We start from the raw sequence: 72,089 nt of genomic DNA on the forward strand, positions 1-72,089 counted from the left end.
TTTCAAGCTGCCGTCTTAAATTTTGAAATGTATGCAAATTTCAATCGAGATGTAAACAAAGTAATTCCGAGTGGTGGTGATGGTGATGGGAACCAGACATATCACCACCACTGTGAGCAGTTCTCTAAAACGGAGTATTTCACACTAAACCACTCTGAATGACTTTGTCTACCTTCTTTGCTGTTTTTATGACGGAATTTTGAAAAATTGGTTTAATTCAGCTTTAAGTCCTAAAATTTGTTTAAAGAATGTTTAAAGAGCACTGTGAAAAATGGGAGGTGAGCTCAAATTAAAATGATATAGTAACTGAATACATGGCTTTTCTTGAGTTGACTCAACTTGAGGACACCAGAGTTCACACAGCTCAAACTTATTAGCTAAGTCAAAGGTTTTCCCAGCTACTGTTCCTAGATCTGCATCTCAGTTAGATAAACACATTTTTCACTCAGTTTATCCCACTAGCTGAACCTCCTTCTATCACACAATCCCATCTGGTATATTCTCCTCTTGGGCTTCTGGATATGGACAGCTATGGAATTGCTGGGGTTCAAACTCACAACCTCCAGATGTTGGGATGAATTATTAGATACTTGCACCACATGAGACGAAGCCATGCTTTAACATTGACACTAATATTTTCTCCAGTGTATGAAACATTTGTAGACACAAAATCCGAGATGCTTCATGTGTTCCTGAGTGGTGCAGTGAACTAAGCTATCTCCCCAACAGGAGGTTGTGAGGATGAGCCCCAGGGATGCCATAGCCATCCGTAAGTTCATAGCCAAGAGGGAAAATGTCTAATAGGATTGTGTGATGGAAAGAAAAGCCACGTAATCAGTTACTGTATCACTTTGAGTTGAGCTGACCTCTCATTTCACTGACCTTCTGTGCTAATTATGGGCTTTTTTTTACTAGCCATGTTAGCCATTTCCAGTGCAAAACTAAAGAAGCAAACTTCATACACCAAACCTGTCTTAGCAGATTGGCTACAGTTGGGGTAGAGGAGGAACCCAGTGATTCAGTCCCAGTTCAGACTCTGCACATTTGCTGTCATTTCTCTGCTCAAACATGTCGGACTCAACACATTCATGAACTTATTAACCTCCAAACGAGCTGAATCGTGGAAATGAGCAGTGCACACAGTCCCTTAGACTGTTCCTGAGCAGCAACACCCCCTCACTTCATCAGATGTGCTGCCGTGTCCTGATACCTCGTAGCCACACTCGCACACAGCTGTTAACTCAAAGGCCTGGTTGCTGTAGTGGTGCTATGGAGTCACATTGAACCTGCTCTTCATGTCTAATCAGGGAGATCTACAGTGTGTAACGCAGTCGGTGTGTTTAAGCTACTTTTCGGGCAGTTTTTGTAGCAGCGAGCATGTTTTCTTTGTATGTTTGTAACGACTTACAATATTAAAGACTAAGCAAGTAAAAGATAGATCAATATCATGTGTACATAACTGAAAAATTAAAAAGTACATTCATCCAAAAGCTCCTTTAGCAGCTGTATGGGCTGCACCACTTCACAATAAGACCTTATAAAGGGTTCACGACTGGTTTAAAACGAATTTATTGTTGGTAATTAGGGTCATAAACATCTTAAAAATATAAACAAGCAGCATAACAAACAAAAAGGGCAGCACTGAGTTATATCTGATCAATATGGATATTGATGCTGTCAAAACAAAACCTTGCATCTCCAAAATGGTAACTTTACAGGAGAAGGAAAAAACATAGTTTATTTTGTATGTAAGTCAATGGAACCAGACGTTTGTCTATGTCAATTTAGGTTGTTCGTTTTGGTCCATTCATCATAAAATTTACACACAATGTAAACAGTGACATGTATTTTCAAATTGTGTCAAAAAAAAAAAAAAAAAAAAAACAGACATAAGGTTTTGTTCCGACAGCAGCAATATGGGCAGAAGCTGACAGGTTTGATGGAGAAGAGAAAGATCAGCAACCAGCAAGATCTGAGCTTCACTCACTGCTGCCTTTTTTATTTGCTTTAGCCGCTCATTTATTTTTAAGGCGTTCAAGGTCTAATCGACTGTCCATGAAGTCATTTTGAACCACATTTTTACTGAGCGTAGTTTTTTTAGTTCAAATTAAGTTTTACTTTTATGCAATTGTTCAATAACATTCAAAAATGCATTTTATTTTATATTTTGAATGATTATTTTACTTTTAATTGTATCTTATTTTTAATATTTGCTCACACTTTATTTATATTATCTTGTTTTCCTCAAAAAATCTATCTTGGTCTTTAATATGTGAAGTTACTGCAGTCTGGCAAAGAGAAAGGAGCTCATGGATAGTTAAAAGTGGCACACAGTGCACGTCCCCCGCAGCTGCCAACGGGAGCGCAGGCCCACAGTAACCTCAGCAGTGCACTAACAGATTCCTCAGGCCTCGAACAGACGCCACACACCAACAAACACCCGACCTCGACCGTGCCGGTCAGTTCAGCTCCCGTCCTACTCTTTTTTTAATAAAAAAAAAGGTGCTAAACGACTCCAACACCAACGCTGTACTTCAGACCACGCAGTCTTGACCCACGGATTGCAATCGTGACGTTTTTTTAAGGTCTTGTTTTATGTTTGTCTGTCTTTTGTACTGTCTCAATGCTGAAAACCAATATTACCAAACATGCTTTTTTTTTTTTTTTTTTTGAAATTAAATTGTATATTTTTAAGTGAAATGTAGATTTTTTTTTCTCTGTTGTTAAGAGCGTCCAGGCTGTCGAACCAAATCCAACACGAGATAGAAAGACTTAAAAGGTGCTGTTGACTTTGTATTCCTGTCGAATGGCCGCCAGACACTGAGCGACGTCCATCACTGTTTACAGGACGCTGTCCTCACAGCGGCGCCCCCTGAAATAACGCGGGAGCTGCACGTTCAGCCGTTTCTCCGAGAGTTTTTGTTTTCTAGGTGCAAAACTGACTTGATCCCGTCCCCCTGCAGTGTCTGCTCTTTCATCTCTGGTGCTAAAACGACACTAATGCTTCCTGAACATCAAGGTTACTGCACTGTACAAACAGCCTGAGCTATATTTATGCATAACCTTTTGTCTAACATGGGAACTTTGTATACTTTTGTATCTTTTTTTAAATGTTTTTAATCATAATTTTATTTGCCACTACATGTAAAAGAAGGAATGTGCGTGTGCGTACTGTATCTCATCATTGGCAAACTTGAAATAGCATCAACTTTAATGTGGGGGAGGAAAAAAAATGTCATGATTGTTTGTAGAGCCTTAAGAGATCGTCGGAAAGGGGCCCGTCCACCACACTTTTAACTAAGAATTAGTGGGAAATGTACAATTTCACATCACGCAAAATTGTTTTTTTTTTTTGTACTTCTGTAAGAAACACCGAACGGCAATAAATCAATGTGGGTAATGTTTTTAAACCATTTTGTCTTTGGGTTCATTACCAGCCGCCTCCTCCAAGTGCCTTTCTGTGGTCCAATGGTTTATTGATCGTGTAGGAGGATCTTCCAGTGAGGATATTGGAAGCGTCAAAGTGCATAAAACCCTGTTTTATTTCACAGAAATGGCCCAGCTTAGCAAAAAAAAGTTAGGAAAAATATTCAATCTACATACAGTACAGTACAAATCTCAAAAACACACTTAAAGCAACACAGACCCCACCCCCACCCCCCCACCCCCCCAGCCACTTCAGCACACGTCGGTCACACATTGGGTCCAGTGAGAAGACAGTGAGCTAAGAATCTCAAACACTTACAGTAGAATATTGTAGATTTTTAGCAAAAAGGAGACTCCAAATCTGAGTCCGAATACAAAAATAAAGCACTTTCAGTGGTTCTAAAACAGTAATTCACGACAGAGCTTGGCAAGATCAGCTAAGACTAATGACCAGACGACACGGCAACATCCAAGACATAAATAGATACATATGGCTTGTTCATTTATGCGAGTACACAGGACGAGGCAGAAGCCATGGGAGAAAGAAGATGCATCTTAAAGGGGACTCTGCTCATGTAAACACCAAGAAAACAGCACAGACACACCCTTAATGAAGAAAAACAAGGCAGATCTGCAGGACATCCATGTAGCGCTAGCAGTGCAGTGCAAAGCATGTGGGCGTGTATTTGGTGTCTATGCCAAAGAACCTAAATGAAGAGGGCGCTTCTGATTTACTGCAGCTATAGAGAGCGTGTCTCTGGGTGAGTAGGCTTAGTGATCACTGTGAACAGTTAGTGTCACACACAGTACAGCATCTTTACGTGATCTATGGCTGCAGTTCAAGGTAGTTTGTATACGTCTTATACTCTAAAACAGAGGTTGCCCAAAGGTTTTGGCTGGATTAGCTGAAATATGATCCAAACGGCGCGGTAAAGGATACAGGACATTAAAGAAATCTGTTAAACTACTACTCATACTTTATTTCGATGGTCCTCTATAGTTCGTCTGTTAGCAAACCATGAAACTCGCAGTTACAGCAGGATTAAGTTTTTGGTTTGAGGTTGTAGTTTATGCCGGCGTTTTATGGCCACTGTTAATAAAAATGAAAATAGTAGACTTCAAGAATAAAGTCGTAATATTTTGAGAAAAAAATTTTTTTGAAAAATAGTTACTATTTCGGGAAAAAAGTCAATATTTGGAGGATAAAGTGGGCTAACGGTAATGTGTTGGGGTCTCGGTTGCTGCACTGGTGCCGGAGCTCCACTCACTCGAGTCTCTCTGTGGATCATTTTGATCTTCATTCTCACTGTCTGTGAAACTTCATGCCCTCTTTGAATAGGGGAGATGAAGCCCCCGATAGCCGTGTAGATGCCTAAGATTCTCCTTCAACAACACAGATAGACGATTTCCTCCGAGTCCGTCCGGCTCTTTATTCTAGATAAACAGTTCCCTGCTCAGCCGTTTCAGCCGGTTCTTACTCCAGTACCAGGCTGGTGCTGATATGCAGGAGAGACGGGGAGGCTGAGTGTTTCTTTATGGGGGAATTGATATGAAAGTGTAGCTCCACCAACTCAACACCCCTCATTTAACATGAGGAGGTGCTGCTTCACTTTACAAAGACTTTGACCACAATATTATGACCTCTCCTGCTATTAATGCCACTTTAATGTCATAAATCGACAACATTTATTCTCTAAATATTATGACATTTTTCTCAAAATAGTACAAATTTTTTCTCAAAATATTACAATTTTATTCTTGAGATATCAGACCATATGTCTTTATTCTCAAAATATTACGACTTTATTCTCAAAGTCTACTATTTTTTCGTTTTATTAACAGTGGCCCTAAAATGCCGTCGTAGTAGTTAAAGTTAATGTTGGGGGAAAATCGAAGGGAATTTCAAAATGTCTGGTTCACTGGATAAGATGTAAACAGTCAATCAGAGCGGTTTGGTGTGAAACACTCAAAACAGAGTCAGAACTGTTCACAGTGGCAGTGATAGGAACCAGATGCCCACCTCTAAAAGCTCCCTTCCACAAAGTTATTAAAATCTTTGAACTTCAAAATGGTAACAAATACACCGTGCGAGACGCCTGAGATCTTGTTTTATGATAGTTTTGAACGACGATTTTTAAAATGTATACATGCATTTTTAAAAGTCACGGTGGAGAGGTACATGTAGGGTGTCATGAGGCTAAATAGTCCCCAAAGAAAACCTTTCACATTTACCACTGATCTACAATAATCAGCATCATATATTAAACAGATGTATGTTCACTTGTCATTCTGAATAGTAAATAAAATGGCTACATCTGTGTTGTAGTCAGGACGACCCCTGGTTCCCATCACCACCACTGTAAAGACATCTGAGTCTCTACAATCAACCATTTCACACCAAACCGCTCTGAATGACTGGTTGCATCTCAACTACGTGTGGGCTATATGGCAAAAATATACTATTACCATATTTGAAAACATTTTTTATGATACACAGTATCATAATATTAGGTTTCTGAGGTTTGATAAGTGGAAACTGAAAAATAGCCTGTACTGCCACAATTAAAAACACTATTCAACATCTCTGCTGGTCAGATAAACAGGACTATTCATGTTCTCTTTGTAATGAATCGTGAGGTTGGTCCGTGTTCTTCAAGTGCTGATGATCCATTATATGCTCAGGAAAGTGCATTGTGACATAATTCGTCATGATAACGATGAAATCATCATATCGCCCACCCCAAAGCTCAACAATGAAATTCCGCAGAATTCTGGATATCCCCTTTTTCACGGAAATCAATGGTATATAGTCAACAAGTCAGATATAAGCTGTGTCCCAATTCAGGGGCTGCATCCTTCTGAGGCTGCATTTGAAGGGCGAGTGCACCACAGTGGCGCGACTAGGCTGTCCCATTTCGAAGGTCTCCTTCATATGCGGCCAAGAAACGTGTCCTTCTTTTCCATGGCAACGAAGGAGTCAGCCAGCATGAGATTCACTGCGTGCCGGTGAGGATGAGAGAACATGGTGGGATCAGCAGAGGAGGGAACGGCGGCTGAGGAGACACTTTAAATGTAAGCATTGGGTTTAAACCGAGTCGAATAGCCAACGATACTAATGTTAAAAAAAGCCATTGTGGGCTGAAGCTAAACTTACACTAACGTTTCATTTTAGGGAGCAAAGAGCCGACAGAGAGAAGCATCTCCAGCTCTAATAAATGAAAAATTAAAAGAATAAATAAAAGTCTGTGGCTCCGTTTTTAAAGACCTTATAAGAACGCCTTCATAGACTGCGTCCTTCAAAGGAGGCACCCCTTGAACTGGGACACAGCTATAGTCATATAGTTAGGGACTTTTTTTAAAAAATATCTGGCAAATTCCTTCTCACATCACAGCTGTCGCTCACTGTAATGAGAGAAAAGAAACAGTAAGGCCATCAACATCCAATCGGGTCAAGGAGGCATCTCTACTTGCTAGTCAGTTATGTTTTGCATGGACAGTGAAATTAACACCAAAACTGGTTTATAGACAATCCAAGATAAGAAAGACAGAAAAACAGCAACTGAAAGGAACAGGATGATCATGTTAACGCAAAGACAAGAACACATTTCAGTGTTTTCCAATGCCAGCGAGAGCTATGGGAGCTGAAGAGCATGAAGACTGGAGTTGGTATCTGCTACACAGCTGATCATTGTATCTTAATCATTTCTAAGATGTGCAGCTGATGTAGCTAACAAGCTAACACTGTTGAAAAAGATGGTTCTCCAAGGGTACTTTAGTGATTCTACTTACAGAACCATTTCATGCTTACACTGCAAAAAGTGGTATCTTGTCAAGTATCATTATCTTAATATTTGTCCATTTGAGACGGTTGCAAGTTTGAATTAAGATAATTTAACTTAAAACAAGTATAAAATGTCCAGTAATAAGTAAATTTAAGTGAAATGATCTCACTTTGAAACAAGCAACAATATCTGCTAGTACACTGTCAGAAATGAAGGTTCAGGTACCTTTTTTGTTCATCAAGGTACAAACAGTGTAAATGTTCCCTCGAAGGTTCTACAGTGGGTTTAAGGTCTGATTGTAAACCTTACAGAAGTTTTTCCAGGTGAAAAGTTGGTATTTGTTCCTTTTCATAACTGAATGTTTTAAAACAGAACAGTAGAATTAAAGCCTGGAGGCGAGGCGAGGCAGGGTGTGTGGAGTCAGGACAGCTTAGAACAGATCATTTCAGTGGATTATGGTTCAGTTATGTTCCCTGACTAAAGGCCTTGAGAGGACCACCCCAGAGACAAGAGGGGCACTGACCCAGAGACAGTTTAGCACCTTTATTTCTGAGAGTGTATAATAAGATGATTTTATTGAATAAAAAGACACAAAACAAGTAAACAGTGTCTAATAAGTTGCATCATCTAAATTTAAACTTGCAATAATCTCAAACGGAGAAATATTAGATTTATTGACCAAATTCGGATATAAGATAATTATATTTGACAAGACACCACTTTTTGCAGTGTAAATGGTCCTTTGCATTCTTCAGATTGATGGATAATCTGGATAAGGTTCTACACAGAACCTTTTTGGAAATGATTCAGTAGAGCACCAAAAATGGTTCTTCCGTTGTTACAAGCTTGACATCGTAACAAGAGCGGAACCCTTTTGCTGCTATAAAGAACCACAAAGAACATATCCTCCAACAATCTGAAGAACAGTTTCACCATGTGTTCAACATAGAACTCAAGGTTCTAAAGAAACACTGCCTTTACTAAAGAGCCCTTGAAGAACCATCTTTTATTGAGTGTGCTAGCTAAGCTAACGACGTGAGCTCTGGGCTCTGAGGGGGATTAACGGCATGAAGCTAGCTGCTAGCTAGGCGAGCAAACTTGTCTAAGCTGTGCAGGTGATGTAGCTCGTAGCTAACGCAATTAGCTTCAGATATTAGCTAGCTTTGGTCGTAGCCTACAGAAGCTAGCTAATATCTGAAGCTAAGAAAGTGAGCTCTGGGCTTTGGGGGGCTGAACGATAAGACTAGCCATCTAGCTAGCTAGTTAGCACTGGTGTTAGCTAACAAACGCTGCAATGGTGTCATTTTACTGTGTGAATCCATATCAGCTACATTAGCATCGGCGTTCAGGTGCTCTGGGCAGGACACAAGCATGTTTTTGGGATTGAGGCTTTGCATTAAACACTGAAAGGAGGGCTGTACTTGAGTTTCAGAGCAGAGTTTGGGAGTCAAAGACAAGGAGAGCATCTACTAAGCAACTATAGAGGACCATCAAAATGAAGTGTTGCCCCCATTTCTCCACAGATGCCCTATGGTTGGGCAAAAGAATCGACTTTTTGTGGTTAATGGTTTGGGCAGCCCCGCTGCAAGGAAAACCCTGTAGCCCTGAGGAGTAACTACAGTATAACTCTGACCAAAAAAAGGACGCGAGGCGGAGGGCAACTCCAACCAGGGCTGGCCACAGAGAGAGCTAAGGCAGAGGCAGGGTGCAGGGTGTGGAGGCACGGGGGCCCGCCCACCATCGCTTAGCGATTCTTTACACCAGCGCATAGTCAAACTGGCCCCTCTCCAGGCCCTCTTTGTGGTCGGTCCAGGAGGAGGCGGGCATGCGGCTGTAGGGATCCAGAAGGATCCGGAAGCAGCGCACTAGCAGGAACAGCAGGAAGAGCATCAGCAGGCCCACGAAGGCGAAGGCCGTCCGCTGCTCTGCGTCCCCCGCCAGCGGGGGGCCGCTGGGGGCACCGGCCAGCAGGGGCCCCGGAGAGAGCAGCTCGTAGTCCAGCGTGGAGACATCACTCATCCTCCACGGGCTGCGGCGGCAGAACTTGCAGACGGTCTGGACGGTCGGGTGCAAAGGGAGGTCAGCCAGATTGGAATCCGTGACCTCCACGGACTGAGAGGGGCCGAAACGAGCCTGAGATACACAGGAAAAAGCGAGCACAACACCCCTTTAGGTTAGGGTTTCTTTCATACTCTGTCCACAACTGTGTTCTTTTGTAGCTGCATTTGCTACAGTTGTGGGCAAAAGTTTAGGCACTCCCGGTCAAATTCCATGTTTAGGTTTTTTTTTTTTTTTTGAAGCAAGAAAAAGTTAACACACCCTTTAGAGAAAACAAACTGAAATATTGCATTCATCTGCAAATTTTAGAGCTACGTTTCTATGAGCTGAGGTTAACATGTTGTTAAATAAATAAATGAATAAAATTTCAAGAAAAAATCGAATAAAATGTGCCATACATTTTTTTGCACAAAGCCATAATTTATGTTTTATTTTAAATTCAACATGTAATTCAAGAGTAATTGTGCATTACAATGCGCAGAGGTGTGTTCCCTGTGGAGGCCGTGCCAACATAATTTGAATTAGAAAAACAATGAAACATGGAATTTGACCAAACATCTCCATACAACTGAGGTTGACCATGCTTTACAAAATAGAAGCAAAAAAATGTATTCAACCTAATAAGAAACTGTATAATTTTTTGTATCAAAAATACCTACATTTAGAGTGTAATACTGATTTCAAATTATATTTCATTTGCATGTACACACATAGCTTATGCAATAGAGTGAAATGGTTCAATCACTGATGATTGAATCTTCTCCCCAAACATCATCTGAAATTAAGAATGCATCTTAAAGTTGCATATTTCAAAGCAAATTAAAGTTGTGCTAGAGTTTACCATTAGGGTGTTCACTATTCTCCAAAGAAATAGGATTTTTACCAGCATTCTGTAAAGCTCTTCACAGCAGTATTTACAGATTGCATTTATGGGCGGAGTATGGATAGATTAGCTGGGTCCAATGAGCAAGGAATATCAAACTTCCGCAAAAAAAAATTAACAAAAGGAGACTCCAAGTCTGAATTTGTATACAAAAATAAAGCACTTTCAGTGTTTCTAAAACAATAATTCACGACAGAGCTTGGCAAGATTGGCTAAGACCAACAACCAGACAACACAGCAACGTCCAAGATATAAATAGACACATATCGCTGTTGTCGAAAGAAAACGTATCTCCAAAACGGTGACTTTACAGGAGAAGGAAAAAACCTACTTTACTTTTAATGTAAGTCAATGGAACCAGAATTTTTTCCAAGGCATTTTGGGTCATTTATTTTTCTCTATTCATCATGAAGTTTACAGACAATATAAAAAACAAAAAGCATATTCAAATGATGTCAAACACTGAAAAACAAAAAAAAATGGAGATATAATGTTTTCTTCCCGACAGCAGCGATATGGCTTGTTCATTGAACAAGTACACAGCATTCAGGATGAGGCAGAAGCCTGTGGTAACATCAAGACAGGTGAAAGAAACTCCTGTAAACACCCAAGAAAATCAACTGACAAACCCGACGTTTACTGATTTGCTGTAGGTTTTTTGGAGACCTCTCTGGTGACAATGTGTAATTGCACGCAACTTCCCAGAGCAGATGAATCTGATGATTGTGAGGGCGTTGAAAGAGAATTCAAAGAAAACTCCAAGCAAACGTGAAGGACGTGTCTTCTGAGGATGTGAGTGAATTGTCTGATATTGTCATCATCAGTCTAATGTCATGTAAAAATGTAAAGACGTATGACGCTCCGAAAAAGTCTAAATTATTATATAATAACGCCCATCATGTTTTAATTCTTCTGACTCAGTAATGATTTATTACTTATTTCGGATTTAACAAAAAATCCTACATAGTGCGGCTTTAAACAAGAGTTAGATTTAGGCTTTGGGTTGAGTTTAAGGTTAGGGTTAAAATGAGTTTTTGATTTAGGTTCGGATTCAGGTTTATGGTTGAGATCGAGGTTAGTGTTAGAATAAATGTTAGGTTTAGGATTAGGTTTGGGTTTAGATTTATGGTTGAGGTCCATGTTAGTAATTGAGTGAGTGTTAGGCTTAGGAGTAGGTTTCGGTTCAGATTTATGGTCGAGGTCAAGGTTAATGTTAGATTAAATGTTAGGTTTAGGATTAGGTTTGGGTTCAGATTTATGGTCGAGGTCAAGGTGTTAGAGTAAATATTAGGTTTAGGACTAGGTTTGGGTTCAGATTTATGGTCGAGGTCAAGGTGCTAGAGTTAATGTTAGGTTTAGGACTAGGTTTGGGTTCACATTCATGGTCGAGGTCAAGGTTAGTGTTAGAGTAAATGTTAGGTTTAGGATTAAGTTTTAGTTCAGATTTATGGTTGAGGACATTTTGGACAATGCAATAAAAACAAGAATTGGCTTGGGAGTAAATCATCAAAAAATGCAACTTGAAACTCTATTACATAAGGAGAAAGCCACACATCAATGCTATGCAGAAATGCCGCCGAGTTCTCTGGGCCTGAATTCGTCTCAGACAGAAGAAATATGTGCTGTGGTCAGATGGGTCCATGTTTCAGCTTGTTTTTGGGTAAAACTGATGTTGAGTTCTCTGTGCCAAAGATAAAAGGGACCATCCAGAAAGGTGCAAAATCCAACACGGTATCACATGGCATGGTACCTTGCTTGCATATGTGTAATAGTTGCACATGTGTGAAGGTACCAAAGACATGGAGGTGTATATTGAGATTTTTGAGAGGCATATACTGCCACCAAGATGACGACTTTTCCCAGGATATCCCAACTTGTTTCGTAAACACACAGTGCCCATGCTTGACTTGGTCTGCAAATCCCAGATCTTGTTTTTATTGCATTTTACATAATGTCCCAGAAACTTTTCCAGAAATGGGGTTTGTAATACTGGTATGAGAGGCCTGTTCCCTTTTCTCACACTCTGTCCTATAAGATCCTACTAATGCCACTGGGCAAGACACAAGACACCAAAGGGACAACAGAGAATGGAGGGAGTTTGGCCAGATTAGAAGCCGCAACCCCAGTGGACAGGAAGTGGGTGGCTGAAGTGAGACTCAGAGACTCTCCCTGACAGAGTGATAGACACACACCTGCACGCACACTGACACAAGTGGAGCAGTCTGGACTTCGTGCTCGTCCTTGAGGAGGGAAAACGACAGCTCTGCTTATTTCAGCCCTGTCACATCCGATCCGGTCAGTGGCGGCCGTGGCACGAGGAAAGCCGACATGACACAACAAGCTGCCAGGACGGATAAAAACAGCGATCACAGCGGCCAGGGACTCGGCCCGCAACGCCTGGCTGGACACCAGCTAATTGGATCCAGATGGGACTCGGGTGTCCAGGTGTTGCTGGACGCTGTTCTTCTGGGTGACAGCAAAACTGCAATGACAATACACACACAACACGCTTATTACAAAAACAACAGACGATTTGTGTTAAAACATCACAGTATGTAAACTTGGCAACAAATCAAACTGATAATAAATTGAAGTAGATTGAATTCGCTGCAGCCACAATAAACACACTCTCGAAAATGATGTGCTAATTAACAGCACTTTTAAAATATATGATTGTTTTAACATCATTTACACCATTAACCTTTATAATAAATTAACAAAAAATGAATGAACCAAGTGAATTCATATATTGTGAGTTCATCTACTTTCTGAGCATGGTGCATTAACCAGTTTCCAAAAATAATGCACTATTTAAAGGGCCCATATACTACATTTTTATTGTCTTTTTTCTTGGTGCCCACTTACGATATTTTTGTGGGTTTGTGTAACAAAAACAGTCATGTATGTCATATGTCAACAGTCATAAGCTCCCCAGACAAAAAAGTAGTCGCCTTCCATGTTTAAGGAAGTAGTAACTTCAAGCTCCTGCAGATGGCATTGCACAAGGATATATAAGTACCTGCGAGGCGTGCAACGGGATTCATAGATTGAGAAAAGTTGGTACAGTGCAGTGAATGTCTCATTCAATGTGTGGAAAATAGGTCACAAAGCAGATGTTAATGGCATGCCAAAGGCCACAGTGTGAAGGAAGTAGCTGAATTTGCAGGTGTATTGAAGCATATGGTCATAGGGGTATAGCAGCAGTGGCCAAAAAAATCCCAGTCTACAGGAAATTCTCATCAGAACATACGGAGCAGAGTAGCACACAAGAGGCCTTTGTTCACTACTGCTCACAGATTTGACAGTTCCAGTGGGCAAAGAGATACAAAAACTGGTTCAACTGTTTATGACCAGAAATGTGTTCAGTGGTCAGAAGAATCTCATTTCTACCTGTATGTGAATGATGATGGGCGTCGTGTTCACTGTGGACCTCAGGAAACCTTCAATGAGGACAGCGTGCAAGGTGTGGTTCAAGCTGGAGAAGCTCTGTAATATTCTAGGGGTGTTTTAATTATGCAGATATGGGTCCTTTGGTTGATGTGACAATAAATTTGAACCACAGTGCCAACATTGAGCAGCTGGACAAGCAGTTTTTGCCTTTTGCTAATTATCTTACATTCCTATCCCTGCATTCCAAGATGATGATTCCCACTTTCACAGGGCTGCCAATGTATCTGCTTGGCATGATGAACATTCAGGAGCGTTCACATATCTGGACACTGAAAATCTGAAAAACTGTGGGACTACCTGAACAACGAGGAAGACACCAGAATGGGCATCCACAAAATCTGGTCGAATGGTTGTCCAGTCCGTGCCAAATCGAATCGCAGCTGTTACTCCTGCTCGTGGAGGTATTACACGCTATTAGGTATGTTTCAGTCACAGGTGTCTATTTTTTGTCTGGTGAGCTTATAATTATGACCTCTGTTCTGATTGACTGCCCTGCATTGTACCTCATGAAAAACTACAAATGCATTTTTGTGACATCACAAAAGCACCAAATTCAAAACAGTCCATTTTTGTATGGACTGGGGAGTGAACGGACTGTTCTGAAGGGTTTACATACTACATCAGCCTGTTACTTTAAAGCAAGCAAGGAAAATTCCGTTTTCCGTGGTAGAGGCTCTTTAAGACACCTAGAATAATTATGAATTATTCATGAGCTACTGTGAAACAAATGTATTCGCTCTGTTCTTATGAGAGTGCAAAATCCTTCTACAGGAAAATAAAGGGTTTAAAGGGTTAACACATCTGTTCTGAGAGCACAGACACGCATCCTATTTCCGGCCTTGCGCCAAGAGCGGCCAAACGTGTCCGAGCTTTAGCAGACAGGACGCAGGAGGGCTAATCAGATCAGCAGGACAGCGGATCAATGCGTGAAAGCCAGAGACAGCTGCTAAATAAGCCGTCTGGCCGGCTGGAGAAATTAGACGGACTTTGATATGTGAGCTGCTGGCTGGGCAACACTACCGTATTAATATGGAGAAATACAGATGACCTGACCACCACACAATGTGTGTATATACTCCAACTGGAGCTTCAGATGTTAGTGCATCTTAATATTAACCTTTTAAGCTAAGTTAACTGATACTTCTTTGATCCCACAACCAGGGAATTTCCATCTCCGCATTTAACCCATCCGTGAAGTGAAACACCACATACACACTAGTGAACACACACACACTAGGGGGCAGTGAGTACACTTACCCGGAGCGGTGGGCAGCCCTATCCACGGCGCCCGGGGAGCAGTTGGGGGTTAGGTGTCTTGCTCAAGGACACCTCAGTCATGGACTGTCGGCCCTGGGGATCGAACCGGCAACCTTCCGGTGACAGGGCCAGATCCCTAACCTCCAGCCCAAGACTGCCCCAATACTGATATCTCAGAATATGTGTGCTTTGAGCAACCTGACCAGATCAGTGGGTAATTTAATGAATTAAGGTATTAATGTAGTTCAACAAAACAATTATTTTGGTAAAAAATGATGCGTATAATCTTTAAGATTCATTTTATTGATTCACTAGTACTTTCTAACCCCTTAACAAGCCAAATTATGATTACATACCTCTGCAACCTAAGAACAGCTCCATTTGTTTGCACTGAAGTCCCTGTAACTACTGAATAGTCAGCCTTAGTGTGTAATGAGCCTGGATTGCTAAGGGGTTAATGTACTGCATATTGCAATTGCAACATATAACAATATAATCGCAATATTAGCATTCTGTAATATTTGCCCTACTAAAACAAACACAGTCTAGATTTCCAATAATATCTCAATTAAGAAATACAGTCAGTTACAGAGGATAAGACTGCGGATGTCTGGGGGTCTTCACTCCACAGCAGACATAGTGGTCCTCAGGTGGTCTTTTGTTCCTCCTCACCCCACAAGTGCTGAAAACACACACAAGAAAATACGTCTCACATACAGTGTCAGTCAAAGGTTTGAACACATCTGATCAATTTTGATCTAAAGGTTTATGCTTGTATGCTTGAAATTGAACGTCCAATTATAGCCATTTTATTTATGTATTTTTTTATATGGAATGTTGATGATGGGAAAATAGTAGGAAATCTGAAAAATATGTTTCCACCATGAAAAATACTGTTTTAGGCCAAAACTTTATCTCAAAACTACTAACAAGGTCAGGCATCAGTTGTTCACCAATTCATTCAGGAACATACACAGCACTAAACTAACTGTATGATAAAGTTGAAAACAGAGTGAAATGCAAAGTTTGTTAAACAAAAAAGTGGCTTATAATGAACTTTGGCAGTGCTTTAACATCTGCCCACGTGCAGCAGGTGGCTGAGAAGAATCAAGTACAGTTCATCCAGCCCTGATAGCTGGCTAAGCTCATTTTAATTTTTAATTTCCTTGCTACGGTCAGTAATAATTAACATATTACTCTTTATGTTTTGTCTTTCTCCATATCTTCGTTTTTGGAACCAAGATGAGTGGAAATCGAGAACTCCTAACACAAACTATTAAAGTTTTCTGGTTCCCGGTCGTTTAGAAGTGATTTTTCACTTTGTTTTCTAACTACTTGTAATGGTATTCTGTGTTTTCCTGATGAGTTTCTAACGACAAAAAAGGATCCTAATGGTTCATCAAGTGGCCTGAGGCTGATTCTACATGAATTTGATCATATAAAAGTGTTGTCCTACGACACTTTTGCATAATGCAACTCAAGTGCAATTTAGTTTCATGTAGGTTTAAAGCAACTAAAGTTGCATGAACGTTTCACCATCTAAAGCCATTCTAAGAAGTTCTGGAGATAAAAGAGAAGAATATGAGGTCTCCTTCTGTACTGGCTGACCACTGAAAGATTTCTGAGATGTAGAAAAGAGCTATAAAGGAAATAATGAGGTCATAGACTTGTCTTACACAATTATTATTCAGATGCAAAAGACTTGTGGGTCTGTTGGGGATTGTTTTTTATCAATATTTCTGACTGAAACTGTAAGTTGGAAAGAAAAGACTAAGCCTAAATGATGTCAAGATCAAGGCAAGACGAGACCTTTAACTTACACTTTCGACACCCATAACAGACACGACTTGTACAAGTGCAATTTGGTTTCATGTAGGATTCAAGCAACTAAAGTTGCATAAGAGTTTGACTATGGCAACACTGTAGTTCACACTTATGGTGGGAATTTTAACTTGAGAAGGACGGAGGTCCCAAGTCACTAACTTGAGAGACTATGTGATTTCAAAAGATTACTGGTGGCTTGGCCAAGAGATACATGCACATTGCGGCATAAACTCAAAACTGAGCACAGAACAGCGTGTGAGCACCCCTTAAATAGGGTGCCGCAGTTGTTGCCTCTCAGCCCTAAATGCCCCTTTAGGGGTGCCTTGTCTCCACCTCTTTTACTCTGTGTTATTTATTTTATTATGACATTTTATTTGATTTATTTTATACATTTGTACTGTGTGTATGAACATGTGCTATACAGCTAAACTCATCTTACCTACATATTTAAACCTTGGACTTATGTGAGTCTGATATTTCTCAGATGGATCACTGCAGTAGAAATGCTTAAGCAAGCATCACCATCAATATATTAGCCAGATTAGAACCGCATTCTGCACTAATGGAATCACTTCCATCCCATCCCCTCAGTAACAGAACCAGTACACTCCATAAAGCCGCCCCCTTCACCTACAGCAATACGTTACATTGACGTCCCGACAGGCCCAGCAGTGCCTAACGCATGATTCTGACATTCAGCGTGATTACTGGACTTCACTCACTGATTACTGTCATATTACAGCAGCATTAGCACTCAGGAACAAAAGCACGTAAACACTGATACTGTAAATGCCATGTCCATCCATCAGGGCCGGGTTTCAGGATGACATTAGCGCAGCGCTCTGACGAGAAGCAATCTGGAATCAAACAGCTACTCATGAATAATAAGTATCACATCTTCTAGAGTAGATGCTCCTCTCAGATCACAAAGCACAACATGACCCTGGCCTATTATCACCAGCCCATGAACATCGTTAACATAATTAAAGTGATGAGAGAGAGAGAGAGAGAAAGAGAGAGAGACTGAGAGTGAGGTAGACAAAGAAAAAAGAGAGAGAGAACAAGAAGCGAAAAAGAGAGCAAGAAAAGTGAGGTTGGTGATAGAGAGAGAGAGAAAGAGACAAAGAAAGAGAATCAAAGAGACAAAGAAAGATAGAGCGAGACAGACACAGCGCAAGAAAAGAGAGAACAAGAAGAAATAGACAGCAAGAACCACAAGAGAAAGAGAGCAAAGTCAGAAAAGAGAAGGAGTGATGAGTGGAAAGAGACATGGACAGAGAGAGAGTAAGAAAGACAGGGAGGGAGAGACAGAGCACAAGAGACAGAGGAAGAAATAAAGAGCAAGAAAAAAGAGAACAAGAACAGAAAAAAAACAGCAGAAGAGAAGAAAGGGACTGAGAGCAAGATAGAGAGATAGACAGAGAAGGACGAGACAGAGAGAGAGGGAGAGACAGAGAGAGCAAGATACAGAGATAGACAGAGAAAGAAGAGACAGAAAGAGGTAAAGACAGAGACGGCAAGATAGAGATAGACAGACAGAGAAAGAAGAGACAGAAAGAGGGAGAGACAGAGAGCAAGACAGATAGACAGACAGAGAAGGAAGAGAAGAAAGAGGGAGAGCCAGAGAGAGCAAGATAGAGCGACAGACAGAGAGGGAAAAGATGGAGAAATAGGGAAAGACAGAGACAGCAAAATAGAGATAGACAGACAGAGAAGAAAGAGACAGAAAGAGGGAGAGACAAAGCAAGACAGAGAGACAGACAGAGAAGGAAGAGACAGAGAATCAGGGAGAGACAGAGAGAGCAAGACAGAGAGAGAGAGACAGAGAGAGAGAGAGAGAGAGAGAGAGAGAGAGACGGAGAAGAAAGACAAAAAGAAAGAGGAACAACCATTGAGATGGAAGAAAGGGTAAAATAGGGGAAAGAAGAGAAAAGAAAGGAAGAAAAAGGAAATAAAGAAAAGGGAAATGGAGTTTTTTCAGGCCAAAGGCCCTTTAAAAAGTTTGCAGCAATAACTGAGAGAATGAGCAAAACCAGTGGAGCAGTAAAGACAACAGTGATGAGACGCAGCGTTCCTTAAAAACAGGAACATCACTGACACTGTAATGAGCTCACTGTCGACTCCCTGCGCCAGCCAAAGCTGCTGAGTGTATCATTACCCGGTATCATCCAGCGCTAATAGCAGGGAACAGTGAGAGCAGAAAGAGAGAGAGAGAGACAGAGAGAGCGAGAGAGAGAGAGAGAGAGAGAGAGAATAAGAGAAAGAGAAAGAGAGAGAGAGAGAGAGAAAGCGAGAGAGAGAGAGAGAGAGAGAGAGAGAGAGAGAGAGAGAAAGAATAAGAGAAAGAGAAAGAGAATGAGAGAGAGAGAGAGAAAGCGAGAGAGAGAGAGCGAGAGAGAGAGAGCGAGAGAGAGAGAGAGAGAGAGAGAGAGAGAGAGAAGGTGGACAGATGAAGCGCTGGTGAAGTTAACTGAACCCTAAGTTCTGGTCCAGCTACTGGACAGACTTATGGCAGCAAGGAGGCGGCTGAGAGAAAAACAGGAGGACGAGTAGCACAGCTGAGCACACACTGACTAACCGTATACACACACACACACACACACACACACACACACACACACACACACACACATTTAATCAATGGAACCTAATTGATGGGCTGTTCTTGGAGACACAGCGTTTTCCACGAACAGCTATTAGACAGACAAGATTAAATAAGTGCAGGTTAAAGGAATAAAGCTCACAGTTAACACTAAATCCCAGATGACGTTACACAATAGAGCTTAACAGGGCTGTCTCACCTGCTCCTGCTGACCTATTCACCTCCAAAGGTCAGCTCCAAGTCTGATCTAACACATCTGATCTGCCTGACCAAAGATGTCAGGAACACACGAACACTAGAGAGAGATGAACCATGAGGGTCTGAATGTGGGTCCAAACTTCAATTCTTCACTCTTATAACTACTGAACTTACGTTCAGAGTAGATACGGAATAATTCAAAGTAGATACAGAATAATTCATAGAAGATACTGAATAATTCATAGGAGATGCTGAGTAATTGATAAGATATATTAAATTATTCATAGTAGATACTGAATCATTCATAGTAGATACTGAATAATTCATAGTAGATACTGAATAATTCATAAGATATATTAAATAATTCATAGTAGATACTGAATAATTTATAGTAGATACTGAATAATTAATAAGAGATACTAAATAATTCATAGAAGATACTAAATAATTCATAGTAGATACTGAATAATTCATGAGATACTAAATAATTCAAAGTAGATACTGAATAATTCACAGTAGTTGCTGTACATTTAAGAGTATACACTGAATAAAACAGTATTGAATACTGACTATTGAATATTCAATAAAACAGTATTGAATATTGGCCATTTCTGAGTGCTTTGCATCTGGTGTTTTTTTAACCCCGCTGTCAATTAATCGATCAATTCAGAAATGCAGCTATAACTTGAGTTTATTATTTTCACATATTCCAGTTGAGAGTTGAGTTTGTAGGTTAAGGTAAAGCTCTACTGTGTGGGACCCTCTCGTGGTTGTTTGTCCTCCAGGCCGTGGGGTATGTAAGGGTGTTGATGAACAGGGCAGTGCCAGTTTCTGGCTGCTGGACACGGCAGTGCCCGAGTGTCCAGAGAGTGAAGCAGATGGCCTCCCAGCATGAGCCTCCATACGGTTACATCACAGACTACAGCATCACAGGGAGGACACAGAGAGGTTACAGCTACCTACTACAACCCCCCCCCTTCCTTTTCTCTTTCCCTCTCACATCATTCTCATTCTACCTTTCTCTCTCTTTTTTCACTAAATGTAATCTCTCTCACTCTCTTGGTCTTTCTCTTTTTCATTTTCTTTCTCTCTTTCATTTTCTCCTTGTCTCTCTTTCTCTTCCTCTCCCTTTCTTTCCCTGTCTGCCTCTCTATCCTCTTCTCTCTTCCCCTCACTATTTCCTGGGCTTTCCCTCTCTCCCTCACTCTCTCTCTCCTTCTCTCCTCCCACCTACTTTCTCTCCTTTCTCTTTCTCTCCCTCTTCCCTGCTCTCTTTCTCTCTTCTTCTCTTTCACCCCCTCTCGTCCCCTCTCTATCTCCCTCTCTTCCCCTCTCCTACTGTCTTTCTCTCTCCTTCCCTCTCCTTCTCTCGTTCCCTCTTCCCTTCTATTTCCCTGTCTTCCGCTCTCCCACTCTGTATTTCTCTCTCCTTTTCTCATTCACTCTTTCCTTCTCTCCCCTTTCCCCACATTCTTTCTTCCTCTCTTTCTCCCCCTCTCATCCCCTCTCTATCTGTTTTCTCCTCTCTCCCACTCTGTATTTCTCTCTCCTTCCCTCTCCTTCTCTCGTTCCCTCTCTTCCCTTCTCTATCTCCCTGTCTTCCTCTTCCCCTCTCCTTCTCTTCTCCCTCCCTCTCTCCCCTCTCTTACTTTCACTACTTCTTTCTCTCTATCCCTCCCTCTATTCTCCTCTTTCTGTAAATGCCAGCATGAGTTTACTACTCCAACGCACAAACACACACACACACACACACACACACACACACACACACACACACACACACACACATCCTACGCACATGCACACACACGCGCACACAGAAGTGTGCTCGTCCCACACAGCAGAGAACGGAGAGCTGAGATGCTGAGCGCTGTTTACCAGTTTATCTGAGTAGAGAACGAAAACAACGCTGAGGAGATCTTTGTGCCTAAAATCTTTGTGCCTAGACCTCCGCATTGTCCCGGGCCTCCTGGCTATAAAAGCAGCTCCATTCAATTTTAACAAAGCTGAATACACCTGGAAACAAACACTCACTAATCACTGGTCAGAGTCCCCCCCCGAGCTCCCAAGACCACTCTGCAAATGATGGAATCCATCACACAACAGCTCCAATCAACCACTACCCACACCATTAGTGCCTAACATACACACTCTTACTGTGTTCCATTCTGAAGGGAGCCTAACTACTCACTGCCTTTAAAGGCAGCTCTCTGCTTGGGCAGCACTTTGACTGAAACGGAACTTAGTGAGCATCACTTTTCTTTTGTTTCTTTGTTTACGTGCCGAATTTCTTTTTTGTGCTCTCAGTTTTCATTGGTTGTTGCAGGAGTCAGTTCAGATTGAATCGCTGGCCAGTGTACACTAGAATTAAATTCATTAGAATTAAAATTCAGAACCATTAGCCAACTGTGTTTAACCCATCCGTGCAGTGAAACACCTACATACGTGCACGCTAGTGAACACACACACTAGGGGGCACTGAGCACACTTGCCAGAGCAGTGTGCAGCCCTATCCACAGTGCCTGGGGAGCAGTTGGGGGTTAGATGTCTCGCTCAAGGGCACTTCAGTCACATACTGTCAGCCAAGGAGATCAAACTGGCAACCTTCCGGTCACAAGGCTGGTTCCCTAATTTCCATCCCACGACTGCCCCGGAAAATCACCGTGCGGCTGCGTTGGCCTGGAATTGGACCAGGGTCTCCCACATGAACCACCAATGCTCTGAAACACACACACAGGCACACACACACACACCAAACTCTGAAAAGCCAAACGCTGGGTTGGTATGCCATCTCCTGTAATTTCACAGGTGTGCATATAAACGGTGGTACCAGCAGCAAAACACATGAAGAATTTAAATATTCTTCATCTTCTAGAAGATGTATGTTTATATCTTGACGTAAAGTGACTCGATATAAAATAAATAAATAATAAATAAAAAAGGAGATTTGCATTATGTTTACGTCACATCCTCGTCTCGGAGTTTATTGGCTGGTTGCAATGCAGAAATCTGATTACCGTCTGACTCCTGTAGACCTGGAGTTTCCCCGTTATCTGATTACTCGAGTGCATGTAAACATGTTGATCGGATTACTGAGAAAATCTGATTTTCTGCAGTTATCGGATTATTGAATGCATGTAAACACACTCACTGATTTCTGAAACCCCTCTTAAGAGAAAAGAGGAGATTAACGTAAGCATTTCTCTGCGAGAAGTTCTGACGATGAAGGAGAAAAGAGTTCTTCTTCTATACTGGACTCTCTCAGCACTCTGTCCTTCATTCCCAGAACTTCTCACAGTGAGGTGCTGATGTCCTCTTTCGTCCTGAGGAGAAAGACTTCAGAAATCAGTGATCCCCTGGGAAGTGCTAAAGCCTCCAATCCAAAATCACCAGACTGACTCCACAGGGCTGTGACTTCCCTCTCTGGGGTTCTATTGGATTCACTGACATGTCAACGTAACACTCATCTTGTCTAAGTTTCCATGACCATAACTGCTAATGTGGCCGGTTGCCTCATCTTCTGTCCATCAAATCTACTTTCAACATCCATCAGCAGATCAGTTCCTGGGGGGAACATAACGCCAATGCTTCTCCGGTTCCATTAATAAAGCTAGGATCTCCTGCTCGTATAGCCAAACTCCTGATAGTAATCTGACACCTAATATGTGCTCCGGTGCTCGGAACGCCAAGCAAATCATCACAGAGTAATCAGCCTCCCCCGGCGCAGGTCCACAGAGAGGCTGACACACACACGCGCGCACACACACACACACTCCTTCTAAGCTGCTTCTCCTTCTGGGTCGCGGGGGGTGCTGGAGCCTATCCCAGCAGTCTTTGGGCAGAATACAGCCTGGACAGGTGAGGCTGATACAGAGCCAATCAAGCGTTCCTGTTCAGGCCTTCTGTGAAGAACTTCCTGCTCATAACTGATATCGCCGGATTTTTTTCTTTCTTCATTCTTCTTATTAAGTGCAACAATGAACAGGGAGATTCACTCGAAAGAGGCCCTGAATATTGTGTATTATCTCTCGGTAGGATGAAGCAATCCGAATGAAACAACACGCAATGTGTTCCTCAGTATATGGAGCTTTGAACAAGCCAGGAGGCCCCCGCGTCGGAGCAATGACGTAGGCACTGGACAGCCGTAGCAACTTCCGTGGGCATACCTCCCATAATGAGTAAATTTAGGAAGAAATATGGTGTCTGTGATGTATCCTCAAAGAGCATTATTCAAAAGATGGTACGGAAACTGGAAACGATGGGATCATTGAGCCTGTCTTGTGGCAGAGGCCGTCCGAAAATGTAACTGGTTACACATACGTCAAGGTATGTAGCAAATTCTTTTCAGATTGCGTCATCCTAACGGGAGTTACAACAGAATATTCAGGGCCTCTTTCAAGTGAATCTTCCTGTATAAAATGCATACAATGCTCGAATCAGCTGAAAGGGGCAAATAAAAACACAAACTCATGGGGGAAGACTTTAGATGCTCCTTTTTTTGACATTCTGGATGAGTTGTCGATGCACACTTTGTGAAATTTTGATAGGAAGGTTCGCCACTGTTCATGGGATTCTCCATTTGTGGATAATGGCTCTCGGTGTGGTTCTCGGAAACCAAGAGCATCACTAATGGCTTTGTAACCCTATCCGGAGTGGCAAATTTCAGTAACTACGTTTTGCATCCATATTTAAATTTCTTCAGAACGTGGCATCATGTGCTGCTTTTCGAGACCTTCTGGCCGCTTCGCATCCCCAGACAGGTTCTATTTAAGATTCAAACATTACATTAAGATGTTTAGATTCAAACATTACCGCGCTCTGATTTCTTAGATCGGAGTAAGGTTTAGAAATCCGAGGCTGGAGTTTAGCTCGGTAATCAGGTTTCTCAGTGCTGTGGACTCTTACTCTGATTTCTTTCACACTTCTCAGTCAGTGCATGTGTGAAAACAGACAGCGGTACCGTAAATAAACAAGCAGTGCAGCAAACTGCTTTTGGAGTGACACTGAAACTAAAGACATACTTGACGAAATTAAGGATTTAAATATTCTTCATCTTCTAGATGATGTATGTTCATATTTTCAGGTAAGGTGGCGCAAAGCCGCGGTATGAAGGTTGAGTTTTACATCACGTCTTCGTCTGCGAGTTTACTGGCTGGTTGCAAAGCAGAAATCTGATTACTGCCTGACTCATGTAGACCTGGACTTTCCCCATTATATGATTAAACACGTTGATCGAATTACTGATAAAATCTGATTTTCTCCAGTTATCAGATTATTAGGTGCATGTAAACGCACTCAGTGTCCAATGTTAAAAGAAGACTGATGATCTGAAACATTCAAGTGCGACAAATATGCAAAAGTAGAAGAAATTGGGAGGGGGCAAACACTTTTTCACGGCATTCTATGTATCCATCCATCCATCCGTAGACCCCAAGATAAGTAATGGTGGTTTTGACTCAGCATCCCACAATGCTTCAGTCCAGCTCCAAAACACTGAAAGAAGCATCCAGAACCTGTACAGACCAGCTGCTGGACTCATCTGGACATCAGACTGGTCAGAAAGTAAGGAGAGGTCCTTTAAAGCAGGGCTGCGCCAAACTGAAGGCAGCTGCCCTGCTGCCCTACTCATCACTCAGTGTCTCTCTCTCTCTCTCTGTCTCCCTTTCATATTCGTCCTTTAGTCCTTTTACTGACTCTTTTCTCCCCATTTCATTCTCTCCTTTCCTTTAGCGTCTCTCATCTTTCCTTTTCCTTCTTTCATCAATGATTTTTTTTTCATTTTTTCACCCCTGTTTCTCTTTCATTCTTTTCTTTCATTTCTCTCGTTCTGTCTCTTCTTGCTTCTTTTTTCCTTCATCCTACATCATTTCACTTTCATCGTCTATATGTAATTGGTTTTCTCCCTCATTCATTTTCTTTTCTCTGTTCTTTCTCTCCGTTTCTTTCATTTTTACTCTATCGTCTCTTTCCCTCTCTCCCTCATTCATTTTCTTCTTTTCTGTCTTTAATTCTGTATATTTCCATTTCTTTTAATCATTAAATTTACTCGTTTTCTCGTATGTCTTTCTCTTGATTTCTTTCTGTTTCGTGCTCTCCATCTTTCTTTCTCCCTGTCTGTTTATTTATCTCTCTCTCTCCATCTTTCTTCTCTCTCTCTCTCTCTCCCTGGACTCTCTCTCTCTCTCCCTGGACTCTCTCTCTCTCTCTCTCTCTCCCTGGACTCTCTCTCTCTCTCCCTGGACTCTCTATAGCTGCCGGCAGGTCAAACTCAAAAGGGCAAATGGACAAAGAAATACAAACACAAATAAATAGCGTTTCATTAACACACCCCTGTCTGGTCTGCTGTAAGCTGCTGACCTCACATCCCTGGAGGCAGAGTGACCGGCCAAATCTGACCATTTGGACCCCCTCAGTCCCACTGAGCATAGGCTCCAGTGTGACGGTAATGGGAGAGATGCCTGTATTTGTCATTATTTGCAACTTGTCTCAGCTCCCCCTCCAAAATGAATTAGAGGCCGCGATCAAATGACAAATGACCCTCACAAGGCAGCCCCCCACCAACGGCAGCAGTCAGCTGATTCTTGTGGCCTGCAGTTGAATGTCAGCTTCACTCTCTCCAACTCACTGCTTATAAAGATGAAGTGGCTTGTGAGGAAAGAACAGAGAGGAAGCAGCTATAAACCTCTCGCAGCGTCTGATCAGAACCAATGCTGCGTGTGGTGAGAAGACACGGCGGACGCCAACAGGAGACGTTTATGTCATTCGTCATGGTTACTGATTTTTTTTAAAGGGCCCATATTGTGGAATTCTGAGGAATTTTGAGCTTAAAGGGTTTAATGTACAATCCCATTTCCAAAAAAGTTGAGACGCTGTGTAAAATGTAAATACAAACAAAATGCAATGATGTGCAAATCATTTATACCCAATATTTCATTCCAAAAAAGTGAAAGTCTTTCAGAAGTAAAGATGAAGAGGGGTTCACCACTCTCTGAAAGACTGTACAATCAACAATTCAAGAATAACATTTCTCAACATAAAATAGCAAAGAACTTTTGCTTCTACAGTACATCTACAGTACATAATATCATTAAAAACTTAAGAGAATGTGGAGAAATCTCTGCATGTAAGGAATAAGGTCACAAATCAGCACTGTCTGGCCGTGAGCTTTGGGCCCTCAGTGTGATATCTGGGCACTGCTTTAAAAACATGAATTGATTCTGTAGTGGAAATCACTGCATGGGCTCAGAAACACTTCTGAAAACCACTGTCTGTGAAAACAATACATCGCTGTGTCCACAAATGCAGGTTAAAATTCTAAAACACAAAGAAGAAACTACATAAACAGAAATGCTGCCACCTTCTCTGGGCCCGAGCTCATTTAAAATGGACTGAGGTGAAGTGGAAAAGTGTGCCTGCAGATCTTCACATCTGTGAAGGCACCATTAATGCTAAATGATATATACAGGTTTTGGCAACATTTGCTGCCATCCAGACAACCTCTTTTTAAGGGAAGAGAGAGCAAGCAAGAGAGAGAGATGATCAGTTAAAACAGTGAGACAGAGACAGAGAAAGAGAGAGAGAGAGAGAGAGAGAGAGAGAGAGAGATGATCAGTTAGAACAGTGAGACAAAAAGAGAGAGAGAGAGAGATGATCAGTTAGAACAGTGAGAGAGAGAGAGAGAGAGATGATCAGTTAGAACAGTGAGAGAGAGAGAGAGAGAGAGAGAGAGAGAGAGAGATGATCAGTTAGAACAGTGAGAGAGACAGTGAGAGAGACAGTGAGAGACAGTGAGAGAGAGAGAGAGAGATGATCAGTTAGAACAGTGAGAGAGACAGTGAGAGAGACAGTGAGAGACAGTGAGAGAGAGAGAGAGAGATGATCAGTTAGAACAGTGAGAGAGAGAGAGAGAGAGAGAGAGAGAGAGATGATCAGTTAGAACAGTGAGAGAGAGAGAGAGAGCGAGAGATGATCAGTTAGAACAGTGAGAGAGACAGTGAGAGAGAGATAGAGAGAGAGATAGAGAGAGAGAGAGATGATCAGTTAGAACAGTGAGAGAGACAGTGAGAGAGACAGTGAGAGAGAGAGAGAGAGAGAGAGAGATGATCAGTTAGAACAGTGAGAGAGAGAGAGAGAGAGACAGTGAGAGAGAGAGAGAGAGAGAGAGAGATGATCAGTTAGAACAGTGAGAGAGAGAGAGAGAGAGAGATGATCAGTTAGAACAGTGAGAGAGACAGTGAGAGACAGTGAGAGAGAGAGAGAGAGATGATCAGTTAGAACAGTGAGAGAGAGAGAGAGAGAGATGATCAGTTAGAACAGTGAGAGAGACAGTGAGAGAGACAGTGAGAGAGAGAGAGAGAGAGAGAGAGAGAGAGAGAGAGAGATGATCAGTTAGAACAGTGAGAGAGAGAGAGAGAGAGAGAGATGATCAGTTAGAACAGTGAGAGAGAGAGAGATAGAGAGAGCGAGAGATGATCAGTTAGAACAGTGAGAGAGACAGTGAGAGAGACAGTGAGAGAGATAGAGAGAGAGAGAGATGATCAGTTAGAACAGTGAGAGAGAGAGATAGAGAGAGAGATAGAGAGAGAGAGAGATGATCAGTTAGAACAGTGAGAGAGACAGTGAGAGAGACAGTGAGAGAGAGAGAGAGAGAGAGAGAGAGAGAGAGAGAGAGAGAGAGAGAGATGATCAGTTAGAACAGTGAGAGAGACAGTGAGAGAGACAGTGAGAGAGAGAGAGAGAGAGAGAGAGATGATCAGTTAGAACAGTGAGACAGTGAGAGAGAGAGAGAGAGAGAGAGAGATGATCAGTTAGAACAGTGAGAGAGACAGTGAGAGAGAGAGATAGAGAGAGAGAGAGAGAGAGATGATCAGTTAGAACAGTGAGAGAGACAGTGAGAGAGAGATAGAGAGAGAGAGAGAGAGAGAGAGAGATGATCAGTTAGAACAGTGAGAGAGACAGTGAGAGAGAGAGAGAGAGATGATCAGTTAGAACAGTGAGAGAGACAGTGAGAGACAGTGAGAGAGAGAGAGAGAGAGAGAGAGAGATGATCAGTTAGAACAGTGAGAGAGAGAGATAGAGAGAGAGAGAGAGAGAGAGAGAGAGAGAGAGATGATCAGTTAGAACAGTGAGAGAGACAGTGAGAGAGACAGTGAGAGAGAGAGAGAGAGAGAGAGAGAGAGATGATCAGTTAGAACAGTGAGAGAGAGAGATAGAGAGAGAGAGAGATGATCAGTTAGAACAGTGAGAGAGAGAGAGAGAGAGAGAGAGAAAGAGAGATGATCAGTTAGAACAGTGAGAGAGACAGTGAGAGAGACAGTGAGAGAGAGAGAGAGAGAGAGATGATCAGTTAGAACAGTGAGAGAGAGAGATAGAGAGAGAGAGAGATGATCAGTTAGAACAGTGAGAGAGAGAGAGAGAGAGAGAGAGAAAGAGAGATGATCAGTTAGAACAGTGAGAGAGAGAGGGAGAGAGAGAGAGAGATAGAGAGAGAGAGATGATCAGTTAGAACAGTGAGAGAGAGAGAGAGAGAGAGAGAGAGAGAGAGAGAGATGATCAGTTAGAACAGTGAGACAGAGAGAGAGCAGCTGTATATTCCTCTTTCACTGTTCATCCTCTCGCATATGTAGTCTCTTCTCTCCATCGCGCACTCCTCCCAAGTGAAGAACTGCTCTCAGAGGATTTGGACGGAGAGAAAAAGCAAAGATGGCGCAGTTAACGATTATGGAATTGTCTGCTGGCTCTGTGAGGCAGACAGATCACTGTATATCTCTCTGATAGAGGATCCGTCTCAGACAAGAACACAAAGACCCCGAACACAAAAACCCTGTAAAACTCTCCGTCCAGGCTCAGAAGAAACGCAGAGCTACATGTATAAATGATCAGCATCAGGAAAACTTCACAGTAATCACTTTAAAAACCTTTACATTCTAAAGAGAGACAGAAATAATGAGGACAGAAATCGCGCTGCAGGATTCTTGGACACGGCCCAGCTGGCTGTGCTCGAAAATGGTCGAGTAATTTTCTCCTGAGAGTTTGGGCCACCAATATCTGTCATAACGAGGGAACTGAGCAGCCCTCCAGAAAAGACCCTGCACTGCTGGCGGGCACTCTGGGCTTTTAAGCACTCCATGCTCTGTCAAACACAACTGTCTGCCCTTCTATTAGAGGGTAACAGGGCATTTCAGTAAGAACAGCGCGACTGCCAAGGACAGATGGGTGAAAACAAAACCTCTCTGTTCTTAATACAGTCTTGAACAAAAGGCACAAAAGGTCACAGCACACACAAATGTTATATGTATATATATATATATATATATATATATATATATGTGTGTGTGTGTGTGTGTGTGTGCATATATGTATATATATGTATACACAACCACACACACACACACACACACACACACACACACACACTACCATCACCACCACATCAGCAGTACTGCAGTGCTGAGAATGACCCACCATCCAAATAGTACCTGCTCTGTGAGGGTCCATGGGGGTCCTGACCACTGAAGAACAGGGTAACAGAGTATCAGAGAAACAGATGGACTACAGTCTGTAACTGTAGAACTACAAAGTGCAGCTATACAGTAAGTGGAGCTGATAAGATGGACAATGAGCGTAGAAACAAGGAGGTGGTCAAAATGTTATGCCTGATTGGTGTGTGTGTATATATATATATATATATATATATATATACACACACCAATGCTACTCTTGGAACAAAACCTTGTTCTATATATGTTCTAGCATCACACTGAGTAATGCGGGGAAGAGGGGGGCCATTCTGCCCACCTAAAGAGAGCGAGGCCAATTGCGCTCTCTGGGACTCCCGGACGGCTCATGATCTCCTGATGACACGGCCAACTCTGAGACGGTTGCACCACTCAGGATTCCTATTTCTATATTTTCTCTTGGATCTCCAGTCTCGGTCACGCAGGAAACAACTCCAATATACTTACAGGCTAACAGCCCAGAGGAGGGTGATAACACCTCATAAGGTCTCAAGAAGTATTTTGTGAAAATGTGTGCTGGTAGAGTGTGGAGCTGAAGATCTTCTATAAAAGTGATGACGGAATGCTGCAAATGCAACAGGTTTGTTTGACTTGACGCAGGCTAGCACAGTTTCATATCTTGGACCGAATCAAAGTCTGATTACTGCCAGAAAATAAAAGCTTAAAAAATCAGAAAAAGTCCCGCTGGATTCCGTGGGGCTGTTTACATTGCCGCAAATACATCACCGTCTCTGGAACACCAACACAGACCTGATCAGGCAGAAGTCAGAGACAAACCTTCATTTATTTAACTTCCTGTCAAACTCAACACTCAACTCAGGGCTAAGGGTCTGAAAGGATGTGTGGCTGTTGAAAAAAGGAAAAAAGACAAATCAAGCTGGCTGCAAAAAGTGCTGGGAAGCTGTGAAATCTGCCAAAGGGGGCGCTACAAAGCGATGACTTACTTAGTGCACAAACATCTGCGAAAGCCATAATTCCTTTTTTTTCACCATTTTTTCCCCAGTTCATTATATGTGTAAAGTAACTGCATTATAATTTTCAGCTGCTGTGCAGAAGGTTAACGATCTTTTAGTTTTTTTTAAAGCCTTAAAATTTGGAGCCGACTTATTGTGTGTAGTTTGTAATATAAAAGTGAGTTAAATGCATATTTTTTAAGCAAGCTATTTAATGTAAATGCAAGCAAATATCGTGTTTAATGTTCTGTTGCAAACACAACAGCTTTTCCTGAATTAATGCAGGCTGGCAGACCTCTAATTTATCATGCACCTACTCAAGGTCTGATAACTGCCAGAAAGTCTAATCTTCAAATGTTCTTCATTAAAAAAACAGATATTCAAAGAGCAAGAATGGTTAAAATGCCCTGCAGTGGCATCCTGCCCACTAACTTTGACCTGGTATGTGTAAAACAGTTTTATTCTGTCTGCTACTAATTGACATAGATATATTATGAAGTCGTATAATGAATATTTGAATATTTTTTAAATAACAAAATGAGCTAATTAAGACAACTAAGTAGCTAAACCTTTCCTAAGGTACAGTACCAAAAAAACATTGGTCCCCACCTGATTTATTTTTGAACTAGAGGCACTTGATTCAGATCTTCAGAACAAAATTTAATGTAAGACATTTACATTTATGGCATTTGGCTGACGCTCTTATCCAGAGCGACTTACAGTTTGATCATTTTACATAGGCAGGCCAAGGCGGTGTTAGGAGTCTTGCCCAAGGACTCTTATTGGTATAGTGTAGGGTGTTTGTCCAGGTGGGGATTGAACCCCAGTCTACAGTGTAAAAGGCAGAGGTGCTACACACTACACTAACCAACCACAAACGCAAGCTGAACAGTTTTTAAAATAATCATTTCATGAAGGAAAATAGTTGGAATAGTTACATTCCAGTTGGCTGTGGGACTCCAGCGAACCACAGTGACAGTTATCATCTCCAAATGGAGAAAACTTGAAGTCTTGGAGTGGCCTGCCAACCAAAATCCTTCACTCAGTCACCACAGATAGAAAGAGACTGAGCAAAAGACACTCTGATGACCCCCAACCCTTTATAAGGTTCTCTGGACTAAGGAGCCAAAAGTGGAACTTACTGTGGGAACCATTATTATTAACATACCACAATTAGATACCATCAACAGTGAAACATGGTGGTGGCAGTGTAATGGTGTGGGGATGCTTTTCCACTTCAGGGCCTAGACGACTTGCCATAAGTGACAGAACCAGGAATTCTCCTCTCTCTATCAGGCAATCCTACAGGAGAATGTCCAGTCATCAGTCTGTGATTTGAAGCACAAGCACAGTTGGGTTATGCAGCAGGACAACGATCCAAAGTCCACCTCTGAATGGCTCAAGTGAAACAGGGTTTTGGAGTGGTCTACTCAAAGTCCTGACCAAACACCACCTGAGTTCTGAAAGAAGAGCGGGCCAAAATTCCTCCATAGCGATGTGAAAGACTGACCTCTAGTTATAGGAAGCGTTTGGCTGCTGTTGCTGCTGCTAAAGGAGGCAGAGCCAGTTATTAAAATTAGAGAGGCAAAACTTCCTTCAATAAATAAAATGATCAATCAAAAACATGCAACAACAGAGGAAATCTGGAGGAAAACTGTTCAAATACTTTTTTCACTGCACTGAAAAATCATTAGTCAGGTTTATTAGATCTGTAGTCAGGTTTTTTCCCCACTAAAAACGAGCTAAAATAACCTCTTCCAGGTTTTTCCGCGCTGCTCTTCCTGGCTCAGTGTAAACGGCACCCACCTGCAACTAATAAGAGGAGAACAAGACAGCGCTCCGTCAAACCCACCTCATCCGCACATCTTTAATTCACAACTCAAATCACAGCATGTAATATTAAACTGGAGTGGCCGGTGCTGATGACAGTGCGTGACTGAATGTGTCCGACAGCTTCTGCCCTCGGTGGGGTCTTCCCATCAAACGGACCCTCACCTGCATCAGCGAGCACACAGGGAGGACCAACAGGTGATGACGCACCAATGAAGAGGATAGGGATCAAATCGCACTCCTTCCAAATCAGTGCACACGCCGACGTCCATCAAAAGGATCCCGTCGGGGTTCTGGCAGATATGAGGAGGTCAGCAATTCCAAAGTCTAAATTCAGATGACAGCACTTTCTTCAGTCTACAGTGACCCACTGCGAGGACAGCGCTGAGACCCAGTCAGAAACATCCTGCCCTGGACGGGTCACCTCCTTCCGGACCTCTGACTGCTTAGGGCAGCCTGTCAAACTCAGCAAATGTCAAGTTAAATGAGTGACAATAGTGAGGGAGAGAGCTGAAACATTAAAGACTTTTAAGTTCTACACTTCAAATTCTCCCTCATAACTGCACCACGTACTCATGAGCTTCGCAGCAGTTAATGAATAACATGTGACACTTACTGAATTATGAAGTTTTAGGATTGATAATCTAATAATAAGCCTGGAGTTTATCCCCTTGAATCCAATTATTCAATTATTAATCTTCATCAACCAAGACACTGCAGCTAGATTAATTTTACCTGGAGTTCTTTCACTGAAAAGATTAATGTAGTTTTACAGTTAGACAGCAATAACTTTGAATACATTTTAATCCAGTATGAATCTGCAGCGTGTGTAGTTTTACAGTCTGACTGTAATAATTGTGGAGTGATTTTAATCCAGTATGAATCTGCAGTGTGTAGTTTTACAGTCTGACTGTAATAATTGTGGAGTGATTTTAATCCAGTATGAATCTGCAGTGTGTAGTTTTACAGTCTGACTGTAATAATTGTGGAGTGATTTTAATCCAGTATGAATGTGCAGTGTGTGTAGTTTTACAGTCTGACTGTAATAATTGTGGAGTGATTTTAATCCAGTATGAATCTGCAGTGTGTAGTTTTACAGTCTGACTGTAATAATTGTGGAGTGATTTTAATCCAGTATGAATGTGCAGTGTGTGTAGTTTTACAGTCTGACTGTAATAATTGTGGAGTGATTTTAATCCAGTATGAATCTGCAGTGTGTGTAGTTTTACAGTCTGACGGTAATAATTGTGAGTGATTTTAATCCAGTATGAATCTGCAGTGTGTAGTTTTACAGTCTGACTGTAATAAGTGTGGAGTGATTTTAATCCAGTATGAATCTGCAGTGTGTAGTTTTACAGTCTGACTGTAATAATTGTGGAGAGATTTTAATCCAGTATGAATCTGCAGTGTGTAGTTTTACAGTCTGACTGTAATAATTGTGGAGTGATTTTAATCCAGTATGAATGTGCAGTGTGTGTAGTTTTACAGTCTGACTGTAATAATTGTGGAGTGATTTTAATCCAGTATGAATCTGCAGTGTGTGTAGTTTTACAGTCTGACGGTAATAATTGTGGAGTGATTTTAATCCAGTATGAATCTGCAGTGTGTAGTTTTACAGTCTGACTGTAATAATTGTGGAGTGATTTTAATCCAGTATGAATCTGCAGTGTGTAGTTTTACAGTCTGACTGTAATAATTGTGGAGTGATTTTAATCCAGTATGAATCTGCAGTGTGTAGTTTTACAGTCTGACTGTAATAATTGTGGAGTGATTTTAATCCAGTATGAATGTGCAGTGTGTAGTTTTACAGTCTGACTGTAATAATTGTGGAGAGATTTTAATCCAGTATGAATCTGCAGTGTGTAGTTTTACAGTCTGACTGTAATAATTGTGGAGTGATTTTAATCCAGTATGAATGTGCAGTGTGTGTAGTTTTACAGTCTGACTGTAATAATTGTGGAGTGATTTTAATCCAGTATGAATCTGCAGTGTGTGTAGTTTTACAGTCTGACGGTAATAATTGTGGAGTGATTTTAATCCAGTATGAATCTGCAGTGTGTAGTTTTACAGTCTGACTGTAATAATTGTGGAGTGATTTTAATCCAGTATGAATCTGCAGTGTGTAGTTTTACAGTCTGACTGTAATAATTGTGGAGTGATTTTAATCCAGTATGAATCTGCAGTGTGTAGTTTTACAGTCTGACTGTAATAATTGTGGAGTGATTTTAATCCAGTATGAATGTGCAGTGTGTGTAGTTTTACAGTCTGACTGTAATAATTGTGGAGTGATTTTAATCCAGTATGAATCTGCAGTGTGTGTAGTTTTACAGTCTGACGGTAATAATTGTGGAGTGATTTTAATCCAGTATGAATCTGCAGTGTGTAGTTTTACAGTCTGACGGTAATAATTGTGAGTGATTTTAATCCAGTATGAATCTGCAGTGTGTAGTTTTACAGTCTGACTGTAATAAGTGTGGAGTGATTTTAATCCAGTATGAATCTGCAGTGTGTAGTTTTACAGTCTGACTGTAATAATTGTGGAGAGATTTTAATCCAGTATGAATCTGCAGTGTGTAGTTTTACAGTCTGACTGTAATAATTGTGGAGTGATTTTAATCCAGTATGAATCTGCAGTGCGTGTAGTTTTACAGTCTGACTGTAATAATTGTGGAGTGATTTTAATCCAGTATGAATCTGCAGTGTGTGTAGTTTTACAGTCTGACTGTAATAATTGTGGAGTGATTTTAATCCAGTATGAATCTGCAGTGTGTAGTTTTACAGTCTGACTGTAATCATTGTGGAGCGATTTTAATCCGTAACAAAAAATCTCTTATTCTGATATAAAAGTCACACTGATGACGTCACTCAACCTCCTTTGACCTGTTTTCTGAGGATCTATGAAGAAAAGCTCGTGGTGAGTCCACCGCGTCTTTCAGTTCTCAGAGATTTTCTCATTTCTCTCGTGATTTCATGTGAAGCTTTTATTCTTGGGTAATTGTGAAAAAACAGAATACAAATGGATTAAATTACATATTTTAGTGCACATTCCATGACGGACAACAGGTGGTTTGATGCTCTGAAGTAGCCGCTTTGTAAAATGCATTTTTCATTAAAAATGTCTCTGGTGTTGCCTTTATTACTAATTCACTGACTAAACTAATTCAATTCCAACAGTGTATTAATCTGTGGGTTAGACAGTAGTGCGAGTGAGGAATGGACATGTGGGCCCACAGACAATCCCTTAGAAAACCTAATGGTTTTGTTTTCTAATTTCGTTCCACCTCATGTACCACATGTGATGTGAATGACAATAAAGCCTTATCTTATCTTATCTTATCTTATCTTATATTATCTAATGGGAATTGACCTAATGATGGCCCAAGGAACCACTAGTTTCCACCTATGGAAACCATTAGATAGATAGGTAGGTAGGTAGATAGACACTTTATTGATCCCGGAGGACATTTAGCGTATCTGCGTATGTAGCGTATATTTATTTATATATTTAGTATATTAGCGTGTATAGCGTAAATTTAAATGTATTTAGAATCAGCCATTGGTCACCTGTTAAACCAGGGGTGCACAACTCCGGTCCTGGAGGGCTGGTGTCCAGCACAGTTTTGAGGTTTCCCTACTCAAACACAACCATTAAACCTGCCCGTTAACAGATGAGTGTAACCAGGTGTGGCTGAGCAGGTAAATCACCAAACTGTGCCAGACACCCGCCCTCCAGGACCGGAGTTGTGCACCCCTGTGTCAAACCATTAGGATCATTTACAATGGGAATATCAACCCACCAAAAGGCTACAATACACTACAAAACCTTCAGGAATCACCAGAAACGTCTTGAACTTTTAACCGTGTCCTATCTCACAATCGACCGCTCCGGCGGATACCAGCAGCAGGATGAAAGGAGGTTATTAAATCTTTACACAAGAACATGAAAAATGCTGATGCAGAGTGAGAGGAATAATCAGAAGGGCAGTCAGTATACAAAGCTTCAGCTTTTACCAGCGGGAACTGAGCTTAATCCTGGATTAAATACAAAAAAAGTGAAAAATCCTTCCAAACACAGAGTCTGAAGGGCAGAAGTGAAGGTACAGCGATGTTAAGAATGCATCCAGGTACTAAAATCCTAACGGCCTTGTGGAATAACGTTTGTGAAAAAGCACACTAAACAAATTTAGGGGAGAAAAGGGGGAGAAAGCCGACGCCCTTTCGCTGTCAGCAGAATTCCAGTCCAAAAAAGCCGTTTGCCAATCTCCACAAAGACAAGTTAACAGCCGTCAGGCTGGGGGCAGAGCTAGCATTAGCGTTAGCGGTGAGCGACACTCCAAGATGAAACGGAAAGATAATAAAAACCCAGCCGCGGTGTCAATTATCAAATGGCTCCAGATTATGGACATGATGAATATTTCAGGAGAGATCTTTGGAGGAAATCGAATCCCCTCATTCACTCCCACTCTCCTGATTCAGGAAGAGCCATCATGATTACTCCACCATTAAATCAGCCGTTTCTGTTTACCTCGTAAACCCAGCTTCTGCCCCTGCAGACTGACACAGGAGGGGGAAACCAGGGCATCTTAGGCCCAGTCCCATTTCTTCTTTTTACCCCTACCCCTTGTTTTCAAGTGTCACCCTAACCGCTTGTTACTGAGCTACAGGGCAGTGGTTGAGATCTTCCCTCTGAAATGAGACCCTCTAATAAAAGAGCATCACTTCATTATCAGCTACTAGCGCCGCTCTGTAGGCGACCCTGCCCGTCTGCAGGGACAGCAGAGGAGGGGAAAGTTCAGCTCCTCACTGCTGGGCTTTAGTTACATTTAGGGCTCATACGCCTTCAAAGAGGGGGGCAATTATTTATTATCACCCCCCCCAATTCTTCAGTGATATGAAGCTGAACTCAGATATTCAAAACGGTTCTTGTTTGAATTTTCCCATTCCACCTTAAATGGAGCAGCAGTTACATTCTGGAGCTTCAGGCATCAGAACTGCTGGACATTTAAGGTGGAATGGTAGTTAGCTAGCTAGCTAATTTTTTAAAAAGTGGTTAAAATGCTAACAAAGTCCTTCAGACTGGGTTGATGTGAAATGCTCCATTTCTAACCAAGCCAAGATGTGATAGGATAGTGATGGTCATGGGTCCGAAGTCATTTCTGGGGGCGAGACACCAGCAGAGTGTTGTAAGGAAATCTATTCCCTAAAGAAAACTATTACTACTATTTTGTCATAATCACCATTGTCATAGTCACCACTGTGACCGGAAGGTCGCCGGTTCGATCCCCAGTGGCGACAGTCCATGACTGAGGTGTCCTTGAGCAAGACACCTAACCCCCAATTGCTCCCTGGGTGCTGTGAATAGGGCTGCCCACTGCTCCCAGCAAGTGTGCTCACTGCTCCCTAGTGTGTGTGTATTCACTAGTGTGTATGTGTTGTTTCACTTCATGAATGGGTTAAATGGGGTGGAATTTCCCCGTTTGTGGGATTAAAAAAGTATCACTTAACTTATATTTGCGCTGTAGTCATAGCAACCCCTGGTTCATATCACCACCACCGAAGAGAAATCTGAATGTCTACAATCAACCATTTTATACACTCTGTTTACAGCCCAAACACTGAAAAATGCAGCTTTTTTTTGGAAAATTAGAGGAATTTCCCAGTTAAAGTTAAAGCTACACTGTATACATTTTGGGGATCTGGTGACCTCTCTGGTGGAAATGTGTAATTGCATGCCGCATGTGAGAAAACACTTCAGTATGTGGGTTGTGCTTTGGCCCCCTTCCCTGAGCAGATAAATCTAATGATTGAAAGCATAATTCAAAGAGAACTCAGTCAAAATTCTGTGAAGGACACATCTCCCGGAGATTTGGGTCAATTATCTGCTATGATTATCATATCTTCATCAGTATAACGTTGATTTTGCATTTGAGACCTAAACATCGAGCTGGACCTTCTCTGTGAGCCTGTCAGTGTGATGTGACTATGTGAAGACAGACACCACTAGCTTTTAAATGATGGTTTTATAGGGCGAAGCTCCATATTTTATCCTCCTGACTCTGTAGCGCCACATACGTAATAATATTACATACTGCAGTTTTAAGATTAGTTTATGAAGAATGTTTCACGAGTTACTGAATTGCGTACTATGGACCTGCATGGTGTTGGTGTTTTGTCTAAATGGTTCAGATTTCAACTGTAACAATATTGATTGAGATGTTTTATGTAGTCAAATTGAAAAGACTCTGAATACGACAAAGTAATACTGTATAATAGTCTATTACAAACCATCTGAAATATTCATGGTCTATTGTTTCTACTCACACTGCTAGTCTGGGGACACTCTTACTTTCACCAAATGAGAAACAATCCCTACAAAGCTATTGTTAGCAAACAGCAGCACATCCTTTTTATTTATCTTCAACACTCAGCTTTATGTTCACCAGAGTGTCTTCAAAGGCATGAAGAGCAATAATGATTTGACAGTTTTATATTCCAAAAAGTCATTAAAAGCACATATTGAATATTTTTTGGCCCAAAGTCATTCAGAGTGGTTTGGTATGAAATGGTTCACTGTAGAGAGCCTTAAAGATGTCTTTACAGTGGTGGTGATAGGAACCAGACGTCACAATATCTACAACGCAAGTATAGACATTTTATTTACTACCCAAAACGACCAGTGATCCAACACGTGTCTGAGTTTTATATGGAATGTTGATGATGGTGAAATAGTGATATATCTGAAAAATTAAGTTTTCTTTGGGGACTATTTTGCCTTACAACACCTCCAATGTACCTCCTCACCATGAAAAGCCGAGGTTTGACGCCTAAAACTTTTCATGAAGCATTTTCATGTTACAACTTTGTAAGAAGGAGCTTTTCAAGGCATATCTTGAGACATGTGGGGCCGGATTCACAAAAGCTTTCTTAAGAAAAAACTTCAATCTCAAACTTAAAGGATAATCCTAAACTCAAATACTGAAAAATGCCATTTTTAAAAAAAATGTGTGGAATTTCCCAGTTAAAGTTAAAGCTACACCACGTAAATTTCGGGGATTTGGAGACCTCTCTGGAAGAAATGCGCAATTGCACACCGCATGTGGGAAAACACTTAAGTAGGTGGGCTGTGTGTCGGCCCCCTTCCCCGAGCTGATAAATCTAATGATTAAGACAGTCTTAATTACTTTATTAACATTTTCTTAAGAAAGTCTTCTTTGTTTTCTTTGTTGGCTACGGTGTATTTTACCCCGTATCATAAATGACGCAGGATACATTGTGAATTTCTATTAACTGTTATTGACGTTATTTAGTTTAATCTGCTCAGAAGATCAAAATGGAGCAAAAACATCAAACCAGGAGCTGAAACCAATTTAGTAAACAAGAACCAGCAGTGATGGTGGAAGAAACAGCCAACAGGAAAAAAATCTTCCTCAGAAAATACAATAACTGTGGGGTGACGGCCAAAGTTTGATCAATTTAGATGCTGACCTCGTCGACTCTCACAGCCTGAGATGAGCATGAGGCTGTCGTAAGGGTGAGAAAACATTTATGAACATAACATTTTCGAGAAGACGACTTCTTCTTAAAATTATTCATAAAGGACTTGTTAAGAAAAGAAAACAAGACAGTTCTTAAGAAGTTATTCGAGGAATAATCATCTCTCATTACTTTTTTATTTATGTATGAAGTTGAGAAATAACACGGTTTGAGAAGATCTTCTTTCTTATCTTCTTTTGTGAATCCAGCGCTTGGTTCCCATCACCACCACAGTAAAGAACCACTCTGAACAACATTTCCTAACTATTTAACTATGGACAAATGTTGAAAAATCACTGGAATTTTCCTTAATGCCAAAATATGGCAACGTTGCCATAAATATAGCACTTTAACATGGTAAATCTTTGCAAATTGACATAGAAAACCTGCACATTAATATTTAAACAGCAAATAAAAAGCCTTCACCGCAAAAAATCGTATCTTCTCAATTTAAATGACATTAAATATAGTCAATAAATCTAATATTTCTCCTGTTGAGATTGGTTTAAGCTTAACTGAAGATTATTTACCTCATAACAAGACTGTTTTACCTGTTGTTCAGTAAATTTATCTCATTATACTGGCAGATAATTTTGCTTGTTGTAATAAATGTGCTTGAAACCAGTAGAATTATCGGTATAGTGCATTTTACTAGATAAAATTACTTACAACAAGTAAAAACTGTCTAGAAATAATATCTTAAAATCTATAATACGTGCGTATAAGTGCATAACCATCTCAAAATGGGAAATATTAGACATATTGACTAGATTTAAGATGATTTCACTTGTCAAGATGCCAGTATTGCAGTGTAAACAGGCAGGACCTATTCGTTTTCTCTATTCTTCAAGCTCCTGTGGTGCGGAGAGATGCTCAGGGTTAATAAATCCAGCTCCAGCAGGAGGAACACCCAGTCCAGGTGTGAGCGCTCCTGTTTCAGCCTGGACACTAAAGCACTCGGTCAGCAGGCCTCTGAATCAGAGCACAGTGTCAGTTGGGCCATTTGCTCTAAATTACATGCTGTCATCATTAATTCATGACCGGTGCTAACTATGGCAAGTAACTGGAGTTTTTCTTTGTCCAATTAGATGTAGTACCAGCAGTCCTGAGAGGCACTGAAGCCTCTACAAATAACATGAGCAGCGATACGAGCAGAGAAAACGACACTGGATCCAAGTTCCAGATCTGACATGTTCAATCTGCAACAAGAGACGGTCAAACACTAAGAAGCCAGTTCGTTCGCCAGCGTCTAGCTCCCGTTCCACCTTAAATGGTGCAGCCGTTACATTCCGGTGTCTAAGTCACTATTTAAGGAGGAACAGGGAAATCTGAACAAGATGCTGGCGAATGAGAAGCAACTTCAGTCTCATGGAAAGTCGAACACAGACATTTTACAAGAAACTGTTCTACTTTCGCGGAAAAAGTTTCCTGCCGGAGATGTGAGAAAAGCGGCTGTAGCTGAGCTACAGCTGAAAGCAGAGCAGAGTACGTCTCCATTTTCATTAGTATTCTTAGCCTTTACTAGTACATCAGCACCTACTGAGACACACTTACAGCCAAAATGGCAAAACGGACATAAAGTTAGTGATATATAAAAAATATATGTGGTTTGAATTTTGTTGAAAGGACAAAATGGCTCTTAATATTTGGGTTGCGACCCCTGGACTAAGATGCATTTCCTGGCCGCTACGTCACAGCAGGCTGTTCCAAAGTGAAGAATCCTTCATATACATCCCGGAAATGCAGCCTCCATTCTGAGTGATTTCGAGGACGCAATAGTTCCAGGCCTTCGGTTACCCACAGTTCTCTGTGCATGAACGACGAAGGAAAAAAAAAAAAACAGCACCACGAAAATGATGGAAAACGGAGCCGTAGGAGCAGAGCTCGTTCTAAAATTCCTTTGATAAGTTGTTCACGTCCTTGAATTCGTGTTCATGACCTTATGAAGTGTAAAATGACTGATTAATTAAACCACTCGTCCATATATTGTCATTTAATTAGAAGTATTTGTATATACAGTACTGTGTGAAAGTCTTAGGCACCCAAGACACATTTGCTGAGAAAAGTGTTAATATTTGAATAAACAAAATTTATAGAATATATATATATATATATATATATATAAAATAGTGATTTTCTGGATGTCAGTGTGTTTGTTGACCCATCTCCAAGCCGCTCCTCGAGGAAGTCCAGTATTATATGTAGTTAAAAAGCAGCTCCTGGTTTGACCAATCAGTGCTCAGTAAATTGAGCTCATGATGTCATTGATGATATTAACGAGTCACTGTGGCGGCTGTGAAGGTGTCAAGGAAAAATACGGACCCAAGAAATTCTTGTTCCTTTTGATTGTTTTTCTGTTTATTTGAATTATGAATACGACTTTATTCTAATGTATATTGTGATAAACTCACTGCTGAGGTCAGCTGTTTAAAAATGTGCTTAGAGGCCTAAAACGTTCACACAGTGCTGTATGTAGTCCATAAAGAAAAGCTTTTCAATATACGATATATGGACAAATGCTTTAATTAATACAGCATTGTAAATAACAGCGGCGCTTCAGATGACATTTAGTTTGTTAAGACCTTTCTGTCAGCGAAGGCGTTAAAGGAGCTAAAGGGGAGTTCCACCTATAAGCCTTTAAAGTTTCTGCATAATTCAACTGTTAAAACGTAAACAGAGTCACTCAGAGTGGTCTGATACTGAGGTGGGCGAATGTAATATCACTATACTTCAAGACATTTTCATAATACATGATGTAAAACAATGTTTATTTTTATAATATCTGATAAGTTGGAACAAAGTAGTGCCACATTTAGCCCTTGTGTGGTGCTGATGTGTTCGTTACTAAAATGTTACTAAAGTGTTTGAAAATGCCAGATGTTTATATCACAGTTGACCAGCACTTTAGCAGCTGTAGCCAGTCAGCAGCCTGTCCATGTTGTTCAACCTCAGACACACACACACACACACACACACACACACACACACACACACACACTAACAGCAGGCCATGTAGGAGGAGAACAGATTGAAGGACACAGCACCTCCACACTTTTACTCCCCGCGGGTTCAGCCCAGCACCACGTGTAATATAAACGTGTGGGGGGTGAACAGAGTGAAGACCCTGAAAATGGGTAATTTTATATGTTCTTCACAGAAAATAACCAAAGGTCAAGAATCAGAGGTTGAAATAAATCGCATCATTTTTTTTTCTGGTAAACATTGAAAATGCGTCCCACAGACCCCAAAACTATGAATCCAATGATTTGCATTCAACACTTCCCACACGATGCTGCATCTACTCCAATTAAACAGGATTAAATAGCCTCGCTTTTTAATCAAACAAGCAGACTGGCAGCAACAATATCCACGATATGTTCAGAAAAGCCCAGTGTGACAAGTTTTGATGTAATTTATCACAACCATGATAAAAATGGTCATATTGTCCAGATGTGAAAAGCTTGAATTGTTCACAGTGCTGGTGATGGGAACCAGACGTCTGAAGAATTTAATGCCTCTCTACCTCTCTGTAAGTTATTACATGCAATGGTTATGAATTCACTGCCTGTAGGAAAAAACTTATTTTATCAAACTCATTCACGGTGTGGAGGCACATGCAGGGTGTTGTGAGGTAAAACAGTCCCCAAAGAAAACATTCAAATTCATCACTATTTTACCCTCATCAACTTTCCATATAAAACTCAGAAGACTTCACTGGTTCTCTGCTGGTTCTGGATGGTAAATAAAATGTCTATATCTGTGTTGTCGCCATGGTGACGCCTGGTTCCTATCACCACCACTGTAAAGACATCTGACCATTTCACACCAAACCGCTCAGAATCGCTCTGTTTACACCTCATGACTGAATTAGACCGAGAAAAATTCCCTTTAAAAGCAACAAATATGAACTTTGCACACAGTCAGTCTGTTTTCATATCATCATTATTAGTAGTAGTAATAGTAGTACCAGTAGTAGTATTAACATATAAAATAATGTGTTTTATTTATTTTTTCTTATATTATTCCAACTTATTTGATGTTTATTCTTTTACTGCTCTATTCTAGTAAATTATATGATTTTTTTTCTTATTGCTTAGTAACTAAATTGGTTCTCTTACTTAATTTTAACATGTTTTAATTATATGTTTTATTGATATTTCATGCCTGTTTTCTGTTTTAGCTATTTTATTTATATATATATATATATATATATATATATATATATATATATATATATATATATATATATACACGCACACACACACACACACACACACACACACACATACATACATACATACATATATATATATATATATATATATATATGAGGTCTTGGTCTGACAGCAGTGATATGCTTTTTTCAATCCCTTGTAATTTGCTTGGCTACACTGTAAAAGAGCGAACTGACTGTTACGGTAAAAATTACAGGACAAATCTGGGCTGCAATGCAGTCTGAGCAATAATACATACTAAGCTTGTAGTTTATAGGAAGTCTAAGCTGAAGCTTTTCCTCAGTTTGTTCCAGAGAAACAGCTGTGTAGGTCCGTCAGCAGCTTAGACCATAAACAAAAGACCAGATAACCCCGAACTGCAGCGTTTAAGCTTAATAATTCAGTTATTCCCAGCACTGCGTTTATTCACATAACACAATGAAACTAGCCCTCCTCGCTTCATAGCTCCTGCAGTCAGACTCCTCTGAAGGTGAACGTGGTTACCTCATAGAGTCACAGCAATAACAGCAGCACTGAAGATATCGCCAATATACAAGAGAGACAGGTGCTCAAAACATGGATATTAAAACGGGAATTCCACCAATTTCTCGACATTTCTGCATCCAGTTTTAATCACGGTGAGCAAAGGCATTCAGAGTGGTTTGAAATAAAGCAGTTAACTGTTGAGAAGCTGACTGACAGGGGTCACACAAATATAGCCATTTCTTAAAGTATCCAAAAGTTTTTAACATGGACTTTTTAATAAATCGCTGTTTTGTGGTTTTTGGCATCATTTGAAAATGCCTGTTGTCCTTTACATTGTGTTTAAATTTCGTGATGAACGGACCAAAACAAACGACCCAAAATGGCTTGGAAAGTCAGTTGGAACTCTGGTTCCATTGACTTGCATTAAAAGCAAACTAGACTTTTCCTTCCTCCTGACAAGTTACCACATTGGAGATACAAGGTTCTGTTCCGACAGCAGAGATATAATGTTGATGGTAACTGGTACATTTCCTATTTTGCCTCACAACATCCAGCATGACTAGTAGATCATAAAACACATCTTAGGCCAAAACTTCAAACAATGTCTCCGACACCAAGCGGCGTGTTCATAACCGTTTTGTGTAAGACCTTCCTGTGAGGGAGCTTAGAGAGGTGGACGTCTGGTTCCTATCACCACCACTGTGAAGTATTCTGACGCCGCAAGTGTCTCTAGAACAGAGCGTTTCCCACCAAACCACTCCGAACAACTCGGTTTACCTCTTAACCACCGAATTATGCAGGAATTTTGATAGAATTCCTCTTTAAAAGCAACAAATATGAACTTGAGTTTGTCATCGTAAAATGGACCAAGTTTAGGAACAATCAGGCTGATCAACATTACATACACTGTCAGAAATGAAGGTTCTGTGCAGGTTTATTTTTCGTTCATCAAGGTACAAACAGTGTACATGTTCCCTCAAAGGTTCTCCAGTGGTTCTAAGGTCTGATTGTGAAGTTTCTCCAGGTGAAAAGTTGGTATTTGTTCCTTTTTCATAACCGAATGTTTTAAAACAGAGCAGTAGAATAAAAGCCTGGAGGCGAGGCGAGGCTGGGTGTGTGGAGTCAGTCCAGCTTAGAACAGATCATTTCAGTGGATTATGGTTCAGTTATGTTCCCTGACTAAAGGGTCTGAGATGGAGCCTTGAGAGGACCACCCCAGAGACAAGAGGGGCACTGACCCAGAGACAGCTTAGCACCTTTATTTCTGAGAGTGTAAGAAAATGCCATGAGGGGTTTAAACCGGTCCCAGAAAGAAACAGCCATGTCCATCCAGCAGTAGCCTAAACACATTCATCTAGCACAAATTTTGAGCAATGGGTGGAATTCCCCTTTCCACGCAGTACGCAGGCAGGTGTGAACTTCTACCAGCCTGAAGAAAACGATGGACTCGGTTTACCTGACTCAAATGTGCATCACTTCCACGTGCGCACAATATATGACATAAACACAGTTACTGCCCATCAGTTTGTTTACTTTTGGCGCGTGGAAATGATCAAAATCAAATTCAATGCATCACTTTCAACTGCTATTCCCTTCCCAGGGTCGGAGGGAGTCCAGCTACTTCTGACCGCTTGGCAGACATGACACAGCACTCTGGGGGCTGGCGGTGAAGTCGCGAGTGAGCTGCGAGCTCGTGAACGCACTTTTTTACTGAGTTGCGCGAGGAGAACCGAAGCTTTCATGTCACGCGTCCGGCCCGGTCCACCGTCACCGGCCCCTCTGCTCGCTTTATCACCGCGGCGCACGCAGTTAGCGCAGTTTCCAGCGCGCAGACGCAAAAGCCAGAACTCGAGATTGAAAACCACGCGCCAGCGGGTCTCTCAGCATCTGAGGGTGAAGGAAGCAAAACACACACAGGCCAGTCTTACCGCGCGTGAAGGAGCTGCTCAACGCCAGAGACGCGAAAGTTCACTCAGACCAGCTGAGCCGCCGCTGCTCCTCCAGCAAAGCGCAGCTACAGACACACAGCAGCGCTGCCGAGCTTCTCTTAAACACCCTCCACCCTCCACCCCCACCGCAGCCCAGCCAATCACAGCCCGAGCCTCCGTTTTCGGGTTCATTTGCATACCCGGTTTACATGTCGGTGGAGGTGCACACGATACAAAGCTAAAAGCAGTAATAATGCAACATGTACAGCAACTAAATTACAACAATAATAATGTTACATAACATTGGCCTAATAAGTAACAATTATAATATATGAAAAGTAATATTACATATTACATACATAATACATATATATATTAATGGAAGTCAATGGAACCAGAACTTTTTCCAAGTCATTTCGGGCCGTTTCTTATACATTTAATTTCACAGAATTTACAAACAATGTAAAGGGTGACTGGTATTTTTAACAAGATGCTAAAAACTGAAAAAATGACAAAAATGGAGATACAAGGTTTTCTTCCAACAGCAGTATATATATATATATATATATATATATATATATACTAAATACTCTATACTAAATACTATACTCTATACTAAATACTCTACCTGTTCATAAGTACATACTTATCCCCCTTCATATTTATAACCTGTACATTCTTGTTTATAACCTGTATAACCCCCTTCATGTTCATACCCCCTCATATTTTTTTAACCTGTATATACTATACTTACTGTACATTGTAAGATATATATTTATATTGCTGCTAAGCACTTCTGGATGGATGCAAACTGCATTTCGTTGCTTTGTACCTGCGACATACGCAATGACAATAAAGTTGAATTCTATTCTATTCTATTCTACATATATATATATATATATGTACATTATCTTGCCAAAAGTATTCACTCATCTGCCTTCACATGCATATGAAATTGAGTGACATCCCATTCTTAATCCATGGGGTTCAATATTGAGCTGATCTGAAGGTCACATGAAGTTTGGAGGTCTGTAGTGATTGACTCTGCAGAAAGTCGGTGACCTCTGCGCACTATGCCCCTCAGCATCCGCTGACCCCGCTCTGTCCTTTTACGTGGCCGACCACTTTGTGGCTGCGTCGCTGTCGTTCCCACTTTGTTATAATCCCACTGACAGTCGACTGTGGAATATTTAGTAGCAGCATTTAAGGTGACAGCTAACTTCATCCTCACCAGACAGTGAGAGTTCATGTAACTTGCCATTAGCTTAATGCTAACAAAACACTAGAATCCTATAGGGGCGCTAGTAGACCTTAGCATTGTCGCTGACGTGTGTTTTTTCCTTGTGTTTTGACTTTTCTGACACAAATTGAAGGCCTAGGTTTAGTAGTCATGTTTTGCTGCTTTATGTTATTAAATACATACACAGATCAGGCGTAACATCATGACCACCTCCTTGTTTCTACACTCACTGTCCACTTTATTATCAGCTCCACTTACTGTATAGCTGCACTCTGTAGTTCTACAGTTACAGACTGTAGTCCATCTGTTTCTCTGATACTCTGTTACCCTGTTCTTCAGTGGTCAGGACCCCCACAGACCGTCACAGAGCAGGTGCTATTTGGGTGGTGGATCATTCTCAGCACTGCAGTAACTGTAACACCATGGAGAGATGATGAGGTGGACGCATATGCTGAGAAAAGTGAGGTTTATTATGGGCAGATCCATGCTCAGGGTCTAGACAGTCCAGAGTCAAAGAGCCAACACGGGGGTACCAAGGGACAAACATAACTTACATAAACACAGACTGGAAACACCACGGAGGCGGGAATAAACAAAACAACACAGGGTCGAACAAAGACCACAAGAGAATACAAAGACCAGCACCACACTAGGACAAACACAGGGCTTAAATACAACGGACTAACAAGACACAGGTGAAAGTAATCAAGGGCTGGGTCTGAAAACAAGGGGGAAGGAGCAGGAAGAACTCAATGTAAACAAAAGCACATGGACAGGACTAGAAGCTAAACACAAGCACATGGACAGGACTGGGAGGAGCCAGTCGTGATCAATAACACTAATGTGGTGGTGGTGTGTTAGTGTGTGTTGTGCTGGTACAAGTGGATCACACAGAGCAGTGCTGCTGGAGGTTTTAAACACTGTGTCCACTCACCGCCCACTTTATTAGACACGCTTTACCTTGTCGGGCCACCTTGTAGATGTAAAGTCAGAGACGACAGCTCATCTCACCTCACACTGAGCTGTCACAGTAGAGGTGGAGTAGTAGCCATGGAAAGCATAACTGTAGTGATGGGTGTGGTGTAATCATGGAATAGGGTGTAGTATAATCATGGAAATAGCCCATGGATAACCATGGGTGCACGGTAACCATGGAAATGGGTCTATTATAACCATGGAAATGAGTGTAATGGGTGTAGTGTAACCATAGAAATAGGTGTAGCGTAACCATGGAAATGGGTACAGTGTAACCATGGAATTGGGTGTAGTGTAACCATAGAATGGGTGTAATGTAACCATGGAAATGGGTCTAATGGGTGTAGTATATCCATGGAAATGCATGCAGCAAGATGATTGATGGACAACTGATCTTTTCTGGCCTTGAAGTTTGTCAGTAACCTGCTGAATCTTGACACTTGCCTCCTGATCATTTTTAGCACATCAAAGGAAAAACTGTGGAAAATGTGCTCCAGTAAATGAACAGAACCCGTACCAAAGTCTCTACTTTGCCAATAGATATTGTGTTTAGTGCAACAATGTCTCACGCTCTCACTATCTGACTCCATCTAACCTCCGACGCCCAAACACAGAGCCCCAGGCAAGGGCAGGTGGCCATTCAGCCATCTGTGCCGCCTGCTGTCACCTCCTCCACATTCTGCCAATCTTCAGCTGTGCCAGTCATGGACGCCACCCTCTCCACAGGGGCAGAGCATACGACTGATCCATCTCCAGCCGTACGGTCACACACAAACACACATGTCCGTAATTAGAGTTACATAACTCTCTGCTGGGGAGCGGCGTTACAGCAGGGCGCTGAAAATGCATCGATGTGTAGAAATAGTACTTTATTAAAGTCTCTAAACTAAATTTTAAAAAACTTGCTGTATTGGTTTTATCGTCTGTATTTCACTACAGAGTAAACAGCTTGATCAGTCATATCTGTGTATTTTAAAAATGATTCTGAACCATAGTGGTCAAATTTTTATTTCATGGTTCACTGACTCGCTAACAGAGTACACCTCCCAACAATGGCACTTATGTTTGTTTAAAAAGTCAGATTTCAGACTTACATATTAATATATAGCAAGTCTTATTTACAAAATGATTTTGGATAGCAGTAAAAAAATAAAAATCATGCCATTTCAGAATGATCAAAAAATTATCCACCTTGTAAAACTGCCGTCGCTCAATTCCACTGATCCTGAGTGGCGCGAGGAGTGTCATCAGGAGATCACAAGTTCGATCCCTGGTGATGCTGCAGCCGTCCGTATCCGGAAGTCCAAGAGAGCACAATTGGCCTCACTCTCTCTGGGTGGGTAGGATGAGCCCCCTTCTCCCCCCATCACTCAATGTGATGCCAGTCAGTGCAGTTGGCACTTTGCTCCGAGCGCGTTTGGCTGTCCAGTGACGTTGCGTGAGCGGCAGTTCGAGAAGAAGCGGTGGCTGGTTTCGCAGGTCTCGGAGGAAGCCTGCGCTGCCTTCACCCTCCTAACATCGGTAGCTTCGCATGATTGGGGGAGTCCTAAGTAGAGGGTAGAATTGGAGACGACTAAATTGGGGAGAAAATCGGGTAAAATTAAAATAATAATAATTATTGTTTTATGAATTAGAATCACAGAGAGATTATACTTGGTTATACACGCTGACAGTTCTGAGCTGGCCTGGTACTGACACCATACTAAGATGTGGGAATGAGATCCATGGCCATGACTTAGTAAGCTGTGGGAACAAGATCCTAATGTGTGGCCACAGTTTAATAAGGCATGTTACTTAATAGGCACTTAATAAGGCATGATGTCATTCCCACGCCTTACTAAGTCATGACCACACATTAGAATCTCGTTCCCATGCCTTACTAAGATACTTAATAGACACTTAATAAGGCCTGATCTTGTTCCCACTCCTTATTAAGTCATGGCCACATGCTAGAATCTCATTCGTACACCTTACTGAGTTGTGGCCACACAATAGGATCTTGTACCCTCACTTTACTAAGTTGTGGCCACACATTAGGATCTCGTTCCCACAATTTAGTAAGTTACTAAATAGGCAATTAATACGGCATGATCTCGTTTCCATGCCTTACTAAGTCATGGCCACATATTAGGATCTCGTTCTTATGCCTTACTAAATCATGGTCACACATTAGGATCTCGTTCCTACATCTTACTAAGTTGTGGCCACACATTAGGATCTCGTTCCTACATTTTACTAAGTCATGGCCACATATTAGGATCTTGTTCTTACGCCTTACTAAGTCATGGCCACACATTAGGATCTCGTTCCTACATCTTACTAAGTTGTGGACACATATTAGGATCTCGTTCCCACGACTTAGTAAGTTACTTAATAGGCACTTAATAGGGCATGATTCTTATTCCCACGCCTTACTAAGTCATGGCCACATATTAGGATCTCGTTCTTATGCCTTACTAAGTCATGGCCACACATTTGGATCTCGTTCCTACATCTTACTAAGTTGTGGACACGTATTAGGATCTCATTCCCACATGTTAACATAGCGTTGTTTTTAATTTTAGCAGCTCTTTATGCCACTTATCGTTTTACTTCCATGAGCGTCTGGTTTGTCTGCCGAGTGCGACAGAGATGAATATTTACCAGGTCGTTATCATTATTATATAAAGCTGATTCACACAATCTACTGAGAGTGTAAAAAAATAAACAGCAGATTCTTCCTGAGCTGATATGATGACGGGCTTCAAGGGCATTTATTGCACACATTTGTTTCAGCTTTTTTCCACACACCTGAAACAGGTGACAATAACAAACAGTGATGACAGCCAGAGGGCTGGAGAGCATTTGTCAGCATAGGAGCCGGTATTAATAGATACTGAGTCACTCTTACCTGCTGAGATTGTTCAGAATCTGTACAGTAGATGATTCACACAGATTTGGTTTGGACCTCCATCCGCCTTCTGTAACGGACCAGCCATGATTGATCACATGGTCTGTCGTCGTTCTGTTTGGGTCCCTCTGTCACAGTCCATCCCTCTGCTGACCAATGCTCGCTTGCCATACGTATGGAAAGAAGAAACAAGCAGAGAAACTGTTTCTTTCTGAATGTTTTGGGTGAAATTTGATTATTATTGTTTGCTTGTGTATTATCAGCGAATAGTGAGGACAGCTGAGAAGATCATCAGGGTCTCTCTCCCCTCCATCATGGACATCTACACCACACGCTGCATCCGGAAAGCCACCAGCATTGTGTATAATGCTGTAATAAAAGTCTCTTGCCTTGACCCTTGACTTGACTTGTGCAGGTCAAAGTAGTCCTGGTAGTTGAGCACAAACATGCACCACTGACGAAGCCTAAATAGGTTCAAACTGAAACGTCTGTTGTGTGTATTTCTGTTTGTTTAGTGAGCGATTGAAGGAATTTACTCTCCTGATGATTGTAAGCGGTTTCTGACAGAACAGTCTGCTCTCGAGGGGTGTGTGTACTGTTTTGTGGAGGTTTGACCATTTTGTAGTGGAAATGTGTTATTTTGTCCAGCTAGTTTCTCTTTAGTGTCATGTGTTAACAACTTTGAGAACATTCTGAGTGGACAAAGTGCAACTGAGAAAACTTTATGAGCAGAAGACAATACTGACACTCCCATATTCCATAATGACAAATTCAGGGTGACTGTATGTGTGACTGGTGACATGAAGGAATACGGGGACAGTTTAACCAACAGAAAGAGAGAGAGAGAGGGAGAGGGAGAGAGAAGATAGATAGATAGATAGATAGATAGATAGATAGATAGATAGATAGATAGATAGATAGATAGATAGATAGATAGACAGAGAGAGATAGAGGAACATTAATACAGAGAGAAGGAGTGGAAGGGGAGACAGGGAGAGGATGACCATGAGAGAGACAGACAGGGTAACTTGGGAGGGGAGAGAGAGGGAGATGATGACTTGGGGGGAGAGAGAGAGAGAGAGAGAGAGAGACTGAGAGAGCCTGACAGGAGAGATGGACAGAAAAAGTAGATAGAAAGAGAGATAAAGGAAAAAGAGAGAGAAAGAAACAGAGAAAGACAGAGAGGCATAGCAGGCGGTCTGATCGAATCAATAACCTTAATAATGAGATCAGGGGGTGTCATAAGTGCCCCCCCCAGGCTCTGCATGTCCCTTCTTCCATAAAGAACACCACCTTCCTCAGCAAGTGGGCAGTACGCCTCATTAACCTTCCCAGGGCTACAAACCACTTTGCTTTCGTGTGGCTGAAGATGCACTGCTGTGTTGTTTTTCTGCTCTGTGAGGGAGAACATGGGTTACTCTGTCTAACACTCTGCTGAACTAGACCCCCCAAATCTCCACATGGTCCATCCAGTAGGACAGAAGGGTCAGTACATTAATGCAGTCCAGAGGGATAATTACCACAGATGGACGCTTTCATCATTTTATGCAGGAAAGTAACTCAACGTAACGTGCCTGGAGTCCATCTGTCTGACAACTCAACAAAACTATACAATTTAACCACTTTATTAACAAAGACCAAATAAACAAACGTTACTCACCGTCGCCCTCTAAAGGAGTTATTAACAAAGACCAAATAAACAAACGTTACTCACCGTCGCCCTCTAAAGGAGTTATTAACAAAGACCAAATAAACAAACGTTACTCACCGTCGCCCTCTAAAGGAGTTATTAACAAAGACCAAATAAACAAACGTTACTCACCGTCGCCCTCTAAAGGAGTTATTAACAAAGACCAAATAAACAAACGTTACTCACCGTCGCCCTCTAAAGGAGTTATTAACAAAGACCGAATAAACAAACATTACTCACCGTCGCCCTCTAAAGGAGTTATTAACAAAGACCAAATAAACAAACGTTACTCACCGTCGCCCTCTAAAGGAGTTATTAACAAAGACCAAATAAACAAACGTTACTCACCGTCGCCCTCTAAAGGAGTTATTAACAAAGAACAAATAAACAAACGTTACTCACCGTCGCCCTCTAAAGGAGTTATTAACAAAGACCAAATAAACAAACGTTACTCACCGACGCCCTCTAAAGGACTTATTAAAAAAACCAGAATAAACAAACGTTACTCACCGTCGCCCTCTAAAGGAGTTATTAACAAAGACCGAAAAAACAAACGTTACTCACCGTCGCCCTCTAAAGGAGTTATTAACAAAGACCGAATAAACAAACATTACTCACCGACACCCTCTAAAGGAGTTATTAACAAAGACTGAATAAACAAACGTTACTCACCATCGCCCTCTAAAGGAGTTATTAACAAAGACCGAATAAACAAACGTTACTCACCGCCGCCCTCTAAAGGAGTTATTAACAAAACCAGAATAAACAAACGTTACTCACCGTCGCCCTCTAAAGGAGTTATTAACAAAACCAGAATAAACAAACGTTACTCACCGTCGCCCTCTAAAGGAGTTATTTACAAAACCAGAATAAACAAACGTTACTCACCGTCGCCCTCTAAAGGAGTTATTAACAAAGACCAAATAAACAAACGTTACTCACCGACGCCCTCTAAAGGACTTATTAAAAAAACCAGAATAAACAAACGTTACTCACCGTCGCCCTCTAAAGGAGTTATTAACAAAACCAGAATAAACAAACGTTACTCACCGTCGCCCTCTAAAGGAGTTATTAATAAAGACCGAATAAACAAACGTTACTCACCGTCGCCCTCTAAAGGAGTTATTAACAAAGACTGAATAAACAAACGTTACTCACCGTCGCCCTCTAAAGGAGTTATTAACAAAGACCAAATAAACAAACGTTACTCACCGTCGCCCTCTAAAGGAGTTATTAACAAAGACAGAATAAACAAACGTTACTCACCGTCGCCCTCTAAATGAGTTATTAATAAAGACCGAATAAACAAACGTTACTCACCGTCGCCCTCTAAAGGAGTTATTAACAAAGACAGAATAAACAAACATTACTCACCGTCGCCCTCTAAAGGAGTTATTAACAAAACCAGAATAAACAAACGTTACTCACCGTCGCCCTCTAAAGGAGTTATTAACAAAGACCAAATAAACAAACGTTACTCACCGTTGCCCTCTAAAGGAGTTATTAACAAAGACCGAATAAAAAAACATTACTCACCGTTGCCCTCTAAAGGAGTTATTAACAAAGACCAAATAAACAAACGTTACTCACCGTTGCCCTCTAAAGGAGTTATTAACAAAACCAGAATAAACAAACGTTACTCACCGCCGCCCTCTAAAGGAGTTATTAATAAAGACCGAATAAACAAACGTTACTCACCATCGCCCTCTAAAGGAGTTATTAACAAAGACCGAATAAACAAACATTACTCACCGTCGCCCTGTAAAGGAGTTATTAACAAAGACCGAATAAACAAACGTTACTCACTGCCGCCCTCTAAAGGAGTTATTAACAAACGTTACTCACTGCCGCCCTCTAAAGGAGTTATTAACAAAGATGGAATAAACAAACGTTACTCACCGTCGCCCTCTAAAGGAGTTATTAATAAAGACCGAATAAACAAACGTTACTCACCATCGCCCTCTAAAGGAGTTATTAATAAAGACCGAATAAACAAACGTTACTCACCGTCGCCCTCTAAAGGAGTTATTAACAAAGACCGAATAAACAAACGTTACTCACCGTCGCCCTCTAAAGGAGTTATTAACAAAGACCGAATAAACAAACGTTACTCACCGTCGCCCTCTAAAGGAGTTATTAACAAAGACCGAATAAACAAACGTTACTCACCGTCGCCCTCTAAAGGAGTTATTAACAAAACCAGAATAAACAAACGTTACTCACCGTTGCCCTCTAAAGGAGTTATTAACAAAACCAGAATAAACAAATGTTACTCACCGTCGCCCTCTAAAGGAGTTATTAATAAAGACCGAATAAACAAACGTTACTCACCGTCGCCCTCTAAAGGAGTTATTAACAAAGACAGAATAAACAAACATTACTCACCGTCGCCCTCTAAAGGAGTTATTAACAAAACCAGAATAAACAAACGTTACTCACCGTCGCCCTCTAAAGGAGTTATTAACAAAGACCAAATAAACAAACGTTACTCACCGTTGCCCTCTAAAGGAGTTATTAACAAAGACTGAATAAAAAAACATTACTCACCGTTGCCCTCTAAAGGAGTTATTAACAAAGACCAAATAAACAAACGTTACTCACCGTTGCCCTCTAAAGGAGTTATTAACAAAACCAGAATAAACAAACGTTACTCACCGCCGCCCTCTAAAGGAGTTATTAATAAAGACCGAATAAACAAACGTTACTCACCATCGCCCTCTAAAGGAGTTATTAACAAAGACCGAATAAACAAACATTACTCACCGTCGCCCTGTAAAGGAGTTATTAACAAAGACCGAATAAACAAACGTTACTCACTGCCGCCCTCTAAAGGAGTTATTAACAAACGTTACTCACTGCCGCCCTCTAAAGGAGTTATTAACAAAGATGGAATAAACAAACGTTACTCACCGTCGCCCTCTAAAGGAGTTATTAATAAAGACCGAATAAACAAACGTTACTCACCATCGCCCTCTAAAGGAGTTATTAATAAAGACCGAATAAAGAAACGTTACTCACCGTCGCCCTCTAAAGGAGTTATTAACAAAGACCGAATAAACAAACGTTACTCACCGTCGCCCTCTAAAGGAGTTATTAACAAAGACCGAATAAACAAACGTTACTCACCGTCGCCCTCTAAAGGAGTTATTAACAAAGACCGAATAAACAAACGTTACTCACCGTCGCCCTCTAAAGGAGTTATTAACAAAACCAGAATAAACAAACGTTACTCACCGTTGCCCTCTAAAGGAGTTATTAACAAAACCAGAATAAACAAATGTTACTCACCGTTGCCCTCTAAAGGAGTTATTAATAAAGACCGAATAAACAAACGTTACTCACCGCCGCCCTCTAAAGGAGCTATTAATAAAGACCGAATAAACAAACGTTACTCACCGTTGCCCTCTAAAGGAGTTATTAATAAAGACCGAATAAACAAACGTTACTCACCGTCGCCCTCTAAAGGAGTTATTAATAAAGACCGAATAAACAAACGTTACTCACCGTCGCCCTCTAAAGGAGTTATTAATAAAGACTGAATAAACAAACGTTACTCACCGTTGCCCTCTAAAGGAGTTATTAACAAAGACCAAATAAACAAACGTTACTCACCGTCACCCTCTAAAGGAGTTATTAACAAAGACCAAATAAACAAACGTTACTCACCGTCGCCCTCTAAAGGAGTTATTAACAAAACCAGAATAAACAAAAGTTACTCACCGTCGCCCTCTAAAGGAGTTATTAACAAAACCAGAATAAACAAACGTTACTCACCGTCGCCCTCTAAAGGAGTTATTAATAAAGACCGAATAAACAAACGTTACTCACCGTCGCCCTCTAAAGGAGTTATTAACAAAGACAGAATAAACAAACATTACTCACCGTCGCCCTCTAAAGGAGTTATTAACAAAACCAGAATAAACAAACGTTACTCACCGTCGCCCTCTAAAGGAGTTATTAACAAAGACCAAATAAACAAACGTTACTCACCGTTGCCCTCTAAAGGAGTTATTAACAAAGACCGAATAAAAAAACATTACTCACCGTTGCCCTCTAAAGGAGTTATTAACAAAGACCAAATAAACAAACGTTACTCACCGTTGCCCTCTAAAGGAGTTATTAACAAAACCAGAATAAACAAACGTTACTCACCGCCGCCCTCTAAAGGAGTTATTAATAAAGACCGAATAAACAAACGTTACTCACCATCGCCCTCTAAAGGAGTTATTAACAAAGACCGAATAAACAAACATTACTCACCGTCGCCCTGTAAAGGAGTTATTAACAAAGACCGAATAAACAAACGTTACTCACTGCCGCCCTCTAAAGGAGTTATTAACAAACGTTACTCACTGCCGCCCTCTAAAGGAGTTATTAACAAAGATGGAATAAACAAACGTTACTCACCGTCGCCCTCTAAAGGAGTTATTAATAAAGACCGAATAAACAAACGTTACTCACCATCGCCCTCTAAAGGAGTTATTAATAAAGACCGAATAAAGAAACGTTACTCACCGTCGCCCTCTAAAGGAGTTATTAACAAAGACCGAATAAACAAACGTTACTCACCGTCGCCCTCTAAAGGAGTTATTAACAAAGACCGAATAAACAAACGTTACTCACCGTCGCCCTCTAAAGGAGTTATTAACAAAGACCGAATAAACAAACGTTACTCACCGTCGCCCTCTAAAGGAGTTATTAACAAAACCAGAATAAACAAACGTTACTCACCGTTGCCCTCTAAAGGAGTTATTAACAAAACCAGAATAAACAAATGTTACTCACCGTCGCCCTCTAAAGGAGTTATTAATAAAGACCGAATAAACAAACGTTACTCACCGTCGCCCTCTAAAGGAGTTATTAACAAAGACAGAATAAACAAACATTACTCACCGTCGCCCTCTAAAGGAGTTATTAACAAAACCAGAATAAACAAACGTTACTCACCGTCGCCCTCTAAAGGAGTTATTAACAAAGACCAAATAAACAAACGTTACTCACCGTTGCCCTCTAAAGGAGTTATTAACAAAGACTGAATAAAAAAACATTACTCACCGTTGCCCTCTAAAGGAGTTATTAACAAAGACCAAATAAACAAACGTTACTCACCGTTGCCCTCTAAAGGAGTTATTAACAAAACCAGAATAAACAAACGTTACTCACCGCCGCCCTCTAAAGGAGTTATTAATAAAGACCGAATAAACAAACGTTACTCACCATCGCCCTCTAAAGGAGTTATTAACAAAGACCGAATAAACAAACATTACTCACCGTCGCCCTGTAAAGGAGTTATTAACAAAGACCGAATAAACAAACGTTACTCACTGCCGCCCTCTAAAGGAGTTATTAACAAACGTTACTCACTGCCGCCCTCTAAAGGAGTTATTAACAAAGATGGAATAAACAAACGTTACTCACCGTCGCCCTCTAAAGGAGTTATTAATAAAGACCGAATAAACAAACGTTACTCACCATCGCCCTCTAAAGGAGTTATTAATAAAGACCGAATAAAGAAACGTTACTCACCGTCGCCCTCTAAAGGAGTTATTAACAAAGACCGAATAAACAAACGTTACTCACCGTCGCCCTCTAAAGGAGTTATTAACAAAGACCGAATAAACAAACGTTACTCACCGTCGCCCTCTAAAGGAGTTATTAACAAAGACCGAATAAACAAACGTTACTCACCGTCGCCCTCTAAAGGAGTTATTAACAAAACCAGAATAAACAAACGTTACTCACCGTTGCCCTCTAAAGGAGTTATTAACAAAACCAGAATAAACAAATGTTACTCACCGTTGCCCTCTAAAGGAGTTATTAATAAAGACCGAATAAACAAACGTTACTCACCGCCGCCCTCTAAAGGAGCTATTAATAAAGACCGAATAAACAAACGTTACTCACCGTTGCCCTCTAAAGGAGTTATTAATAAAGACCGAATAAACAAACGTTACTCACCGTCGCCCTCTAAAGGAGTTATTAATAAAGACCGAATAAACAAACGTTACTCACCGTCGCCCTCTAAAGGAGTTATTAATAAAGACTGAATAAACAAACGTTACTCACCGTTGCCCTCTAAAGGAGTTATTAACAAAGACCAAATAAACAAACGTTACTCACCGTCACCCTCTAAAGGAGTTATTAACAAAGACCAAATAAACAAACGTTACTCACCGTCGCCCTCTAAAGGAGTTATTAACAAAACCAGAATAAACAAAAGTTACTCACCGTCGCCCTCTAAAGGAGTTATTAACAAAACCAGAATAAACAAACGTTACTCACCGTCGCCCTCTAAAGGAGTTATTAATAAAGACCGAATAAACAAACATTACTCACCGTCGCCCTCTAAAGGAGTTATTAACAAAGACAGAATAAACAAACGTTACTCACCGTCGCCCTCTAAAGGAGTTATTAACAAAGACCAAATAAACAAACGTTACTCACTGTCGCCCTCTACAGGAGTTATTAATAAAGACCGAAAAAACAAACGTTACTCACCGTCGCCCTCTAAAGGAGTTATTAACAAAGACCGAATAAACAAACATTACTCACCGACACCCTCTAAAGGAGTTATTAACAAAGACTGAATAAACAAACGTTACTCACCATCGCCCTCTAAAGGAGTTATTAACAAAGACCGAATAAACAAACGTTACTCACCGCCGCCCTCTAAAGGAGTTATTAACAAAACCAGAATAAACAAACGTTACTCACCGTCGCCCTCTAAAGGAGTTATTAACAAAACCAGAATAAACAAACGTTACTCACCGTCGCCCTCTAAAGGAGTTATTAACAAAACCAGAATAAACAAATGTTACTCACCGTTGCCCTCTAAAGGAGTTATTAATAAAGACCGAATAAACAAACGTTACTCACCGCCGCCCTCTAAAGGAGCTATTAATAAAGACCGAATAAACAAACGTTACTCACCGTTGCCCTCTAAAGGAGTTATTAATAAAGACCGAATAAACAAACGTTACTCACCGTCGCCCTCTAAAGGAGTTATTAATAAAGACCGAATAAACAAACGTTACTCACCGTCGCCCTCTAAAGGAGTTATTAATAAAGACTGAATAAACAAACGTTACTCACCGTTGCCCTCTAAAGGAGTTATTAACAAAGACCAAATAAACAAACGTTACTCACCGTCACCCTCTAAAGGAGTTATTAACAAAGACCAAATAAACAAACGTTACTCACCGTCGCCCTCTAAAGGAGTTATTAACAAAACCAGAATAAACAAAAGTTACTCACCGTCGCCCTCTAAAGGAGTTATTAACAAAACCAGAATAAACAAACGTTACTCACCGTCGCCCTCTAAAGGAGTTATTAATAAAGACCGAATAAACAAACATTACTCACCGTCGCCCTCTAAAGGAGTTATTAACAAAGACAGAATAAACAAACGTTACTCACCGTCGCCCTCTAAAGGAGTTATTAACAAAGACCAAATAAACAAACGTTACTCACTGTCGCCCTCTACAGGAGTTATTAATAAAGACCGAATAAACAAACGTTACTCACCGTCGCCCTCTAAAGGAGTTATTAACAAAGACCAAATGAACAAACGTTACTCACCGTCGCCCTCTAAAGGAGTTATTAACAAAGACCAAATAAACAAACGTTACTCACCGTCGCCCTGTAAAGGAGTTATTAACAAAGACCGAATAAACAAACGTTACTCACCGTCGCCCTCTAAAGGAGTTATTAACAAAGACCGAATAAACAAACGTTACTCACCATCGCCCTCTAAAGGAGTTATTAACAAAACCAGAATAAACAAACATTACTCACCGTCGCCCTGTAAAGGAGTTATTAACAAAGACCGAATAAACAAACATTACTCACCGTCGCCCTGTAAAGGAGTTATTAACAAAGACCGAATAAACAAACGTTACTCACTGCCGCCCTCTAAAGGAGTTATTAACAAACGTTACTCACTGCCGCCCTCTAAAGGAGTTATTAACAAAGATGGAATAAACAAACGTTACTCACCGTCGCCCTCTAAAGGAGTTATTAATAAAGACCGAATAAACAAACGTTACTCACCATCACCCTCTAAAGGAGTTATTAACAAAGACAGAATAAACAAACATTACTCACCGTTGCCCTCTAAAGGAGTTATTAATAAAGACCGAATAAACAAACGTTACTCACCGACGCCCTCTAAAGGAGTTATTAATAAAGACCGAATAAACAAACGTTACTCACCTTTGCCCTCTAAAGGAGTTATTAATAAAGACCGAATAAACAAACATTACTCACCGTTGCCCTCTAAAGGAGTTATTAATAAAGACTGAATAAACAAACGTTACTCACCGCCGCCCTCTAAAGGAGTTATTAATAAAGACCGAATAAACAAACGTTACTCACCGTCGCCCTGTAAAGGAGTTATTAACAAAGACCGAATAAACAAACGTTACTCACTGCCGCCCTCTAAAGGAGTTATTAACAAACGTTACTCACTGCCGCCCTCTAAAGGAGTTATTAACAAAGATGGAATAAACAAACGTTACTCACCGTTGCCCTCTAAAGGAGTTATTAATAAAGACCGAATAAACAAACGTTACTCACCTTTGCCCTCTAAAGGAGTTATTAATAAAGACCGAATAAACAAACATTACTCACCGTTGCCCTCTAAAGGAGTTATTAATAAAGACTGAATAAACAAACGTTACTCACCGCCGCCCTCTAAAGGAGTTATTAATAAAGACCGAATAAACAAACGTTACTCACCGTCGCCCTGTAAAGGAGTTATTAACAAAGACCGAATAAACAAACGTTACTCACTGCCGCCCTCTAAAGGAGTTATTAACAAACGTTACTCACTGCCGCCCTCTAAAGGAGTTATTAACAAAGATGGAATAAACAAACGTTACTCACCGTTGCCCTCTAAAGGAGTTATTAATAAAGACCGAATAAACAAACGTTACTCAACGTTGCCCTCTAAAGGAGTTATTAATAAAGACTGAATAAACAAACGTTACTCACCGTTGCCCTCTAAAGGAGTTATTAACAAAACCAGAATAAACAAACGTTACTCACCGCCGCCCTCTAAAGGAGTTATTAATAAAGACCGAATAAACAAACGTTACTCACCATCGCCCTCTAAAGGAGTTATTAACAAAACCAGAATAAACAAACATTACTCACCGTCGCCCTGTAAAGGAGTTATTAACAAAGACCGAATAAACAAACATTACTCACCGTCGCCCTGTAAAGGAGTTATTAACAAAGACCGAATAAACAAACGTTACTCACTGCCGCCCTCTAAAGGAGTTATTAACAAACGTTACTCACTGCCGCCCTCTAAAGGAGTTATTAACAAAGATGGAATAAACAAACGTTACTCACCGTCGCCCTCTAAAGGAGTTATTAATAAAGACCGAATAAACAAACGTTACTCACCATCACCCTCTAAAGGAGTTATTAACAAAGACCGAATAAACAAACGTTACTCACCGACGCCCTCTAAAGGAGTTATTAATAAAGACCGAATAAACAAACGTTACTCACCTTTGCCCTCTAAAGGAGTTATTAATAAAGACCGAATAAACAAACGTTACTCACCTTTGCCCTCTAAAGGAGTTATTAATAAAGACCGAATAAACAAACATTACTCACCGTTGCCCTCTAAAGGAGTTATTAATAAAGACTGAATAAACAAACGTTACTCACCGCCGCCCTCTAAAGGAGTTATTAATAAAGACCGAATAAACAAACGTTACTCACCATCGCCCTCTAAAGGAGTTATTAACAAAGACCGAATAAACAAACGTTACTCACCGTCGCCCTCTAAAGGAGTTATTAATAAAGACTGAATAAACAAACGTTACTCACCGTCGCCCTGTAAAGGAGTTATTAACAAAGACCGAATAAACAAACGTTACTCACTGCCGCCCTCTAAAGGAGTTATTAACAAACGTTACTCACTGCCGCCCTCTAAAGGAGTTATTAACAAAGATGGAATAAACAAACGTTACTCACCGTTGCCCTCTAAAGGAGTTATTAATAAAGACCGAATAAACAAACGTTACTCACCTTTGCCCTCTAAAGGAGTTATTAATAAAGACCGAATAAACAAACATTACTCACCGTTGCCCTCTAAAGGAGTTATTAATAAAGACTGAATAAACAAACGTTACTCACCGCCGCCCTCTAAAGGAGTTATTAATAAAGACCGAATAAACAAACGTTACTCACCGTCGCCCTGTAAAGGAGTTATTAACAAAGACCGAATAAACAAACGTTACTCACTGCCGCCCTCTAAAGGAGTTATTAACAAACGTTACTCACTGCCGCCCTCTAAAGGAGTTATTAACAAAGATGGAATAAACAAACGTTACTCACCGTTGCCCTCTAAAGGAGTTATTAATAAAGACAGAATAAACAAACGTTACTCACCTTTGCCCTCTAAAGGAGTTATTAATAAAGACCGAATAAACAAACATTACTCACCGTTGCCCTCTAAAGGAGTTATTAATAAAGACTGAATAAACAAACGTTACTCACCGCCGCCCTCTAAAGGAGTTATTAATAAAGACCGAATAAACAAACGTTACTCACCGTCGCCCTGTAAAGGAGTTATTAACAAAGACCGAATAAACAAACGTTACTCACTGCCGCCCTCTAAAGGAGTTATTAACAAACGTTACTCACTGCCGCCCTCTAAAGGAGTTATTAACAAAGATGGAATAAACAAACGTTACTCACCGTTGCCCTCTAAAGGAGTTATTAATAAAGACTGAATAAACAAACGTTACTCAACGTTGCCCTCTAAAGGAGTTATTAATAAAGACTGAATAAACAAACGTTACTCACCGTCGCCCTCTAAAGGAGTTATTAATAAAGACCGAATAAACAAACGTTACTCACCGTCGCCCTCTAAAGGAGTTATTAACAAACGTTACTCACTGCCGCCCTCTAAAGGAGTTATTAACAAAGATGGAATAAACAAACGTTACTCACCGTCGCCCTCTAAAGGAGTTATTAACAAAGACCAAATAAACAAACGTTACTCACCATCACCCTCTAAAGGAGTTATTAACAAAGACAGAATAAACAAACATTACTCACCGTTGCCCTCTAAAGGAGTTATTAATAAAGACTGAATAAACAAACGTTACTCACCGCCGCCCTCTAAAGGAGTTATTAATAAAGACCGAATAAACAAACGTTACTCACCGTCGCCCTGTAAAGGAGTTATTAACAAAGACCGAATAAACAAACGTTACTCACTGCCGCCCTCTAAAGGAGTTATTAACAAACGTTACTCACTGCCGCCCTCTAAAGGAGTTATTAACAAAGATGGAATAAACAAACGTTACTCACCGTTGCCCTCTAAAGGAGTTATTAATAAAGACCGAATAAACAAACGTTACTCACCTTTGCCCTCTAAAGGAGTTATTAATAAAGACCGAATAAACAAACATTACTCACCGTTGCCCTCTAAAGGAGTTATTAATAAAGACTGAATAAACAAACGTTACTCACCGCCGCCCTCTAAAGGAGTTATTAATAAAGACCGAATAAACAAACGTTACTCACCGTCGCCCTCTAAAGGAGTTATTAACAAAGACCGAATAAACAAACGTTACTCACTGCCGCCCTCTAAAGGAGTTATTAACAAACGTTACTCACTGCCGCCCTCTAAAGGAGTTATTAACAAAGATGGAATAAACAAACGTTACTCACCGTTGCCCTCTAAAGGAGTTATTAATAAAGACCGAATAAACAAACGTTACTCAACGTTGCCCTCTAAAGGAGTTATTAATAAAGACTGAATAAACAAACGTTACTCACCGTTGCCCTCTAAAGGAGTTATTAACAAAGACCGAATAAACAAACGTTACTCACCGTCGCCCTCTAAAGGAGTTATTAATAAAGACCGAATAAACAAACGTTACTCACCGTCGCCCTCTAAAGGAGTTATTAACAAAACCAGAATAAACAAACGTTACTCACCGCCGCCCTCTAAAGGAGTTATTAATAAAGACCGAATAAACAAACGTTACTCACCATCGCCCTCTAAAGGAGTTACTAACAAAGACCGAATAAACAAACGTTACTCACCGTCGCCCTCTAAAGGAGTTATTAACAAAGACCGAATAAACAAACGTTACTCACCGTCGCCCTCTAAAGGAGTTATTAACAAAGACCAAATAAACAAACGTTACTCACCGTCGCCCTCTAAAGGAGTTATTAACAAATCCAGAATAAACAAACGTTACTCACCGCCGCCCTCTAAAGGAGTTATTAACAAAGACCAAATAAACAAACGTTACTCACCGTTGCCCTCTAAAGGAGCTATTAACAAAACCAGAATAAACAAACGTTACTCACCGCCGCCCTCTAAAGGAGTTATTAATAAAGACCGAATAAACAAACGTTACTCACCATCGCCCTCTAAAGGAGTTATTAACAAAACCAGAATAAACAAACATTACTCACCGTCGCCCTGTAAAGGAGTTATTAACAAAGACCGAATAAACAAACATTACTCACCGTCGCCCTGTAAAGGAGTTATTAACAAAGACCGAATAAACAAACGTTACTCACTGCCGCCCTCTAAAGGAGTTATTAACAAACGTTACTCACTGCCGCCCTCTAAAGGAGTTATTAACAAAGATGGAATAAACAAACGTTACTCACCGTCGCCCTCTAAAGGAGTTATTAATAAAGACCGAATAAACAAACGTTACTCACCGTCGCCCTCTAAAGGAGTTATTAACAAAGACCAAATAAACAAACGTTACTCACCGTTGCCTTCTAAAGGAGTTATTAACAAAACCAGAATAAACAAACATTACTCACCGTCGCCCTCTAAAGGAGTTATTAACAAAGACCGAATAAACAAACGTTACTCACCGTCGCCCTCTAAAGGAGTTATTAACAAAGACCAAATAAACAAACGTTACTCACCGTTGCCTTCTAAAGGAGTTATTAACAAAACCAGAATAAACAAACATTACTCACCGTCGCCCTCTAAAGGAGTTATTAACAAAGACCGAATAAACAAACGTTACTCACCGTCGCCCTCTAAAGGAGTTATTAACAAAGACCAAATAAACAAACGTTACTCACCGTCGCCCTCTAAAGGAGTTATTAACAAAACCAGAATAAACAAACGTTACTCACCGTCGCCCTCTAAAGGAGTTATTAACAAAGACCAAATAAACAAACGTTACTCACCGTTGCCCTCTAAAGGAGTTATTAACAAAACCAGAATAAACAAACGTTACTCACCGCCGCCCTCTAAAGGAGTTATTAATAAAGACCGAATAAACAAACGTTACTCACCATCGCCCTCTAAAGGAGTTATTAACAAAACCAGAATAAACAAACATTACTCACCGTCGCCCTGTAAAGGAGTTATTAACAAAGACCGAATAAACAAACATTACTCACCGTCGCCCTGTAAAGGAGTTATTAACAAAGACCGAATAAACAAACGTTACTCACTGCCGCCCTCTAAAGGAGTTATTAACAAACGTTACTCACTGCCGCCCTCTAAAGGAGTTATTAACAAAGATGGAATAAACAAACGTTACTCACCGTCGCCCTCTAAAGGAGTTATTAATAAAGACCGAATAAACAAACGTTACTCACCGTCGCCCTCTAAAGGAGTTATTAACAAAGACAGAATAAACAAACGTTACTCACCGTTGCCCTCTAAAGGAGTTATTAATAAAGACCGAATAAACAAACGTTACTCACCGACGCCCTCTAAAGGAGTTATTAATAAAGACCGAATAAACAAACGTTACTCACCGTCGACCTCTAAAGGAGTTATTAACAAAGACCAAATAAACAAACGTTACTCACCGTCGCCCTCTAAAGGAGTTATTAACAAAACCAGAATAAATAAACGTTACTCACCGTCGCCCTCTAAAGGAGTTATTAACAAAGACCGAATAAACAAACGTTACTCACCGTCGCCCTCTAAAGGAGTTATTAACAAAACCAGAATAAACAAACGTTACTCACCGTCGCCCTCTAAAGGAGTTATTAATAAAGACCGAATAAACAAACGTTACTCACCGTCGCCCTCTAAAGGAGTTATTAACAAAGACCAAATAAACAAACGTTACTCACCGTTGCCTTCTAAAGGAGTTATTAACAAAACCAGAATAAACAAACATTACTCACCGTCGCCCTCTAAAGGAGTTATTAACAAAGACCGAATAAACAAACGTTACTCACCGTCGCCCTCTAAAGGAGTTATTAATAAAGACCGAATAAACAAACGTTACTCACCGTCGCCCTGTAAAGGAGTTATTAACAAAGACCGAATAAACAAACGTTACTCACTGCCGCCCTCTAAAGGAGTTATTAACAAACGTTACTCACTGCCGCCCTCTAAAGGAGTTATTAACAAAGATGGAATAAACAAACGTTACTCACCGTTGCCCTCTAAAGGAGTTATTAATAAAGACTGAATAAACAAACGTTACTCAACGTTGCCCTCTAAAGGAGTTATTAATAAAGACTGAATAAACAAACGTTACTCACCGTCGCCCTCTAAAGGAGTTATTAATAAAGACCGAATAAACAAACGTTACTCACCGTCGCCCTCTAAAGGAGTTATTAACAAACGTTACTCACTGCCGCCCTCTAAAGGAGTTATTAACAAAGATGGAATAAACAAACGTTACTCACCGTCGCCCTCTAAAGGAGTTATTAACAAAGACCAAATAAACAAACGTTACTCACCATCACCCTCTAAAGGAGTTATTAACAAAGACCGAATAAACAAACGTTACTCACCATCGCCCTCTAAAGGAGTTATTAACAAAGACCTGAATAAACAAACGTTACTCACCGTCGCCCTCTAAAGGAGTTATTAACAAAGACCAAATAAACAAACGTTACTCACCGTCGCCCTCTAAAGGGATTATTAACAAATCCAGAATAAACAAACGTTACTCACCGCCGCCCTCTAAAGGAGTTATTAACAAAGACCAAATAAACAAACGTTACTCACCGTTGCCCTCTAAAGGAGCTATTAACAAAACCAGAATTAAACAAACGTTACTCACCGCCGCCCTCTAAAGGAGTTATTAATAAAGACCGAATAAACAAACGTTACTCACAGCGCCCCTCTAAAGGAGTATTAACAAAACCAGAATAAACAAACATTACTCACCGTCGCCCTGTAAAGGAGTTATTAACAAAGACCGAATAAACAAACATTACTCACCGTCGCCCTGTAAAGGAGTTATTAACAAGACCGAATAAACAAACGTACTCACTTGCCGCCCTCTAAAGGAGTTATTAACAAACGTTACTCACTGCCGCCCTCTAAAGGAGTTATTAACAAAGATGGAATAAACAAACGTTACTCACCGTCGCCCTCTAAAGGAGTTATTAATAAAGACCGAATAAACAAACGTTACTCACCGTCGCCCTCTAAAGGAGTTATTAACAAAGACCAAATAAACAAACGTTACTCACCGTTGCCTTCTAAAGGAGTTATTAACAAAACCAGAATAAACAAACGTTACTCACCGTCGCCCTCTAAAGGAGTTATTAACAAAGACCGAATAAACAAACGTTACTCACCGTCGCCCTCTAAAGGAGTTATTAACAAAGACCAAATAAACAAACGTTACTCACCGTTGCCTTCTAAAGGAGTTATTAACAAAACCAGAATAAACAAACATTACTCACCGTCGCCCTCTAAAGGAGTTATTAACAAAGACCGAATAAACAAACGTTACTCACCGTCGCCCTCTAAAGGAGTTATTAACAAAGACCAAATAAACAAACGTTACTCACCGTCGCCCTCTAAAGGAGTTATTAACAAAACCAGAATAAACAAACGTTACTCACCGCCGCCCTCTAAAGGAGTTATTAACAAAGACCAAATAAACAAACGTTACTCACCGTTGCCCTCTAAAGGAGCTATTAACAAAACCAGAATAAACAAACGTTACTCACCGCCGCCCTCTAAAGGAGTTATTAATAAAGACCGAATAAACAAACGTTACTCACCATCGCCCTCTAAAGGAGTTATTAACAAAACCAGAATAAACAAACATTACTCACCGTCGCCCTGTAAAGGAGTTATTAACAAAGACCGAATAAACAAACATTACTCACCGTCGCCCTGTAAAGGAGTTATTAACAAAGACCGAATAAACAAACGTTACTCACTGCCGCCCTCTAAAGGAGTTATTAACAAACGTTACTCACTGCCGCCCTCTAAAGGAGTTATTAACAAAGATGGAATAAACAAACGTTACTCACCGTCGCCCTCTAAAGGAGTTATTAATAAAGACCGAATAAACAAACGTTACTCACCGTCGCCCTCTAAAGGAGTTATTAACAAAGACAGAATAAACAAACGTTACTCACCGTTGCCCTCTAAAGGAGTTATTAATAAAGACCGAATAAACAAACGTTACTCACCGTCGCCCTCTAAAGGAGTTATTAATAAAGACCGAATAAACAAACGTTACTCACCGTCGACCTCTAAAGGAGTTATTAACAAAGACCAAATAAACAAACGTTACTCACCGTCGCCCTCTAAAGGAGTTATTAACAAAACCAGAATAAATAAACGTTACTCACCGTCGCCCTCTAAAGGAGTTATTAACAAAGACCGAATAAACAAACGTTACTCACCGTCGCCCTCTAAAGGAGTTATTAACAAATACAGAATAAACAAACGTTACTCACCGTCGCCCTCTAAAGGAGTTATTAATAAAGACCGAATAAACAAACGTTACTCACCGTCGCCCTCTAAAGGAGTTATTAACAAAGACCAAATAAACAAACGTTACTCACCGTTGCCTTCTAAAGGAGTTATTAACAAAACCAGAATAAACAAACATTACTCACCGTCGCCCTCTAAAGGAGTTATTAACAAAGACCGAATAAACAAACGTTACTCACCGTCGCCCTCTAAAGGAGTTATTAATAAAGACCGAATAAACAAACGTTACTCACCGTCGCCCTGTAAAGGAGTTATTAACAAAGACCGAATAAACAAACGTTACTCACTGCCGCCCTCTAAAGGAGTTATTAACAAACGTTACTCACTGCCGCCCTCTAAAGGAGTTATTAACAAAGATGGAATAAACAAACGTTACTCACCGTTGCCCTCTAAAGGAGTTATTAATAAAGACTGAATAAACAAACGTTACTCAACGTTGCCCTCTAAAGGAGTTATTAATAAAGACTGAATAAACAAACGTTACTCACCGTCGCCCTCTAAAGGAGTTATTAATAAAGACCGAATAAACAAACGTTACTCACCGTCGCCCTCTAAAGGAGTTATTAACAAACGTTACTCACTGCCGCCCTCTAAAGGAGTTATTAACAAAGATGGAATAAACAAACGTTACTCACCGTCGCCCTCTAAAGGAGTTATTAACAAAGACCAAATAAACAAACGTTACTCACCATCACCCTCTAAAGGAGTTATTAACAAAGACAGAATAAACAAACATTACTCACCGTTGCCCTCTAAAGGAGTTATTAATAAAGACTGAATAAACAAACGTTACTCACCGCCGCCCTCTAAAGGAGTTATTAATAAAGACCGAATAAACAAACGTTACTCACCGTCGCCCTGTAAAGGAGTTATTAACAAAGACCGAATAAACAAACGTTACTCACTGCCGCCCTCTAAAGGAGTTATTAACAAACGTTACTCACTGCCGCCCTCTAAAGGAGTTATTAACAAAGATGGAATAAACAAACGTTACTCACCGTTGCCCTCTAAAGGAGTTATTAATAAAGACCGAATAAACAAACGTTACTCACCTTTGCCCTCTAAAGGAGTTATTAATAAAGACCGAATAAACAAACATTACTCACCGTTGCCCTCTAAAGGAGTTATTAATAAAGACTGAATAAACAAACGTTACTCACCGCCGCCCTCTAAAGGAGTTATTAATAAAGACCGAATAAACAAACGTTACTCACCGTCGCCCTGTAAAGGAGTTATTAACAAAGACCGAATAAACAAACGTTACTCACTGCCGCCCTCTAAAGGAGTTATTAACAAACGTTACTCACTGCCGCCCTCTAAAGGAGTTATTAACAAAGATGGAATAAACAAACGTTACTCACCGTTGCCCTCTAAAGGAGTTATTAATAAAGACCGAATAAACAAACGTTACTCAATGTTGCCCTCTAAAGGAGTTATTAATAAAGACTGAATAAACAAACGTTACTCACCGTTGCCCTCTAAAGGAGTTATTAACAAAGACCGAATAAACAAACGTTACTCACCGTCGCCCTCTAAAGGAGTTATTAATAAAGACCGAATAAACAAACGTTACTCACCGTCGCCCTCTAAAGGAGTTATTAACAAAACCAGAATAAACAAACGTTACTCACCGCCG

General features: G+C 40.7%; 1 protein-coding gene across 3 annotated transcripts; it reads right to left on the bottom strand.

Moving 5' to 3' along the window:
* Positions 1–7,686: 7,686 nt before the first annotated feature.
* LOC108441290 (cortexin-1-like) lies at positions 7,687–50,584 on the bottom strand. Of its 3 annotated transcripts, XM_037545606.1 has the most exons (5): positions 46,942–47,022; positions 22,057–22,200; positions 15,446–15,538; positions 12,342–12,631; positions 7,687–9,341 (listed from the first exon to the last, which is right to left on the bottom strand). In XM_037545606.1, the coding sequence occupies exon 5, from the start codon at positions 9,225–9,227 to the stop codon at positions 8,964–8,966; it is 264 nt and encodes an 87-aa protein (XP_037401503.1). In that variant the 5' UTR covers positions 9,228–9,341; positions 12,342–12,631; positions 15,446–15,538; positions 22,057–22,200; positions 46,942–47,022; the 3' UTR covers positions 7,687–8,963. The 3 variants fall into 3 exon arrangements, with proteins under 3 accessions (XP_037401503.1, XP_037401504.1, XP_017576224.1); XM_037545607.1 differs by lacking the exons at positions 22,057–22,200; positions 46,942–47,022 and adding an exon at positions 50,348–50,584; XM_017720735.2 differs by lacking the exon at positions 22,057–22,200 and having other exon boundaries at positions 46,942–47,044.
* Between the last annotated feature and the right edge of the window lie 21,505 nt (positions 50,585–72,089).

Source organism: Pygocentrus nattereri, chromosome 15 (assembly GCF_015220715.1).
Source record: "Pygocentrus nattereri isolate fPygNat1 chromosome 15, fPygNat1.pri, whole genome shotgun sequence".
Lineage (NCBI taxonomy): Eukaryota > Metazoa > Chordata > Actinopteri > Characiformes > Serrasalmidae > Pygocentrus > Pygocentrus nattereri.

Excerpts from the sequence above, each read along its gene's own strand:
- LOC108441290 (XM_037545607.1), bottom strand. The coding sequence starts at position 9,227 with ATGAGTGATGTCTCCACGCTGGACTACGAGCTGCTCTCTCCGGGGCCC.